General features: G+C 38.5%; 1 protein-coding gene and 1 pseudogene across 5 annotated transcripts; both read left to right on the forward strand.

Annotated features, from left to right (window-relative positions):
• The first annotated feature begins 21,159 nt into the window (after positions 1-21,159).
• LOC148999376 (protein WHAT'S THIS FACTOR 1, chloroplastic-like) lies at positions 21,160-48,992 on the forward strand. 5 transcript variants are annotated; one of them, XM_089141181.1, is made up of 4 exons: positions 21,160-21,524; positions 22,062-22,130; positions 27,050-28,433; positions 48,598-48,992. In XM_089141181.1, the coding sequence occupies exon 3, from the start codon at positions 27,087-27,089 to the stop codon at positions 28,413-28,415; it is 1,329 nt and encodes a 442-aa protein (XP_088997307.1). In that variant the 5' UTR covers positions 21,160-21,524; positions 22,062-22,130; positions 27,050-27,086; the 3' UTR covers positions 28,416-28,433; positions 48,598-48,992. The 5 variants fall into 5 exon arrangements, with proteins under 5 accessions (XP_088997307.1, XP_088997306.1, XP_088997305.1 ...); XM_089141180.1 differs by lacking the exon at positions 48,598-48,992 and adding an exon at positions 28,739-29,358; XM_089141179.1 differs by lacking the exon at positions 48,598-48,992 and having other exon boundaries at positions 27,050-29,359.
• A 7,328-nt stretch (positions 48,993-56,320) lies between these two features.
• On the forward strand, positions 56,321-57,639 carry LOC148999377 (protein WHAT'S THIS FACTOR 1, chloroplastic-like; annotated as a pseudogene).
• The last annotated feature ends 14,450 nt before the right edge of the window (positions 57,640-72,089 follow it).

Here is a 72,089-nt window from a genome sequence, read left to right on the forward strand (position 1 = left end):
AGTGGGGTCCTCATAACCTGTAGAGAAGTCTAAAGAACAAACAAAATAAAGGAATGAGTTCGTAGAACTCAGTGAGGGTAACTAACATCCATGTCATACATTCATCCTGTCACACCCCACCCGCCGATCTCAGTTACCCACCCGACAACCCGTGGGAGCGATCCGTCACAGGATTCATGGTTCTAGTCTATCAATAATAATAAATGCAAGTAAAGACAATCATGAGCAAGAATAGTTCAATACTTAAATAAAAAGGGTTACAGGAGTCCAAATACTCCAATAAAATAGTCAATGAAAGAATAATAATCAAAATATAAATGAATTCAGCGGAAGCAATCAAAAAGAGTTATATGATTTTCTTTCCAGTTTCCTTTTCTAAAGCTAAATAATGTTTTTCATGAATTTCTAGAAATGGGGTCCTCCTGTTCTTCTCCATACGGTGAGCAAACTGTCTGGCAACTTGTCTCCTCCGCCCATCAATGGGTGCTATTAGCGCATTCCATGCAATCGCAAGAGGTCCCGCATAGGATATCTTTATTTCCCATTGTCGGTGCCACATCTTCTTCATACGGGAAGTTTCCTTAATAGGAAACCAATCCATCTTCTTGCGCATTTCCTCCATTTGTACAAGCTAATAAAACATAGAAAAATAAAGGAATGAATTCTGGAGAACTCAATAAGAACAACAATGATTCCCATCCATATGTCAAACCAATCAGAAATGCATAAACGATATGTATGAATGCAAAGTATGAATACTGCTAAGATCTAACCATGCAAGTCTCTAACAGGTGACATGCTTTAAGATATACACCAGCCCTCCTCTGGGTAGGTCTAGTCACTCTGATCCAGCAAGGACTGGTTACCTCTATAGGGATCCTGGGTAAAATGGAAAGTCCACACTGGCTCTCAAACCATGGTTGGGGTTTAAGTCAACACTCTCTCACCACGACAATTGGCATGAGTACTGGCGCATGTCGGGGTTTCTAATCCAATGCAGGTCATAAAGGTAACATACTACATGAAGTCCAGATACATCCCCTATGGCACCAACCAACTCGGTTCAATATCCTTCACCACCTAGGAATGAGAACCCTCACAGACAAGCTACCGCTATTGGACTGCATTCCATAACCCTATGGTCATCCACATATTGTTGGGGTGGAATGCTCTCATGACTCCTCAAGACAGCCGGTCCGTTCCTTGGACATCCATGAGCCCAACCCTAATATATGCAACCCTACCATTTATATGACCAACAGTGGACCAACGTCACATCACTGTCATCACGGGTCATTCGGCTTCAATTCCCCTACCGAAAGGGTAGTAGCATATGGGGTACCTAGCCATGCAACTCTAGACTCTACCTAGGTATGTCATCCAATAGTTATGATAGAGCTAGAGACATCAGCGAGCATGTGTCCCATACCACAGTCCTCTGATATCCCAAGCTAAGATATCCCAATGGAATACCCCTTCCATCAGAACCACAAACCAATCAACATCAACATATCACATTCATGATCAACAAAGTATAAGTAAAGACAGTACAAATAGCAAGCATATCACAAGATCAGCATGCTAAACAAGGTTACATTAGTATATGAAATGAAAGAATAGTAATAACAAACCCTGGACTAGCATGTTTAAGTCATTTCATAAAGATAGGATTGTATGTCCTTACCTGTAATTATGCAGAATTTCCTCTAACTTGCAATCCAGAAACTATGATAAGACTTTTATTTGAAACAAAGAACACCTATATACAGGGTTACAATAAGGTATAAGTCGAATGAATCAAATCGGATCAAAACCAAAAGTCATTTGGTCACTGGAAACCAGCCGGTCGCTTGGGCCGATCGCTTAAGTTGATCGATCGTCACTAGTGACCGCACCAAAAACAGAGAGTTCAAATCCGAAACTCAAGGCTTCGATCATCCGTTTTCAATCCGAATTTTGAATGATCATAGTCTGAATCTCAAATCTAACACTCCTATAACCATAGGTGATACAAAACCTAAACAAAGACATCAAATTGGTTATCCAAAATCCTCCCTCTTTATTAGATCAGCCCTTTTCACGAAAGCAGGGTTTCGTTTTCGGATCTGATCTCACCAGGATCAACAAAAAGGTAGGCAGTGCAATAGAAGGATCAAGAACAACCAAAGAGAAACACTAATCTACCTTTATCATAGCAAGTGGTGAAGTATGAGTGAACAAGGAATCACTTACCTCAACCAGATTAACTATAAAAGATAGTAGAACCTTCTGGGACTCTAACAGCACTTCAGATCTACTTCCAGCACGTCTCCACACCTGTCTAACCTCCAAAAACGGTAATCCCGAATATAATATTCGTAAAATAGACGAGGGTTACTATTTATAGGAGTCAGGGGGCAAAATAGGGCAAAATCCCGCAATCAGGACCAGGCGGTCGCTTGGTTTAATCAACCGCCACTAGCAACCGCCCCCAAATATATTGCTATTCAAGGGTGCTTTGCTTAGGGGGTTGATGTCCAAGGACAACCTAACCCTAATGAAGACATGGGGGAGGTCTTACCTTCAATCCAGACATCTCCAGACATCACTTGCCTTCTAGAAGTCCAACTACCAAGCAAGGCAAGCTCTTCACCAAAAGAATCCAGATCCATGGGTTCAGGGTATGGATCATGGACTTCTATCCGGACACTCCAAAAATTTACCCGGCTAGACCTTCGGGTTCTCGGACCTGCAATACGGATCCCGGGTTAGAAATATGGGGGTTGTTACATCCCTCCCCCCTTAAAAGAAATTTCGTCCCTAAAATTACAACGTACCTGAAGGTCCAAAAAGATGAGGATACTTGGACCGCATCTCAACTTCTTTTTCCCAAGATGCTTCCTCAATAGAATGATTCTTCCATCTGATCTTCACCAAAGGTATAGACTGGTTTCTCAACTGCTTATCCTTCTGATCCAAAATCTCAGCCGGTTCTTCATCATACGTCAAATCCGCACTCAAACCTTCCGGTTCATGCTGGAGCAACTGCTCTGCGCTTGCTAAGCACTGCCTTAGCATTGATACATGGAAGACATCATGCACACCAGCAAGAGATGGAGGTAGAGCTAACCGATAAGCTATTGGTCCAACATTTTCAATAATGTCAAAGGGACCAATATACCTAGGGCTGAGCTTTCCTTTGATATTGAAACGCATGACTCCCTTAATCGACAAAACTTTCAAAAACGCACGCTCACCAACTTGAAACTCAAGATCTGATCTTCTTTTATTCGCATATGACTTCTGTCGAGACTGAGCAGTTTTGATCCTTTCTCTAATCATATCCACCATGATACCGGTGTTTTCAATTAGATCAGGGCCAAGAACACGCCTTTCTCCAACTTCATCCCAATACAGAGGAGTTCTACAAGTCTTTACATACAAAGCTTTAAACGGGGCCATTCCAATAGTAGACTGATAACTGTTATTGTAAGCAAACTCCACCAAGGCTAGGTGGTCATCCCAGTTACCACTCATATCTATGACACACGCTCTAAGCATATCTTCCAAAATTTGTATGGTCCTTTCTGATTGTCCATCGGTCTGAGCATGATGAGCAATACTCAAATTCAGCTGAGTACCCAGAGCTTTCTGCAGACTATTCCAGAAACGTGAAGTAAACCTCGGGTCTCTATCTGACACAATGCTAACACGAACACCATGCAGTCTCAACACATTATCAACATAAAGTCGGGCCAACTTGTCCATAGTATAGGTGATCTTCATCAGAATGAAGTGTACCGATTTGGTTAGTCGGTCCACTACCACCCACACTGAGTCATTCCCTTTGCTAGTTCGGGTAGACCTATGAAAAAATCCATAGCAATGTCCTCCCACTTCCAACTAGGTATTGGAAGAGGATGCAGAAGGCCGACGAAGGCTGCCCGGACAACTTTCACAGTTTGACAAGTTCCACACTTAGCAATGAAGTCTTCCACATCATTCTTCATGCCGACCACCAAAAATACCCTTTCAAATCATCGTACATCTTCACACTTCCGGGATGAATAGTAAAGATGGACTGATGAGCATCAGTCAAGATTTCTTTTTTGAGGTCTTCTACAGCAGGAACACAAACTCTTTCTCTAAAAACAAGAGCACATGTGGCTGGGGTATAAGTCACCACTCTCTCACATCACCATTTGGCATGAGAACTGGCACATGCCAACCACCTAGAGTCATCGTATCCTATAGTACCAACCAACTCGGACTACGTTGACCCTTAACCCTATGATCATCCATATATAATGGACATGATGCTCTCCATGTTTTCTCACGGGTTGGTTACCGGTCTTGAGCGTCCATGAGCCCTTATCTACTATATGCAACCCTACCATCTCATGATAGCAGTGGGCCTACTTGATGCTCACAAGACCCAGCCACTAACATCACTTAACCGGTTTCAATACCCCTACCGGAAGGGTAGTAGTACTCAAAGGGATTCCTAGCCCAACACTTCTAGACACCTATCAATCATGCATTTAGGTTTAATGCCACCACATAAGGTTACTAGGGTAATGGGCGAACCCACAACCCTAGTAGAAAAATACAAGGTAAAGAGAATAATATCATTCAACCTTTTTCATCTCCTACTTTATCATACCACTTTCATAACAATAATAAATGATTCAAATGTAAAGAGCAATATCAAAACAAATAGTTTCATCTTCCTTTCGCGCAAAGTCACACACAAGCACATCATGAAAATATAGAAATTACGATAGTTTATATTAACAAAAGAAATTGAAATAGCAACAATTAATTAAGTATAACATGGTTAGTTGTTCCTCACCTTTTACTTTGATCCTTTCTCCACAGTCCCAAAATTCAGTCCCACAAGTTGGTGACTAAAAGATAAATAAACCTATTCATGCAAGAGGATTAATAATCATTAATTAGAGCCAATTTGTGTTTCAAAAGATATCTCAAAATCTTCCCACGAAAACACAATTCTTACCACTAGGTTAAAACTTAAAATGGGTAGTTCTCAACCTCACCAGTGAATGGTCTCTATTTCGTCACCAATTCAAAGTCGAATAGAACCAAACTTTGGGAAAGTCTAATTGGCAGTAAAAGGATCCTACGGGTACCTTCAATTTGATCTAATTCGATCTATATTAAAAAGGCCCAAATTGGCTCTCCCAAATCGCCCGCGGACGTCTCAGAGAGTCAAAAACGAAATCTCGCAAGGATTCGCACCATTATCTCTTATACTAGAAAGGAATAATAAAAACAAGAATTGAAGAGGATTCAAGATACCTAACACTCTTCCTTTTCAAGATCTAACAATTAGAGATAAGAGAAAATCCTACAAAATTGTGTTCAAAGAGGAGGGTTTAAGAATTCTAACCTTTCTTAACGTTCTCGCAAAGATCTGAGTTGCAGAGCACCTTCAATTAGATGGGATCTACTCTTCTCCTTGGTTTCTCCTCTTCCCAAAGCCTCCGCCTCATTCTAGCATCAAAAAATGCATTTAGAGATGAGTTAAAACCTAAAATAGGGTTTAAAAACCTAAAATCCCGATTATGCTCCGAAGCTAGAAAATGGATGGGGGGTTGGGGCTATTGACTGGTCCAACTGACCAGTCCTTGGTCGGACCACATACCGAACTCCGATTTTGGTGATTTTTGGTTTGATGGAAAGGTCTTTCAACGATCTTCGTTTGAATACCTTAATCTCGTCAATCGGACTCTCCATCGCCAATCTACGGACATTCTAAAATCACCCTTTTTACACCTTCGTGATTGATCTTCTCTCTTCTCTTAAACTCTAGGAGAGTTGTCATCACAAGGTCCATCCACCAACATTGGGTCCATTCCGAACCTTCAAGCTCGACTTTGAATGGCCCATAGTTGTCGCCGACTCGAGGCCTGGGTTCGTGGTCTTGAAATCACGGGTTAAATGGGTAGAAATCTGAGGGATTTCACAGCCTAGGTTGTAGTTGTGGAATGGGAAATGCCCTTTTGGTATTTCTGTCTTGGGACATCAATGAAAGTGGTATGAAACGCTTTCCTATGTTGCCCCTTGGCACTTTTCGCAATTACTGGATTTTTTTCATACCTAGGACATTGTCTAGATGAGTTTGGCTAGGAAACCTCGTCATATCTCACCCTATCGACAAGGGTATTGAGGTCGAGTGACCCGTGGCAGCAATGGGGATTATGGGCGCTCAAGACCGGTATCTGATCCATAAGAAAGCATAATCACATTGTGGGGGTCATTCATTGGTAGGGTCACCCATAATAAACCTTGGTTCATGGGCGCTTAAGACCGCTAGACAACCTATTAGAGGACATGAGAGCTACCCGTTTATTATATGTGGATGACCAATAAGGTTAAGAGTCCATAGTCCGAGTTGATTGGTGCCATAGGATACAATGACTCTAGGGAGGGAGATACTAGAACGGACTGCCTAAGCATGGAAGGGAGGTAAAGATACCGGAACGGACTGTCTAGGGCACGGAAGAGAAGTATCCGACTTTGAGATTGATATGACTCAGTAGATGACTTACATTGGGCTAGGTATAACCCTGCCACACGCCAATACTCATACCAATGGTGGAGTGAGAGAGTGGTGACCTAAACCCCAACCATGGAGTGTCTGAGATGGATGCCCTGACCCAATTACCGTAGAGAACCCAAAACACGTGCTTAAGAGCCATGAGAGAGAGTGACTGAGACTACCCAGAGGAGTATGGAGTTCTATCTTAATGCGTGTCTGCCACTAGAGACTAGCATATATAGAGTTAGAAGCATACTTGTAGTACAGTCTCATATCATATTGCATCATGGTTGTTCTGACCTGTTTGTAGTTGTTATTTATGATTGAACTACTTGTTGAGTTCTTTTGAGCTCACCCTTCGGGGACAATGTTTGTTAGACCTTGTTGTAGGTACTGATGACTTCAAGAGCAAGGACTACGAGGCCACAGCAAGTGACCCATATTGTGTACAAGGTGCTAGCTATTACGAACATCACAATGAAGATTTCCAGTGTGCCGATTGTGTATACCAAGATTAGCCCTATTCTGGAGTTGGAGTGTCCCGTGTTAGATACGGAAGTTTTTAAGTTTAAACATACTCATTTTGATATAGAGTTGTGTTACGATTAGACTTAGATTGATTCTTAGACTTCTTTATTTCTTTATTATTATTCGGTTGTAATACATTAGATTTTTTACCTAACTTTCCACTTGAATATAGAATTATTTCTACTATACTCTATACCTTGATTTATTGATTGGCATCATTTTCCCGCACTCTGATTATTCGTTGTGATCTATCTTAAGATCCATCCTTGATTGTTTCCTTAACTATGTTTATACAATGATTACTCATTGCTCTTGATTATACTATTGTGCTATATGGGAGTATGATCGCCTTGAACTGATCTTTGGGGTTGTGGATCATACATCTGGTATTGCAGTTAAGGTACCGGCAGGGGATATGTGACATCAAATGTTTGAGATCAACTGCATCATCTTGCTATTGATCTCTATTTTGGTGTTCAATCTGCTTGTGCTATTAGCGTAGGACGAGATCAATTTTGTTCATGCTGGCATAAACCAAAGAAGGACCAAGTAGCTGTAGACTTTAATGGTGAGTGCTCATTTCTTATATCCAACTCTTTTCTTCTCCAAATTGTTGGGAACTTATTCAACAGTTGCTTTCAACCAAAAAACATTGAAGTCCTTGATACACTGAGGTAGAGAGAACTTGCATTTCCTGATTGTCAGATCCATTTGGGTCAGTTATAGACCATGGCATGCCAGCGCATTCCATAGCCAAATTTTGTGCAAACATCTTTGGGCATGCCCTGTGGGACCTTAGCCATAATGGTCACCAGACATATGGCAAGGATTGAGGAAGAACAACAGAACTCTTCTTCTCCAACTCGTGGAGGTCCATTGAAGGTGTTGCCTTGTTTCTCAAGGATGGAATTCCATAATTCTAGCCTTGGAATAATTTATGCAATATCCAGAGGGATTTCTACATTAATTTGCATGAGAAAAGACAACAATCACTTTCCTTAATAAGGGAGCAATATATTGTCAAATATCTACCTAGTTATACTACCATATATATGTCAAATTTTTAGGCATTATTAATGTCAAGGTGGACCATACTATCACCTATTGAAGGCCATTAATTATGTGTGAAGGGTTTTTTTTTTTTGGGGGGGGGGGGGGGGGGGGAGGGGAGTAATAATTAAGTGTGAAGTTGGGCAACAAGCCAGCAACACCTTCCTTCCCAAATATATTTCTTGCTATCTTCTTAGGCAGTAACATTAATTGAAGCATGATTGGAGTGAATAATTGATAAGCATGCATTTACCATTATTTATTTGATTTAATTCCCCATACTTATTTAATTAAAGAGAGCTAATTGAGTATTTTTGTGTATTTTTCAGGAATAAGGTGATTTTGGTTATTAGAGATAATATGGAGTAAAGTTGGCAAATATTTTAGATATTAGTGGATTTTAAATCATGGCATTCAATCTTGCTGCCCAAGAAATCATGAAAAGTGAGATCTTAGCCAAATTGGAAACAGGTGGAGGTTTAAGGAACAAAGTTGGTAATAAATCTGAAAATCGGATAAATAGACATACCTTCAGTATTTTGGGTATATATCTCTCGTATGATCTTGGATTGCGGTGATTCGAGATTCTATGGAACTATATTGAAAATATCTACAACTTTCTAGTTTTGAGTTTTTCCAAAATCCAAACGAATAAAGGTCAAATCTAAGGGTAAAGAGAGGACATTTATTGTGTGCGGGAGACATAAAAGAGAAGCCAACCACAGAGAAGAGGAGGAAGACGGCGAACGCGGCTCCCATCTAGCTCTCTCATTGCTGAAGAAGAAGACCACATCTCTCTCTCTCTCTCTCCCTATGTTTCATCTTTATTTTTCTTATGAACTTTGTGATAATGAGTAGCTAGTTCCTTTTCTTTGGGATGTAGATGAACCATTCTTATTTCATTAATTTGATTGTTCTATATCTTCTAGTTGATTGTGTTTGAGTTTGGCCAAAGATGTTCTATAGCTCAGCAAACTAAGCGTGCCAAGCTTCCGCGAAGGACAATAGTCTTGTGAAGATAAGGCATATCTAGGAAGACCATCCCTAATTTGCTTTGAAGTGTAGAGTTATATCAGTTAGGGAAAAGCATTGGGAATTCGAAATCCCAAAGATCTTCACATATTCATACTTAACGTTTTTGCATTAATTAGTAAATTTAGTTTAAATTTATTTTTGTTGAATTCAATCTTAGTGACTTAGCCTTTTAGTTCCCCATAGTTCGACCCCGTACTTTCTACTTGCTAGATTAGTATAGGATTTTATTTTTGATTGGCTAGCGACACAATCAATAATGGAAGAATAATGGTTACCGTTGACTTCAATAAATGTTGCACTAATTGATTGTCTTCTTCTATCACATCCCTCCAATCAGTGCCCTATCTGGAATACCCGAAGGTGTGATCCATAGCCCCAAAGATTCTATCACATCCCTCCAATCAGTGCCCTATCTGGAATACCCAAAGGTGTGATCCATAGCCCCAAAGATTAAGTTTAGGTCAATCATATCCCACATAGCACAATAATATAATCAAGAGCAATAACAAATCATTGTATTAAAGTAAATTAAGAAACAACCAAGTAAGGATCTCAAAAGGATCACAAAAGAATATTAGGGTGCGAAATAAAAGATACCATCAAAGAGATAATTGTAGAGTATAGAGGAAAATAACTCTACAAACCAACACGGAAGGTATATCAAATCTAAGATAATACAACTGAATGAACTACGGAAAGTAAGGAAACAAAGAAGTCTAAGAGTCGAATCAAGTCTTCCATCGGTTCTTCTTCTTCTTCTTCGATCTTCGTCTTCTTCACCTTGGGTTTATGCACTTGCATCTTTGGATCTTCATCTAACTCTTGATCCCAACATCAAGCAAGACGGTGTCTACTACTATTAATAGGAGCCATCAAAGTGGTCCATAGTGTGTACAAGTCGTACCACTGGTCACTAGCTTTTCCCACTGTGTCCACAACTGTATTATATAAGGAAGGGTCCTCCATACTGGTGCACGGGATCTCTTCCAAACCTGCAAGGTCAACTAAAAACATATTCCTTGAAGGGTGAGCTCAAAAGAACTTAGCAAGCAGTTCAAACACAATTAACAATTACAAACAATCACAATCTCAAGATCAAGAACAAGGCATGAATGCAAATGATATGAAACAGTATGCAAATATGCTTCTAACTCTATATATGCTAGTCTCTATTGGCAAACATGCTTAAAGATAGAACACCATACTCCTCTGGGTAGGTCTCAAATCACTCTCCCTTAACCATCTCGGTATCTTGGGTTCACTGTTGGTAATTGGGTCCTACATCCCTCTCGGACATTCCATGGTGTGGGTTTAGGTCAACACTATCGCTCACCACCATTGGTTTGAGTATTGGTGCATATCAGGGTTAATCTTAGCCCAATGCAAGTCATCTACTGAGTTATATCAACTTAGGTTCAAATACTTCCATTCTTCGCCTCTCGCGATCCTTTCCAGTATCCTTCCCCCAGAGTCATCGTATCCTATGGCTCCGACCAACTCGGACTATAGACTCTTAACCCTATTGGTCATCCACAAATAATAAACAGGAAGCTCTCATGTCCTCTCATAGGTTGATTGCCGATCTTGACCCTTATGAGCCCAAGTCTAATAAATGCGACCCTACCAATGAATGGCCCCTCAAGTGACTTGTGTCCTCTCACGGGTTGGTTACCGATCTTAGCGCCCACAAATCCCTGTTGCTGCCACGAGTCACTCAGTCTCAATTCCCCTACGATAGGGTATGATATAATAGAGTTTTCCTAGCCAAACATTGCTAGACACGCCCTAGGTATGTCAACCAGTAATCAAGGAAAGCGTCAAGGGGCACCATAGGAATGCGTCCCATACCACCTCCACTGGTATCCAATGACAGAAATGCCAAAATGGCATTCCCCATTCCCCAATCACAACCTAGGCAATCACATCATGATTCCATACATATATCAAAGCAAGATCCATTCACAATCCAATCATTCCCATTCATATAAATATGTAACTCACATCATGAATAGCATACTGTAATTACAAAATTAAAACAATATATAAAAGAATCTAAAACAGTAGCTATCATATGCAAACCAAATCAAACAACATATAGAATGCAATATGTCAATTGTGAGTGAACGTACTCGCCTTGTATTTGTCTTTGTAAACTTCGAGAAAGAGATCAATGGGCAAGTCCAAAATCATCAAAATAACCCTAAACAAACATGTATTGAACATAAGGAACAAATCCTAACGATCGGAGATGAAAATGAACCAAAATAGAGCAAATTTTTGTCACTGACTCTGTTGGTCGCTCAAGGGTTGGTCTCTCTAAGAGACCAACACGACGCTGCTGTACTGACAGAAAACACTAAATTGGTCATAACTTCTTCGTTTGAAGTCCGATTACTCCAAATTTTGAAGGGGAGTTCCACAAAAACATACTAAGACTATATATGATGATTCAAGCATCAAACATGGTCAATGGGATAGAATTTTAATCGAATCATAAAATAGGGTTTTTATCGAAATCAATCTGTTTATCTCACTGAAAGACTAGAGAGAAAGGGGTTTCACTCTAGGAAAGAAAGAGCAGTAGTTCAAAATCAAGAATTGGCATTGGGAAGGGTCTAACATGAAATAGTAATCAAGGTCTTCGAATGGATACCCATTATTGAAGGTTACCCTAGAATTTCCCCTTAAAATCAATCCATAGCAGATTCACAAAGTGATAGAGGGAAAAAGGATTCACCTTAAAATTATGGGGATAGAAAGGAAGGTCAAGGTAATGGTATGAGACCTTCCTCATAATCACAGAGGTAGATAGAAAACAATAAAAGAGTAAATCTAGAGAGAAACAGATTGATTACTAACCTTGTAGAAGAGGATTCGATGGGAGAAACTCCTATGGATGCTTGGGGATCTTCCTTGGCTTCAAAGATGAGGTTCTAAGGTTCTTTCCATATTCTCCAGAGGCTTTATAACATTGTGGGACGAATTAGAATGAAAAACACTTAAATAGGGCTTCAAAAACCTAATTTCCAAGGAATTGACCAAACTGCCCCTGTCACCTTTGGTCGGTCAGGGTTAGTTGCTTGGAGCGACCAAGCTGTAAGATCAAAAATAGGTGTTTTGATCTCTAGAAGTCACAAAATCCACTGGGTCCTTTTCCAACATAACAAAGGGTCTTACCTAGCATTGTAGGTCCTTCCAAAGGTGTCTATCTTGGTCCGCTTTTCAAGTCAAACTTCATTCTAATCACATCAACAACCAAACTTACTCGGGGTTTCCATACTAAGATCTTCATCATCAACCTCCAAGGTTTCTAGGTCAGACCTAATGGGTTCAAATTGGAGTGGCCCACAGTTGTCTTCTACCTTGACTTCGGGTCTTCGGATCTACACTATGGATTTCCAAATTAGGGTTAGGTGGGATTTCACAATAACATTTGAGGGTCCCTAACACACCAAATCCTTTCTACCTTTTATGCATAGAAGATCAATTAAATGCATTGCATGAAACACAAAATCTCTAAACAATGTCGAATAAACTGTCGGACTTGTTATTCATTAGAATGCATTGCATGAAACACAAAATCTCTAAACAATGTCGAATAATTGTTGGACTTGTTATTCATTAGATGCAATTTATCATTCTTCAACCCTTGGTCTATGATGCATTCTCCATTGTTACATGTATAAAAACATACCACCAAATTCATGAATGTTCATCAAGCATTCAGACATTAAGAACAAAATTGAAGAAAGCGAAGAATAGAGGATAGTATTGCATGAAACAGAGAAATCAATAAATTAGTTCATGTAAGGATCTAACTACACTCTAGCAATAAAATTTTAGAACGTCATGAGATAAGAAGAAGAAAAGGAAGTTAAGGGAGATATCACCCTAGAGGAAGAAAAACTCTAGCCTGGGCAACAGCTCACTTGATACTCCTCTAATGCTTCTCTGAATATCTCCAGCAGCATCTCCTACATGAAATTCATCTCCACCCACTCTAAAAAAGTCCCCTATGGCTGGAGTATGCTTCTCTTTTATAGGGTGATTTCCTAGATGCTTGGTGGTTGGTCACTTAAAGCAACCAAGCATGACAGTAAGGTCAAAAATTAGATTTTTGGTCTCCGAAAGCCACAAGTTCCACTGGATCCTTTTCCAGTTTAACAAAGGGTCTTACTGACTTTATAGGACCTTCCAAAGGTGTCATCACTATACTCTTAGTCCATCTCCCAAGTCAAACTTCATTCAAGACACCTCTTCCTCCAAACTCACTCAAGGTTTCCAGATCTACACTAAGGATATCCAGGTTAGGGTTAGGTGGGATTTCACAGGACATCATAATAGAGTGATGGTGATGGAGGCTCTGGTCATCTATAGCATCTACCTGAGACATCGCATTGACTTAGCTTACGTCATTCAGCACGTCATGATCGACCGAGTTGAGCATCCTAGGGTCAGGAACTTAGCTTTCGGCTGACTTTTGACACTCATCTTTAGGCATTTGGACGTGAACCAAGAGGATATAGAGAGGCTTACTGAGGACTTAGGAGAGGTCATCGAATCCAAGATGATTAGGATGATGCAACTTCACAATGATGAGAGATCTGAGGGTGAGGATGACGATGATGATGAGGACGTTGATGTGGATGATGATGAGGATCAAGATAGTGGTGATGATGGTGGCCATTAGAGAGGTGAGGATGATCAAGGACATGACGATATTCCTGTGGCACGATATTTTGAGGTTGGAGGTCCTTTGCATTCAACTTCTGAGGCACCAAGTGTGGCTTCTCAATTGTTAGCGATGGCTTCCACACTCAAGAGGATGGAGGCTCAACATGAGAGGATGGAGACTCACATACTTTCCATTGAGGGGAGGCTCACACGACTGGAGGAGGAGTCTCGAGCTATTAGAGATCAGCTCGGTTCACAGAGACGATCTCCTAGATAGATTTTTCTAGGATTTTCTTTTATGCTTACACTAATGTACTTATCTTGTAAAATTTCCCTAAAATTTTAATTAAATTTAGTTTGTTCACTTTCTTATTGTGTATTATGCATTTCCTTTATTGTATTAAAATGTATATATGTTTAACCATGGTTATTGTGCATTATTCAAACTTAGTATATTATGCTTCATTAATACAAGTTTCTAGTCTGAGGTTCTCTATTATTCACTTCTAAGAAGATTGAGTCACTTTTGGATCTATGACTCAAGGATGTTCTATTATTGTGTTCTATGGTTAGGATTGTACAAGAACTTTAGGCTTTGATACCACTCTGTCACATCCACCCAGCTGGTACCCTAACTGCAATACTTGAGTGTGTGTTCCACAGCCCCAGAGACTAATTCATGACAATCATCCTCCCACATTCACAATAATATAATCAAGAATAAGACTAAATCAATGTATGAATATTATTAATGAAGTAATCAAATAAAGGTTCTCAAAAGGATTTCAAATCTAGAATCAGAGTGTGGAAAATATGATACAATAGGAATAATCAAAATATAGAGTATAGTGGAAAATCACTCTATAATTACAGCGGAAAAGTATATCGAAACTCAAATGAAATTACAGCTGGATAAAAGAATACTATGAAATATTCTAAGACTAAAAAAATACGTCTCTGTGTCGAGCAAAGTATGTTGAAACTCAACAACTTTCGTAGTCAATACGAGGATAACTAACTCCACAATGGGACTAATCCTGGTACGAACAATCGCCGCATTGGTAGTCTTCACCGTGATGTTCGTAACAACCAACACCTTGAAAACCATACAAGTCATCCGTCGCGGTCTCGTAGTCCTAGTTCTCGAAGTCATCATTACTTGCAGTAAGATCTAACAAACGTTGTCCCCAAAGGGGTGAGTTCAAAAGAACTCAGCAAGTAGTTCATTCACAAATAACACTTACAAAAGATCCAGAACAGTAATTATGCAATAGGATATGAGACAGTAATGCTATATATGCTATTCTCTAGTGGCAGACATGCTTTAAAATAGAACACATACTCCTCTGGGTAGTCTAGTCACTCTTCCCTCAACCATCTCGGTATCTTGGGTTCTCCGCCGTAATTAAGGTCAAAGCCTCCCTCTTGGACATTCCATGGCTGGGATTTAGGTCAACACTATCACTCACCACCATTGGTATGAGTATTGGTGCATGTCAAGGTTGAACTTAGCCCAATGCAAGTCATCTACTAAGTCATATCAACTTAGGGTTGGATACTTCCCTTCCGTGCACTAGACAGTCCGTTCCAGTATCATAACCTCCCCTTCGTGCCTAGGCAGTCCATTCCAGTACCTTTCCCCCTAGAGTCATCGTATCCTATGGCTCCGACCAACTCGGACTATGGACTCTTAACCCTATTGGTCATCCACAAATAATAAACGGGATGCCCTCATGTCCTCTCACTAGTTGGTTACCGATCTTGAGTGCTCATGAGCCCAAGTCTATTAAGTGCGACCCTACCAATGAATGGCCCCTCACAATGTGATTTGTGTCCTCTCACGGGTTGGCTACTAGTCTTGAGCGCCCACAAACCCCCATTGCTGCCACGGGTCACTCAGTCTCAATTCCCCTATGATAGGGTCAGATATGAGAGGGTTTTCCTAGCCAAACTCTGGTAGACATACCTTAGGTATGTCAACCAGTAACCAGGGAAAGTGCCAAGGGGCACCATAGGAAAGCGTCCCATACCACCTCCATTAGTGTCCAAAGGCAGAAATGCCAAAAGGGCATTCCCCAGTCACAACTTAGGCAAATCACATCTCAGTCCAACCATTCATATTCATAGCGGATAAGCAATTTACATAAGTAATATCCAATCATTCATATTCATAATGGATAAGCAATTCATGTAAGTAATATCCAGCTATAACTATAGTAGTGTGTCAATTATAAACAAGTCCTAAAAGCAGCAGTACAATCATGCATATTAATTACAATATAAGTAAGAATGTAAAGTAGGTTATTTGCAAGCGAACGTCCGTATCTTAACTTGATTCAAAAACTCTGGAGAAAAGATCAAAGGGTAGGTCCAAAGTTATCAAAGAAACCCTAGACAAACATAAGTTAAGCATTAGGAACAAACCCCCGAGGATTGGAGATGAAAACTGACCAAAACAATGGAAGTTTGTATCACTGTCATGCTTGGTCGCTTATGGTTGGTCATTTAAAGCGACCAAGGCTCTGCTATACGGACAAAAACCCTAATTTTTGTCGAAAGCTCATCGTCCAGGATTCGAAACACTGAAATTAAAAGGGAAGATCAATAACAGTAAAATAAGACTATCTAGTATGGTCTAAGCATCTTATATGGTCAATAGAAAAGAAATTTGATCAAATCATAAAATAGGCATTTACCGAAATCAGTCTACAGATTTTATGGAGAGACTAGAGTGAAAGGAAATTTACTCTAAGAAAGAGGGAACAGTAGATCATGGTCAAAAACTATCCTAGGAATAGATCCAACATGAAGTAGAAATAAAAAATCTTTGAATGAATATACATTCGTGAAGGTTACACTAGACTTCCCTTCGAAATCTTCATGTGTAGTTCACGGAAAGAATAGAGTGAATGAGGATTCACTCTAAGACTATAGGGATTGAAGGAAAAAGGTCGTAGCAGTGGCATGAGACCTTCCTCATAATCACAAAGATGGGTAGAAACAAAGGAGAGGGTAGATTAGAGAGAGTGAGAGCGATCTCTAACCTTGAAGAAGAAGATTTGACGGAAGGAACTTTAACGAATGCTTGAGGATCTTCCTTGTCTTCGATGAGAGTGCTAAGAGGAGCTTCCCACGTTCTTTGATTGAAAGCTTTAGAACATTATAAGACGAATTAGATTGAAATTGGAATATATAGAACTTTAAAAACCTAAATTCCAAAGAGTGACCAAATTGTCCCTGGGAGGTTTGGTCGCTTGGTTGTTGGTCGCTTTATGTGATCAAGGCTAAGCGACCAAGCAAGACAGTAAGGTCAAAAATCAGATTTTTGGTCTCCAAAAGCCACAAGCTCCACTTGGTCCTTTTCCAACTTATCAAAGGGTCTTACCTTAACTTGTAGGACTTTTCTTAAGATGTCAAATGTGAGTTCAAGTCTGTCATACAAGCTCAACACCGACAAGCTGCAAACTTCTTCTCAGAGTCAGTCAAGGTTTCCAAAAGAAGAAACTCCATCATCAATCTCCCTTGTCTTTGGGTCAAACTCAATGGGTTCAACCGAGATGGCCCACAATTTTCTTCTACCTTCACTTCGGGTCTTCGGACCTCAAACTATATTTTCGGGTCAGGGTTTGAGCTGGATTTCACATAGATTTTCGGGTCAGGTTTTGTTGTACAACACTCGACTGCATTTGTTCCAAGGAAAATTGCAAACTAGATGGGAAGATCCATTTATTATTCACCGTGTTTTTAACCATGGTGCTGTAGAAATTATTGATCCTCATTCTAACCAAATTTTCAAAGTGAATGATCAATGTTTAAAGCCTTTCCTTGAAATGCCAAGTGTTGATAGTGTAGAGGTCATTGATCTCTATGAGCATTTTTACACTGATGATTGAGAAACTCTAAGGTATATGCCTTCTTTTGCCTTGACCTTGTTCTTCTTTTCATGCATGCATTGAGGACATTGCATTTCGTAAGTGGGGGGGGGGGGAGGAATAACTTCTTTGTAGATTTTAACTTTGGCTTTTTGTTAGTATACATACGCTTTCAATTGCTATGATGTCTGAAATGAGAGTGATTTTGGTACCCATCGTGAACACATAAAAATCCTATTGAGAGGAATGTAACTTGTATGTATATTGAGATGCGACTTTCCTTAGAAAAATAAAAGGCCCTTAACTTAAGGCGTTGGACCATCTATGGGTTTGTAGGTCCTTGTTCCTTTGGCTAAGAGTCGAGATCAATTTTTTGTATGGCATGACAAAAGTTCAAAAAGAAGAAGAAAAAAAAAAGTAGAAAGTAAAAGTTGAATTCCTTGGAACTAGACAAGGCACTCCACTCAGGATTTGAGGTGGTTTGATCTGAACTCTTAGGAATGAGATTATTAAAAAGAACTCTCGCCATTCTGTCTATGTGGGCATATGCAAAGCAAAGCTATAAAGTAGCTTGAGTTTCTGGTGTTTGCTCCATCATGTCATTCAAGTCAACCATAGTGGAGTAAAGTAGAGTTCACAACTCAAATGAAAAAAGAAAAATAAATGCAAGTGTCATCAATGCCTTGGTAGAAATGTTTGGTCAAAAATACTTCAAAACCTTAGTCCTTGGTCCCCTTACTCCATGAGTGGTTTTGCTTAAAGGAGAGGTGTACTTGAAAGATATAATGTGAGTCTTTGATTGAGATATATGCTTAGTCTCAATAATCAATATGGGGTAATAAATTTCAAGAGTGGGGGATCTCAAATCAATTATGAGGAAAATTGTCATAGCTATTGATCATGTATGAGTACTTTACCAATGGTTAGAGTTGGAATTTGCACTGTTTTATTTTGAACTAAATTTGAATTTTGGATGTATATTCTCTGCAAACATTCACAAGACAAAACTCATCCTCTAGGGTAACTTAGTGGTTTAAAGGCTTATTGCATATGCTAAGTGTAACCATGATTCCTATGACAGTGAGTTAGGATTTTTTTTTTTTTTTTTTTTTTTTTTTTTTTTTTGCATTAGTTTCTTACCTGCATTTGTATATGTTAGCATAGTCTGAGTGTGGGGGAATCTGATGAGCATATTTATGTGTGAAATCTTAGGACATAAAGCATACATTTTACACACTTAGAGTAGAGCTACATTGGGTTTTATGTTGTTTTTGCATATTTTAGAATTTTTCAGGATTTGAGCAAATATTTGGAGTTTTGGGTATAAAACGTGCAATTTTACATGTCAAGAGGTCCGTTTAAATCCTGAAGTGTGAAAAAGACCTGATTTGGAGCATGATGGGCTAAAGATGCAATTATGGGCCAACTCCAAAATATCTTAGAAATAAAGAAGCCAATTTTGATCTACGGCTGAGATGAGTTAAGATTTTTATTTATTTTATTTTAATTGCAAAATGTATGGGGCCCACAAGTAGTCAAAGATTAAGGTTTTCTATTTTTTATATAGATTTTCTAAAAAAATTTATTTCTTTTCCTTAATTAATTTTTTCTCTCTCCCCAGTTTCTATTTTGTTTACTTTATTATTTCCTTAATAACCTATTTTCTTTTGCTAAAAAAGTATATGTATTTAATTTTCTCTCTCATTCCCACTTTCTTTTCCACTTTATTCTACATTTTTTTTTGGTACTAGTGCTTTTTTTAATACCGGAAATGAAATGTCCTTCGCAAAGGTCAAACCACGACCTCTCCATTGAGAAGTATAGATCTTCCACTCAACCAACCCTCCATTGGCTTTATTCTCCATGTTTTCTCTACCATATTTTTTTTTCTCCACTTATTCTCTCACTCATTCTCTCTCTCTGTCTATCTCTCTATTCCTTAGAGTTTCCAACGAATAGGTTTTCTTTATTATTATTTTCTTCCCTTTTTCCTATTTTACTTATTATTACTACTAATATTATATTTCCTATTTTATTTCTTTATTTGTAAATCATTCACTATCTCCTATAAATATATCCTCCCATTTTAGACATAGTTTTGAACACTTCATTTCTTTTTAGTTTTTTTTAGCAGTCAACACTTTCTTTCTCTTTAGTTTTTTCTTAGCCATCAACACTTTCTTTCTCTTTAGTTATTTTAGGCCGTCTATACTTTCTTTCTCTTTAGCTTGTTTAAGTTATCTCTAATTTTTTGATTGCTTGGTGGAATTCTAGTTTCTAGATTGAATGTTTAGATTAAATTTTTCTATGCAATGCAAAGAATATTGAAGTTGTTTAGTTTTTTTTATGAAAGTGCATTTCCTTTATTTTGATCAATGCATATTCAATTTCAATTTCGAGTTCAAGCTTCAAATTTCAAGTGGATTCGTTTTTCTCTGGGTCTAGCAATTGCAGATATGATTGTTAGGGTTGGTTGAAATTCAAATCGATTGTTCAAGGATTATTTTGTCATTCAATATTCAAAGATACAAGAAGCCTTCGTCAGTAATTTCTCTCCCTTCTCCCTTCCCGTTTCTATTTACATTTTCATATTCTTAACTTATGATCTATTTTTCAGCATTTATTTATTGTTCTACTTTCCCTATGGTCCTTGATCAAAGATACTACAGTTGTGCCTCTTTTTGGTTAAAATTGCTCTTTTCCTGTTAATACTTTGTTATTTACTTTCTGTAATTTTTTCTCTTTAATATCTGTTTTCCCTTGATCCCGAGTTAACACCCGGATTACTTTCTTTTTATTTATTTGTTGTTCATATTTATTTATTTCTATATTTTATTTATGCACGTTTTTAATTAATTTATTAAATGATGGAATAGTTTTGTTTTAATTTTAGTTTCAATTTAGACATCAGATGTATGTATTAGACTGTTCATTTAATTTAATTAATTAGTTAAAATTTTTAAATCATTGCATAGTTACTTACGCGATACTGTGCCACTTGAATGTATCTGTTGATGGGTTCATCATCAGATTCCTATTTGTCTTCTCTTGCTTAGCCATTCTAGGTTTTCGAAACAGATTGAACTACCTCAAAGTCGCTCAGATCACACGTACATAGCATAATTCACATGCACACGGCGGAGTTCACCTTTATTTTTGGGGTGAAGGACGGAGTTCACACACTATTTCACATCCATGGAAAAAAAAATTGGCGATATATCCCTGACACGAGTCGATGTATCGCCCTGTCGGAAGGATCTGACACGACATAGAACATTGATAAGATATTTAAAAAAATCGACGATTTATATCGCGATATATTTCAAAAAAATCGATATATCGCGATACATTTCCAAAAAACTGAGATATATCGCAATAAATTCCGAAAATATAGAAAGTTTAAAATTTTAAATTTTGAAAATTTGAAAATGTCCAAAATATCGGAGAGAGAGAGGGGAAAAAAAAAAGGAGTCGGTTATGCGGCTTATGCTCTCTCTCTCCACATTTGAAACACCGCAGGTCGAAGAGAAACTCTGAGAGAGGGGAAGAAACTATGGCGGTGACGGAAAACGACGGTGGTGACTGGTGACTAAAACCATGGTAGTGACGGTGACGGAGTCAGAGATTTGAAGATTTTGTGCTCTCTCATCTCTGCAATCTCTCTTCTTATCTCTCTCATCTCCACGATCTCTTTGCTGCCGCTCTTTGTCACTGCTCTCATATCTCCGATCTCATCTTTGCGACCTCTTTGCTGTTCTCTCTCTCTCAAACTCACATCTGCAAGCGATAACATACATAAGCTAGGGTTTCCCGTGGAATAACAGGTAAGAATCGATGGAAATAGCAATGACCTAGGTTTTATTTCAGTCGATATTTTATCCTAATTCGGTTGACATATCGCAATGTATCGCCGTGTCGGTTGCGGTTGTTTCGCCAGCCTCCGACACGGCGACATGGAACGATCATTCGGACCGTGGTCACATCTAGTTTGAATTGATATGAAACTTAACCCTAGACTTATTTTAAAGAAAAATAAGCATTTCCTGTTATTGGATCTGCATCAACATCTGTCTCTTGTTTTTGTCCCTGGTTTGATCTTCTTCGACGGAAGAACCACCTGTTTACTGTTGACTTTGGTGGCATTCTTCATCCAGGATTATTGGCTCCAAGTCGATAGATCTTTGCCCTGTTTTCTGTTGGTTTAGCTTGCATTAATGGCTTCAACGACTGTACAATTTGATTACTGTGCCAATTCAGTAGTCCGCCCTCTTTCGTCTCCCCTTAGTAACACTAGAAAAACTTGAGAGAACTTTTTCCTTGAAAAAAATTTCTAATTTCATATCTTCTTTGTATGGTGACAGCCTGATCTTGTTCACAGAAAGGAACTTGCGACTGATTTGGACTCCATTCATGACTGCAACTACCGTTGGGTAAGCAATCTCTTTTGCGTATACTGATTTTTCCTTTCGTTCTTCTCGCATCAGTCGCTAATAAATTTAAGGAAAATTTTCCCCTCTATCTCCTTAAATTCACTGGTTTCATCATGTATTATTTTCTGTTTTTGTTGACTTAAATCAACTATACTGAAGCACTGCTTCGGCCTAAATACATTGTGTTCAGTACCCAAGACACCGAAATGGTACATGTACTGTTCCAACAATTAGTCTTTTACTTTGCTTGCCTGTCCTATTTCATTGTTTAGCTTCCAAGTAAAGATGTGCATTGCCATTTGCAGTCTTAGACATCAAAGCAATTCACCCGAAAAAATGCACTGTTATTAGTCTTGGACATCCAAGCATGCCCAAGACAACTCCATTGCTATGTTTTTTCTTAGAGAATGTAGATTCTTTGTTGCCAATAAAATGCTATAAAGCTGTCTGATACTAGTATTCTTGTCAAAGTTCAGTTGCTCAATATGGATTGAATACTTTGTTTTATATCTGTGTATGAGTATGTGGCAGCCTTATGGCATTTTATTTTATCTGGCTTAAAAAAAAATTCTGTTAAGGTGCATCCCCCCTCTTTTTTCTTTTCCCGGGGGGGGGGGGGGGATGGTACTTTTTTTCTTTCCTTTTTCTTTTGTCTTCTTGTTTCACAATATTGCCATTTGTTGGCTCGGAAGTATTCCACATCAATTACACATCGAAAAATACTTCAGCCTTAGAAATACTAATTTGAAAACAGAAACACTGGCATGTAGATCTGTAGTCTTTTGGACACCTATGGTAAATCTTTTTGCTGAGTAACCAAACAACAATGGAGAAAACCGCTAGATAGTGTCAAGGAGCAAAGAATTCCCCATTGCTACTATAATAGAATATAGTAGCAAGTGTTATTCTAAGGTCAGGTCTACTAAGGGTTATTCTGAACAAATAGTTCAAAATTGGAAACACACAAACTCATGTAACTGTGAATGATTTTAAGTTACTAATTTATCTCCTTAGTTATAATTCTCTGATTTGTGGGTTTAAATGGGGCTAAGCCATCATTGATCTTAGCTTTACATTATTTGGTATCATTGATCTAACCTGTCAAGAAGTGCTCATCCAAAGCCTGTTTGGACATGTGCATCAATGAAATCTTTGAGAAAACACTATATATCTGGTTGGGGGTTCAATTCTCCAGTTATGGTTGTTGTTGATGTGGCAAACTCATCAACATGGATGCAGGTTTGACAAGGCTTGGAAAGCTTCAGTGAAAATCTATCTGGTACTGGTTCCTTCGCTGCATGGGTCTCGACTGAATTCTTAAGGGATTTTTCTTATTAAAAAGGCACTCTGGTCAATCTCTGGTTCCATCTTAAATTCTATACAAATTTAAACTATTAAGTATTAAGCAGAAAAGTAGAAGTTTCCGTTAGATCCCTTTTGGAATTCATAACTTATGCATTACCGGGAATGGACACTCCCAGATCCAATTATGCAAGTTAAATAATTTCTAGGATCTAAGCTTGTTGCTTTGTGAGAATAACTTATACTTCTACTGCCTTATTATTCACTGGATTCTGGACCATTCACTTGATTACAGTTTTCAAAGCCTTGCCTATCCTCATTTGGGGGAACTGTAGGACATTTCAATTGATGGGCTGTTGCCTTCTTGGCTCTATGGATTAGTTTTTGTCTATAAATATACTTTTGTAATGAATCGGATGTTTCTATATTGTTGATGTGGATTGGTTGACTATATATGATGACATTTTGTGAGACCTATCAAATCTTTGTCTTACAACAACATCAACAACAAGCCTTATCCCACTAAATGGGGTTAGCTACATGCATCCTTGCCTTCCAATCTGCTCTAGTTGAAGCCATACTGGATACGAGGCTCAAGCCATGCATATCCTTTCTCACCACTTCTCCGGAGGTTGTTTTATGTCTGCCTCCCACTCTTCTAGTTCCTTCGATTTGGATTAAAATCATTTCTCCATGTAGGGGCATTTAAAGGCCTCCATTGAATGTGGTTGTGGCACCTCAATCGACTTTCTTGTATCCTATCATTTATCAGAGCTACTCTTGGACCAGCCTTAATATGATAGTTCATTACCTTTTCCTTCCTAGTTTTGCCACTCATCTATTTTAGCATCCTCATTGTATTACACGAGTTTATTTTTTTATGCTTTATAGCAGCTGAAGACTTTGCAGCATACATCATGGCTGGTTGTACAATGGTCTTATAGAATTTTCTTTTGAGCTTTTAAAGAATACATCAATCACCACAACACCCTGGATGCACGTCTCCACTTCATCCACCCTATTCTTATTCTTTGGGTGGGAAATTTGTCTTAAATAATAAGAAAGGATTTTGGAATAGAACCTATGCCTAATCATGTTTCAATCTCAGAAATCATAAGGAACAAAACTGAAGAAGAAGAAGACCTATGCAGTGGGCCACCTCTTCATAGCCTCAAGCAAAATGCTCTAGTAAAGTGAAATGATTTCTTCTTGTTGACTTACTTCAGTATGTGCTTTTGTCTTTTCCAAAATTACAGCTGTTCATCTTCTTGTTACTTCTTCCATCCTATATTATGGTGATTTTCTTTTGCTTCTTGATTTTTCTCTAAAGGAAACCTAATGGCTACTTGCTCTTTAGAGTTTTTTATTTTTGGATGGCACTCTTGTTATTTTTTTTTTTGAATAAAGGATCAGACTTTCATTAAAGTAAAATTTAAGATCGAAATACACACACACTTAAAGGAACCATAACACTCATCCCTACAACAACGGTTGCCCCACATACACCCAAACTCACATGTTCTAAATGAATTAACAAAGCAAGCAAAACATAAAGAACCCAAGCCATGTACCTAAAACCTGAATCTTTGAAGCTCAGGAGCATCCCATCACAGCTCCTTCTTGACATGTTCAGGCCGTTTACCTATAGGGGAAGAAGTCTAATCCTTTGCCCTTGATTTCTTAAGAAAGTCAGCAATTGGATTGGCCTTCCCAATAACAATGGGTAATCCTCCAATCAATGCACTCTATATAAGCTCTCAACCTGTACCATAGCTGCATTGCACACCAAGGAATTCAAAACTCTTTCATTGCCGACACCACTGAAGAAGAATCAGTTTCTATCCATAGCTTCTCAATACCAAGGGACTATGAGCAACAGCCAACCCTTTCATCGAGCCCATAAATTCAGCCTCTAAGTTTGTTTTGACACTTGAATACCAATGGAAAGAGGACATCACCATGGCACTAGAGTCTTGAATCACCCCCCAACACCTACATGCCTAGGATTTCTTAAGGCTGAACCATCTATGTTAGGCTAAAACCAGGCGACTTGAGCAACAGCCAACCCTTTCATTGAGCCCATAAATTCAGCCTCTAAGTTTGTTTTGACACTTGAATACCAACGGAAAGAGGACATCACCATGGCACTAGAGTCTTGAATCACCCCCCCTACACCTACATGCCTAGGATTTCTTAAGGCTGAACCATCTATGTTAGGCTAAAACCAGCCCACTTTGGGTCGTTTCCAAACCACTTGTTTTGGCATTGCATTTGGCTTCAACTTCACACGAAATGCTGCCCTTAACATCACCAATAGGTCATAGCTTCCTAACCCCCCCCCCCCACACTATAGGTCATCCAACTGAATCTCCCACAGAATCAATCTGAACACCCAGTCCTCCCCCGCGACCATTTCCATCATGCTTCCTTTTGTTTCTCTCCATCCAAGTGAAGTATGGAAGCCAAAGACCAGAACCCTTCAACCACACAATCACTAAAGAGGTGGATGGGGGCCTTCATACAGCCACCAAGCCCACACCTCTTTAGAGATGTCGTGGCTCCCATCTAAAAGTAATTTTTTGCAAAAGCACCCCAATAAAAGCACACTGCACAAGTAGATGGTCTATGCTCTCTGCCTTTGAACCACATAATATACACTTTGATTCCAGCTTCCAGTGTTCACTTCACTAGCATCACCCAATTCAATCTTTGAGGCTGACTGAAGAACATGTCAAAGAGGGTTCGACCAAACTAGGGAAAATCCTACTCCCCCTCATGGATATGATGTGCCACCATTTGAGGAAACTCTTTGACAGCAGCCCCATCTTATTGAAAACTTTTGGCAACACCATTACTGTAATTATTTTTTGTCGTTTTTCAGCCTCTTCTCCTTTGGTGGTGGTTCTTTGTTGTATCCCTCCCCCTTTTCTTCTCCTTCAGGTTCTCTTTTTTTATTTTTTTATTTTTTATTTTTTTTCAACTTCTTTCTTTTTATTTTCTATAAGTAAGTCAGTATGTGTGTTATAGCATACAATGTCAACAATGCCAGTGTTCTGATCTGAATGGGTTGCAAACTAGTACTTCACTGTCTATTGCACTATTAATGTGTATCCATGTTTAATTTGAATGGAAATGTATTTTTATGTTTGTTACCGCTTTTCATTTAATATTGCAATATGCTCCAAGTCTCTAACTGTTACATTGAAAAGTTTTAACACTGGAGTGCTTAGGTCACCTACATACTGACTAAGAAGATAGGATCGTAAATGCCTTGGATTGTCTAGCACTTGACAATTATGGCCTTGATATATCACTTCTTATTGTATTTTTGTTCAGAGCTCTCTTATCTTAAGTTTCTCCTATTTAAACTTTATAGCTAATCCTGCAGATATCCTTTCCCTTCTTCTTTCATAGTTTCTGGAATTTTTCTTCCGCCATCTTTTCAACTTCTTTGTGAAGAAGATTACTTTTGTTTATATGCATTGTTAACACATCTCTGTCTAAAGCTATGGATAATTAGGCTCTTCTAATTGCGGTTCAATCATAATATTACTTATTATTCCATAAATTGTCATTGTATTTTGTACTTTTTCTGAATGCATTTCTCTTTGGTGTAGATTTTAATAAGGACTCCTCAAGTTATTAGAATTTGCAATGGCAAGGCTACTGGGCAGAAAAAGCATTTTCATCTTCAACAAAATGGCTTCTTCTTTTATGACGAGTGGATACAGCATCTCTCCTTCATTGTTGCGATTTATGACTATAAGTAGGAGGGTGCAGGACAGAAGCAAGAAAAAAAGGGTGCATGATCTAGAAATAGCAACAGAGAAGTGGAAGATAGCATCAAAGATTTTGTTTCTTATGGAGGTTTTGAAGAAAGAACCTGAGCAAATCATTCCTTTAAGATCTTTGGAACAATATAGAAAGAATATTAGCTTGCCAAAGCCCAACAAGATCTCAGAGTTCTTACGGAAATCACCAAAGCTGTTTGAATTGTACAAAGACCACAAGGGAGTTTTATGGTGTGGTATGACAAAGGAAGCTGACAACTTGGTGGAAGAGGAAGCAAGGATCCTGGAGGAGCATGCAGAGAGAGCTGCTGAGTATGTTACGAGGCTCTTGATGATGACAATGGACAAGCGGCTTTCCATGGACAAGATTGCCCACTTTCGGAGAGACTTTGGCTTACCTTATGATTTCCGAACCAGGTGGGTCTACAAATACCCCCAATACTTCAAGGTGGTTAAATCTGAGGATGATGTTGAGTTTTTGGAACTTGTCTCTTGGAATCCAGCTTGGGCTGTAACAGAACTAGAGAAGAAAGTGGTTGGGTTGAATGAAACCAACCCTCCCACTCCAGGAATTCTCACACTTCCATTCCCCATGAAATTCCCTCAGAACTGCAAGAAAATTTTCCGCTTTGGTGGGAAAATTGAACACTTCCAGAAACGTTCTTATCTATCTCCATATGCTGATGCTCGAGGGCTTAAGGCTGGATCACAGGAATTCGATAAGAGAGCAGTAGCTGTGATGCATGAAATACTAAGCTTTACCATTGAGAAAAAGGTGGTTACTGACCACCTCACCCACTTTCGTCAAGAGATGGTGATGCCCCAGAAGCTCATGAGACTTCTTCTAAAGCATTTCGGGATTTTCTATGTCTCTGAGAGGGGTAAAAGATTTAATGTGTTCTTGACAGAAGCTTATGAGGGTTCTGAGTTGATTCAAAAGTGCCCCTTGGTTCTTTGGAAAGAAAAGGTCCAGGCCTTGATTGGTTACAGAGGAAGACCTCGTAAAATTGAATCATTTAGTGACTTCCCAGATATGGAGGGTTATGATAATCTGTTTAACGGTGACATTAAAAGTGAAGATGCCATTACAGAGCTTGAGAGTGAGGATGAAATTGCTGGGATAGAGGACCTATCTGCTCCCGATCATGAGATGGAAGTGGAAGATATATGCGGTGCTTACACAAGTAGCTGACCAGTTGATTACCATGAGGTTAGTCCTCTCTTTCTTGATATGTTGAGATTGTGTAATGAAGAAGAATCTCACTATGCTCCACAGGGCCCCAGTGAAGCAAAACCAAATGCATCGTTTCTGATCTTAATATAAAATATTTTCAGCCTCTATCAATTTCTATGGTAGAAATATAGAAGCCCGAGAATACCATAAGCTTCGAGAACACCTTAAAAGAAGCTCGGCTTTATTTTCATTTTCAGTCATAGGTTCCCCAATGTGGTGGCACAAACAACATAGGAATCCTTTGAGATTTGAAAGCCCTGGTCTCCCCATTCTTAATGCAGTTCATCGGTGGAAGAGATGACCAAACCTTGCCAGTATCTTTCAAAAGGGTATCACCATGCAGAAGTATATGGAAACTGCAAAGACAAGGACGGCTAATGTCTTCAGCTTTGAGACATAAGGACGGCTAATGTCTTCAGCTTTGAGACATAAGGGACACGGAGAAGGAAAAAGAAAAGAAAAACCTTGAATTGTCTGGAGATCATTAAGATTCAGCTTCAAGAGCAGGAAAACAAATAGGAAACAATCTGGCTTCTTGGGGATATTCACCATAGTGTGCATGTCACTAGCCAGATGACAAGATCATGGAAAAGGCATCTTCTTGGCAATTAACATTCCAAATGAGGTCTTGTGTGTGATCTTCTTTCTTGATATTAATATGTTGCTTGAAGGTTGGTTGTTTTAGAAGCCATAACATTAAACCTTTGTAAGCTACTATTGATAACTTTTCTAAACCTCTTCCAATGCCCATTTAGCTTTAATCATCAAGCATTCATTCCTAGAGCAACAACCTTTCTTCATTATATACCCCCACTCACTACCAAAAAAAAAAAAAGTTTTTGGTGACGGTTTGAAACCGTCGCCAAAAGTAATTCACTACGATTTACGACGGTCGCCGCAGCCGTCGCAGTTTTTCTCTTGACGGTTTTTGTTAAAGTGTCGCTAAATATCACCACTATTGGGCGACGGTTTCTCACAACCCGTCATCGAAAACTTCATTTTTGGCGACGGTTTTTCCATATATCATCGCAGAAAACCACACTATTGGGAGACGATTTTTCGAAAAACCGTCGCCAATAGTACCTTTTTATTATATGTTGAACGCTTTAGCAACGGTTCAAAAAGTAACCGTTGCCAAAAATAGGATTTTTTTTAATTGATAAGAATCATCATCCTAATCCTTTTTTTTTTTTTTGGTCAATCATCCTAATCCTTTAATAACATGCACCTAGTGACAAATAACATTTAGAATTATCAAAATCCTAATATGTATGCACTATTTTTCATATACCAAAATAAAAATAAAGAAAAATATTGTATAACAATCAATCATTATATAGTACAATGAAAAGTTGTTAAAGTTGACCTATGAAGTACATGAACCACTAGAAATTCCAAATAAACGAAGATATATAACATGTTACTACAACAAAGGGAGAAAGTAAAAATATTAGTATTTTTACAAAACTTGCTTTGAAAATGATCGACGTTTCTTGTTATATCAATGTATTCCTGTAGAGGCTAATGCTAGTGCTAAGTGCCTCTACGAACTTGGATATCAATTGCATCAAGTTCATATCCTCTGGCTTGAGAAATCAGCTTTCTCATCCACTTCTGCATCAATTCAAGTTTCTAGCTAGAGAAGCAAATTGGATTTCATTTTCCATACCTGAAACACATAAGGAAAAATCAGATGATTTCATATAGAATCATAACCACTACATGTGTTATTAGTGTTAATATGCATCAAGACAAATCCATATATTAAAAGGTTAAAAATCCCTATAGGATGAGAAGGAAATAGTTGAAGGGTTGGTTCATATTTTAGGAAAGAATTGGGAACTTCTCCAAAACCATTCTTTTCTTTCTTTTTCTTTGATTCTTTTTACCACTCTATATTCTTGTCATTCTTTCTTTTCTGTTTTTTCTTCTTTTTATTTTTTCCTGCTCTTTGTTGTTTTTGTTTTTCTGCCAGAAACAGAGTACAGAGAGAGAGAGAGCAGGGAGTTTAGGGGGCATCGGGGGGCTGGGGAGTTGGCACCTTCAGATTTCAAGTTCCAGTTTAATGCCATCACATTTTAATAAAACTTTACAGGAATCATGAGGACAACACCCAAGATTAACATGCTGTCACTGAACTATATTTGAATATGAAATCAAATGAATCCCTCAATCCCAAGATACCATGTTTAGCTATAAGGGAAAAAAAATGTGGAGTTATACACTAAGTAACAAACAACCAAGAGGAAATCAAATACAGAAGGCTCCAGCTGTGTAATTGGTTTCTGCTCATGACCCATAAAAAGGTGTAGCCAAAGAGCCAAAACAAACTTATAAGAATTCAGGAATAGAATATCAATAGCAATGAATCATGATATCCACATTACAATGAATCAAATAAACACTGACTACATCCATTAATGTGGTTCAGTAGATTCACTCCTCAAAGCCAAAACAAACTTAAAAGAATTCAGGAATAGAATATCAATAGTAATGAATCATGATATCCACATTACAACGAATCAAATAAACACCGATTACATCCATCAATGTTGTTCAGTAGATTTTCACTGCTCAAAATCCCCCAAAGGATGAGACTGAACTTTGAACTTCTCAGCCCGAAACCAGAAACTATGTTACAAAATGATGATACAACATATAACATAAAAAGGAAAGCATATCTGGAGTGAGTTTTAAATCTTTTATAAGGTAGCATTCAATCATGTCGAACACTGGCATTGCAAAAACCTAGAAAAACAAATTCCATATTTAGATGCTGATCGAAACCTGTTCTTAATAGAGTTTGGATCCTCTACTTAAATGGATAAGAAAATTTTCAACTAAGTAGTGTTAAGTTCTATACCTGATAGCTTCCGACGACATGGATGAATACCATAAGATTAGCAATTGCAATAAGCCATTTAGGGGTGTTCAGTGTCACAAGAATATCATCATCTACGTGAATGCCAAAAGCCCAGTAGCCAAAGATAGCAACAGAGAAGTAGCAAAATGCTACAACAAAATATGCTCCAAGTGATCCTTTCCACATAGGTTTACTTGATGGCACCTCAGGTGTGGAAGGGATGGTGGCCTGAATCTCAAGAATAATACTATGGGCTGCAAAGGCAAAAGCCATAGTTCCCATGCCATTGAAGATGTCGAACACAGTTCCTGCTGTTGTGGTTGCTCGACTCCCATATTGTACATGGTGGTTCCGGTGCTGTGTGCCTTTTATCGCAGATGCAATAAAAGATATGGTAGAGTAACTGCAGACATTGTTCATAGAATCAAAATTTAGATCTGTACATGTTAGCTGGAACAACGATATTAAAATCTCACAATGAAAGACTAAAAGCCGAAGCAAAATTGTATTTGTTAAACAGACATGCAAGCTGCAAGTAATGACACACTCTTGAGTGAGTTAAAATTGAGAATTTGAGAAAACAGCAATTGCACAGCGGCATAGAATGTTATGAAATAGGTTTTTCTAATGGAACCCAAGCTTGGAAAAAGCAGCTCACAGAACTTCTTTATGGAGTTTCCACCAGTGACCATATACACAATGTCTGAAGCTACTTGAACCACTAATTGTTGAGGCATTACAGTCCAATAACCTCTTTTTGGGCCGAAAGCATGACTCCCTAGTTCTGTGTAACGATCAAAACGCACTCCAGGTACAAATTCATGCAATTCAATCATCAGCCAAAGGGAGTATAAGGTGACAACCCATGAAAGAAGCAAGACAGCAAGACCAGGAAACTGCATGGACCATGAGATAAAAACCTAAAATTGTTAAAGGAGACCCATTTGTAAACTATTTCATGGGTTTTTTAGGTGAGAATAATACCATCCAAGCTGGGACATTGCAAAAGGTAACCCAAGAACACCTGCACCCACCATAGCTGTTACACTGTGGACTGTAGAGTACCACCATTTTGCATTCCTAGATGCTGTCACTGGTAGCCAATTCTCCAACTTCTTCTCATCCTCAGTTTTTGAATCATTCTGCAAAACCGGTTGGATCCAAGATGAGAAGCATTTTGTCTTCAAAAAATAATGGAAACCTGGGAAACCAAAAGGAGAGAATACTAACAGTAGCTTGATTCTCCGTGGAGCTGCACATTTTTGCTGTGTTTCTAGTCCTCCAACCTGTGTGAAGTGTGAAGCTTGAAGCGAGACTGGATAAAACTCGATCATCATCTCAGCGGAGTAAATAAAGTAAAATATAAAGAAGGAACCATGTGATCCTATGAAGTCGGGTTGAAGTTTGAATTTGTCTTGTGAGTCTATTATTTAGTAAACACTGAAAGTTAGACTGAATCCCTCAGAAAATAAAGGAAAGAGGGAAGAGATCCTGAATTAAAGATTACAAAATACCTCAATGAAGGAAAGATCAGCTGATTGAGTCTAGAGCTGGCATCAAGAGTGATCTTTGTAGTTTGTATTAGAGAAGGGATTTCTGACCATCCTCACAAGCCAACCTCCTGATGCAAAACTTTTTCAAGTACTAGTGACACCTGAAACCCAGGGAACAATCACTGGTGCGGTTGGGTGGGAATCTCTGTATGATTTAGAGTACTTGTTTTTGAAGTTCTTTCTAGGTTTTCCTGCCTGTATTTGAGAACAAGAAAAGGACAACCGGTTATGGTAAATCTAAAAAGAAATTCAAAGATGATGGGAATCCAGATCAAAACTGCTAATTAATGATGCTCATGGAGATCAAACAGGAATTAAAATACGAAATCCAGATTATGTATAACTACCACTCTCTCTGGTCCATTACCCAGCAATCAAAACATAAAAGGGGAAAAAAGTGCAATAACAAAGTCAATGCCTTACAAATTTCGGCCAGCATTCTTGATGTTTGTGTTCATAAATATCTGGCGAATAGCACCCTGTCTCAGAAGGGCAATAAACCAATATATTGCATTTCATTTCACCCGGCTTTGCATCTTTAGCCTGATCCAAGCAGGCCTGACAACAGTCAGCAGCACTTCATGTAATCTAATGATTCTAATCTTATGCCCAAAAAATCTTCTAGGAAACATCTCCAGATATGTAAATATTAGCTGTGATACTATTCAGGTGAATGGTGATGTGAACAGTGTTTTGGCCATTTTTCCTTCTTCATTCATGCTAAATTGGACCAACAAATAGTCGCAACATCAGACCAGGCTGAAGCATCCAGCAACCTTGCTAGGCTGATTTTGGGGCACTTTCCCATGGGTACATATTGGCTTTTGATCAACATCAAGTGCTCTCCTAAGAAGGAACATTATGCTACCGACTAGACCAGTTATACAACCAAGTAGCTACTTACTTGGCATGAATAAATCCAGAATGAGTGATGAGAAAATAAAAAATATAAACTTAAAAACAGCATTGATTCAACAGATCAGGATGGTGTTGGACACATTTAGCCAACCCCATTTACTTGGCATGGTTCAATAACTCAGTATCAACCAGAAAGAAACTGAGAATGATTGACACCAAGGGTAGTTAAATACATTAAACTAAAAAGCTAAAAAGTTTTATAGTCATTCTAACAATTTTTGGTAAGCTGTAAGGAAATCAGACTAAGGTGAAAACAGGGGAGAAGCCAAAACAGAGAATGGAAAAGTATATTTAACTTCATGTTGAGTAAGTGTTAAAGGTAACCTCCATTGTAATAGAGGCCAAACTAACTAGGATCCACGATGAACAGCAGGTCTGGCTGGGGTTTTAGACCCTACAGCTAGGTTACACAAGGGTATTAGGCCTGTGGCTAGGGTTTCTAGGGTTCATTTTAATGCAATTTAATTGGTCTATAAAGAAGCTCAGAATTTGTTAAGGTTGTCCAGTGATCAAGCTGTGATTTTGTGACCCAGTGTGTTATGTTCCACAGATTCCCAGTTTTGAATATGAAAAGCATCACCTGATTGCTACTACTGCAAAGAGTTTTTGGTATTTTCATGTAAATTTTGTTCATATTGGCTGGCCCTGTGTAGTGCTTTCAGCAATTATTATTTACTCAAGGTTGCTGCTGCTGTGAAATTATTTATTGATGGTGATTGGTAACTCTCCTTGATATCCGGCTAGGGCACTTCATTCAAATTCAAAATCTGGAGGAGGTAGGCATGTGAATGGATCCCAATAAATTCAAACTCAAGGTAGGCATGTGAATGAACAGCTACAGTAGTGTTATGATGATGTTCCATCACATTACTGCATTAACAGCTACAGTAGTCTTAAGAGTTTTTGGTCCAGCAAGGGTTGGAATTAATTAATTTGGTATTTTATTTTCAGTCTATTAGTTTTAGTTTTCCTACATAGGAGTAAGTTAGAGTTAAGATTTTGAGGAGCACTTTGTTTTAAGTTTCATACTTCAACTAGGATATGTATTTATCCCCCTCTCTTTAAATACATGCTTGTATGTATCCCACCTATTATTAGGGTGAATTTTAATGGAAGCTGAGCCTTCCCAAAAAGGGAAGAAAGAAGCGAGGGATAAAGACAGCCTCCCAAATCACATCAATAGACCAAGATTTGGAAGTACGTCTCCTAAGGTTCTGCTCAACCAGGCATGAGACAGCACACTAGCTTGTCAATAGTGTCACAGGTCAAGGAACCTGAGAAGAAAGAAGCCAGCCAATGCCATTCATGGTTAAAGGGGAGAGGCACCTACAACAAGATCAAATAGAGGATACAGCTTTCTTTCAGACAAAATAGTTATAGGAGTAGGAGAAAAAAGGTGGTTGGCACCCTCGACACTATTCCAACAAAGGCACAAGATGAAGAGAGCTGAATAGGCTGATGAAGAAGAAAGAATTGGGTATGGAGACAAAGGTTCATGGTTTTCCAGGCGGTGAAGGAATTGCAAGAGATATAGCCACCTGATAAGTTTGGACCATGGGTCAAGGGGTGGAGGTTGGTCTAAGTTTTTAAACCTTAATCCTCAAATCCTTTAAATCCTAGTGCTAGAGAAGATGTTGATACTGCTGTCTAAGTGCGGCTCCAATTCAAATACTATATTTCTGCCCATTAACACATTACCAATTGTAAAGTTCTTTGAGGTAAACCACGGAAAACAAATGCTGCTATATTCAACTTGATAGGATGCTACGAGAATGCAAATGAACACAAGAAATAAGAAGCAGAAAAATAATAGAGGAAAATGATTGAAGACGTGACATCTGATTATGTACCAGAAACCAAATTTAGACAACAACGTCACCACCTATCACTCACCAGAAATTCAATTGACAAGCATACAGCATAGCATAGTGGTTGATGAGTGGACCAACAAATACCTGTGATAGCAGAAGAATGAGCAGAAATTTGTATCACATTCTTTTTCAGCCCTGTAACTTCATCTGGCTCCTGCAAAATCCTAGGAAGGATTAGTAAAAGAGTCAATACGAACTACAAAGAATTGTTAATACAATTCGGCACAACTTATTCTTTTTGATTCCAATGTCAATTGCCAGAGTTGAGTAATTTTGATGAAAATCTATACCTGAATAGATGAATTAGAAAGCTATATCACTTTCACTACCAGTCTTAAGATTTTCTTCTTTTTGTTTCCCTGACAGTTTGCATCCTAAGAATTTTCCCATGTGGCTCTCTAAACCAAATTGGGATTCCAAACAGACAAATACCTTATTTAGTCACACATTGTACAAATACACAAACAGCACAGCACGTCTCAATGAATTTTCATGTAGTTTTGCAGCAAACCAAACCAAAAAAATTAAAAATAAATAAAATAAAAAATTTGGAGGAAACTGATCTCTGGTTTGACCAAATACAACTTGGATTTCGTCCGTTGAACGAGAAATGTGAAAACAATACAAAGGAAACACGATTCTCCAAAACTCTCTCTTTTCTTTCTTTTTCTTTGATTCTTTTTACCACTCTATATTCCTCTCATTCTTTCTTTTCTGCTTTTTCTCTTTTTTCTTCTTTTTATTTTTTCCTTTTTATTTTTTCCTGCCTTTTGCTGCTTCTGTTTTTCTGCCAGAAACAGAGTACAGAGATCTCTGTTTAGGGGGGCATCGGGGGGCTGAGGAGTTGGCACCTTCAGATTTCAAGTTCCAGTTTAATGCCATCACATTTTAATTAAACTTTACAGGAATCATGAGGACAAAACCCAAGATTAACGGGCTGTCACTAAACTGTATTTGAATATGAAATCGAATGAATCCCAGTATACCATGTTTAGCTACATGGGAAAGAAAAATGTGGAGTTATACACTAAGTAACAAACAACCTAGAGGAAATCAAATACAGGAGGCTCCAGCTGTGTAGTTGGTTTCTGCTCATGAACCCATAAAAAGGTGTAGCCAAAGAGCCAAAAGAAACTTATAAGAATTCAGGAATAGAATATCAATAGCAATGAATCATGATATCCACATTACAATGAATCAAATAAACATTGATTACATCCATCAATGTGCTTCAGTAGATTTTCACCGCTCAAAATTCCCCAATGGATGAGACTGAACTTTGAACGTCTCAGCCTGAAACCAGAAACTATGTTACAAAATGATGATACAACATATAACATAAAAAGGGAAGCATGAATTAAAGATTACAAAATACCTCAATGAAGGAAGATCAACTGATTGAGTCTGGAGCTAGCATCAAGAGTGATGTTTGTAGTTTGTATTAGGGAAGGGATTTCTGACCATCCTCACAAGCCAACCTCTTGATGCAAAACTTTTTCAAGTACTAGTGACACCTGAAACCCAGGGAACAATCACTGGTGCGGTTGGGTGGGAATCTCTGTATGATTTAGAGTACTTGTTTTTGAAGTTCTTTCTAGGTTTTCCTGCCTGTATTTGAGAACGAGAAAAGGACAACCAGTTATGGTAAATCTAAAGAAAAATTCAAATATGATGGGTGTTATTCCCAGATTGACACTGAGAGGGGGGGGGGTGAATCAGTGTCTTCAAAAATTCACTTCAATGTGAAGCTTCTTTAATCTCGAAACAAGATTAATTAGAACATTCTCGTAGCTATCAACTGCACAAGGACACGTCCACCACACACCCCAATGTGGCTGGGTCTACCAGACAGTGTACCACCACTCTGCAATCAAGGCACTCCAATATGTGCAACAAAGAAAAATAAACCAAAGACACAATGCACCAGAGTTTACGTGGTTCGGCCAAATTGCCTACGTCCACGGAGTAATACCCTACCTAGGGTTTCGTATATTACTCAATACACTCCTAGATATTTTGACTGCTACAACAGTCCAGGAACACCAATCCCTGCTTTAGTCTAAAATGCAATTCAGACAAGGGCACCAACCCCAACCCCCTAGACAAGCTCCAACTTGCTAGGTTACAATGTAAAATAATAATTCAAGTTCCCCCAATTACATTCATGATCTAGGTCTTTCATCAATTAACATAGCCTAAAAAATAATAGACAAGAACTTGTGAATATGGGTTACCTCACTTGTGTAAGATGCATGGTAACAATACTTGTTTTTTTTTTTCTTTTTCTCCAATTCTTCTTTCTCTTTAAAAAAAAACTTGCTGCACCTCTGTTCTTTGTTTCATGCACACCCTTGCTGCTGCTTCTTCTTCCTTCTCTTTTCACTTTCTTTCTTATTCAGCAAAACAAAAGACTTTCCTTCAACAACTGCTTCTTCTTGTTCAAAAACGCAGCAGCATCTCTTTGTTTAAAAATACAGATCTTCAAGCTGTAGCAACAACATCTTCCAGCAGCAGCAGAGCACCTTCTTGTTCAAAAACACAGATCTTAAATCAGCCGCAGCAGCAGAGCATCTTCTTGTTTAAAAAACACAGATCTTCAATCAGCCGCAGCAACTTCTTCTCCTCTCTTTTTACAATTTCAGAATAATAGAAGATGTGGAGAAAGAACGATTCAAAAAATTTCTGCAATATCTTCTCTTCATTCTCTCAAATTTACTTTCCAAAAACATTTGCAGCAATCTTCTCTTCTTTCTCTCAAATCTATTTTCCAAAAACGTTTGCAGCAATCGTCTCTTCTTTCTCTCAAATTTACTTTCCCAAGATGTTGCAGCAATCTTCTCTTCTTTCTCTCAAATCTACTTTCCAAAAACATTGTTGCAATCTTTTCTTCTTTCTCTCAAATCTAATTTCCAAAAAAGTTGCAGCAATCTTCTCTTCCTTTTTTTCATATAAAAACGATTGCAAAAGGAACCTTTTTGTGTGTTGATGTACCATATCAAAGCCCACTTAAGTTGCCAACAATGACAATACCTTCATTTTAAGCCAATGGAACAACAAATCCAGAATAAAGAAGAAATGACCTGCCAAGGAATGTCCAGAGGAACAAAATTTATAATAGATAAGTATGAAAAAATGATTAAGAGAATAAAGAGAAAATGTTAAACATAATGCTAAAAGCCTAAAAAGGCAGCTTGACTTGTATGCAATTCATGCATGCCGTGTTGTTCGATAAGATTTTTAATTAAAATGATAAGTTCATTAATCTAGCTTGGGTTGGTTGGATATCAAGGAAGGAAATATTATTTATACTTGGATTTGTCATATATTTATAATTAATGAATAAGGTGACTGCTTTTCTGGGGTCTTTCTCTAGCAGCTCTTTGTATCAAGAATATTGACTTTGAAGACCTAATAATAAGAACTAGACAGTTTTAAGAATGAAAAGAAGAATATAATTTAAGCCTACAAAAATAGAGACTTCAGAGGAGCAGAGGCATAAGATCTCCCTGGACATGTCATTTCTCACCTATTTTAGGTACAACCAGGCAAAGAAGGCTTCCTATACAATACGATGCCAAATTATTAAGAACCAACACATTGAGAAAAGGTGCAATCTTCAGTCATAAGCTATTTACACATCTTATTTAAAAATCAAGCAGGTGTTTGATACATGACCTTCATCAGATCAATATTGAAGGATTGATCTATCTTATAAGTCTTATTTCAAAATTACAAGTAGTTCAGAGGGCTTTTGTCTTATCTCCTCTCCTTGCCCAAAGTTGGCACTGGTAAACTCATTTCAAGATTCTGATCTATTCCATCAATCAGTAAAGCATTAATCAAACAAAGTAAGAGTTTGACAGAAACAAGGGAACTCCCTAGTTATCCTTTTATGGTTATAAGACTATAGGCTCCAAGATATCCTTTGACAGCTATGTAAAGTATTCTAGAACAATACTGCAAAAGTCCCCAGTCCCTAGATAAACCAGGGGGGGGGGGGAAGCACAATATTAAATCTCCAAATTAACATTTTCCTATTACTATCTACTCTGAGCTGCATTCAATTCCTCTTTTATAAATGCCTATCTCTGGATAATTGCAATCATGGAAGTACATGTATATGCGTAATCAAGCTCTTTTGATTTCCTCAATAGGGAACCACCAAATATCAGAAGCACTCTAAAGTACTTCAGCAGACATAATCCAGAAAAGCAAGAGAAAGGTGATGGTATTAGTAACATAAGAAAACTCATAGGCAGCAAAGATGGTAACTTAATGTACCAGAAAACCATAGTACAGAGGTTTGCTGTCAAAAGATTTCATGACGCTGAAAAAGGGAAAATCAATGGATCCTTTAAGCGAACATCGATCATGGATCATCATAGTCCTATGCCCTAGCATACACTCAAATTCCAAATTATGAGAATAGAGCTCAACAAAGTTGAAACAAATGAGTTAAAGAAATGGGTTGGACAGAAGTAAATCACTATGCAATAAAGAAAACAGAGCATTGGAAAAACAAAACATACACATAACAAATAGCATATGAAGAGGGGGGGGGGGGAGGGAGGTGTTGGGGGGGAGGGAGGGGAGGAAAGAAGTCTCTTTTGTCTAATACTAGAGACACTGACTGGATAGTGGATCATCTGGCCAAGCTTTTTGAATATCAAAATGATCTTTTGATGTACCCAAAGATGTAATGGGTTATCATCAAAGTTGTTCAAAGAGATGTGAGAGGTAGTCAAATGAACTTCAACCGAGTTTCTTTGCAGAGTGTAAATTGTGTTTCTATGCTCCTACTCTCCCTTCTCAGAATTCCTCTTTATTGAAAGGAATAATTGGATCACAAATGGAATAAATCCAAATTGTATATCACAGATTGGTGAAAACTAATAGGCCTTCAACCTTCCCCCCGGACCAACCTCCTCCAGATTCCTCTTTATTGCAAGTAACAATTGGTCCACATAAGTGAAAAATACTTTTTTTTTTTTTTGATGATAAAAGTGAAAGTTGGATTAAAGATTTAAGCAGAGGTTACATCTAGTGTGAGACATAGTGTCTATATAATTAGACCCTATGTGTCCAGTTGTCAGGCTGAGAAGCCAATCTCTTGTTGTGTCCTGTCTTAGATTACAAACTTCTAGTTTTGATGTGATTGGTATCATCATCGCTAGCAAAGGAAAAAGGGTAGGTGATACTTGTGATATCTCCCCGCCTTTAGTTAGGTGTTTGTTTAGAGTTTGATCACACCAAATGTACCGTAGTTGTACATTGGTTTGAATCGCTCTTTTTATTACAATCCAAATTGTTTCTAATAAAAACTTCAAAAGATGTCCTGGTTGTGCCCTGCCTTGTTGTAGATCCTTGACGATTCCATTTTCAAGTAGTCCTACGCTCCATCTGTCTCCTTGTGACTCAGAAGATATACCTGCACATAAGAGTGTTGGTAAGTTTCCAAAATTTGTTTGTGACATTAAGCAAATAAGGCAGCTGGTCGACAAATTAATATCATTATTTGTTATCTCCTCTAAGTGATTTGGATAAATTTTTTGGTCCTTAATCCATCTATTTACATCATTTAATAGTTGGATTGGGTTAATGTTTTTATTATTCATGAGTTTTGCATTCTGTTTAACCCAGATAAAGTAGCATGTTATTATGAAGATTGAAAAAAACCATTTTTTTGTATGTTATCCATGTGCCGTTCATGAAAGAATGAAAAGCAAAGATTAAGGAGAGAGTTGTTTCGGATGTGCCCTGTTCGCAACCCTAGTGGTCCTGCTGCCCATATTCTCTTTGTCCATTCACATGATATGAACAGATGCCAGTTTGATTCCTCGTATTTGTTGCATAGTATGCATGTTTGGCTTGTAAGCATCCATTTGGATAGGATCTTCTTTGTTGGTAGTCCTGCATTTAAGAGACGCCAAAATAATGTTTTAAATTTTGGATGTATAGGTAGCTTCCAAAAGAACCTCCACCATTGTGCTACATTTGGTACTGAATCATGGCTGTTTATCTTAGCAAGTGCAATTCCTGCGAGTTTTGCAGTAAATTCACCTGTTGCTGAGATAAGTGACAACCATGAGTCCATAGTAGGGGTGGGGTTTATTGCAGAAATTGACAAGGAAAGGAGTGGAGGAATTTGGCCTGTGATATTTTGCTGGTTTGCCGCCCTATTGCTTTGTTGTTCATATACCTCTCTGACAGTAGCTTGCCTTTGCCCTATTACGGTATTAAAATCACCTATCATATGGTCTGTTGTTGAGTCAACCCAAGGATCAAACCAGAAGTACGTGTTGTTCCCATCACCAATTTTCCTTTTTACCATTGTGCGGAGCAGAGGGGTAATACTGGTGATACTCTTCCAAATCCATGATCCATTTTTGTGTTGCACTTTAGGGTCGAAGAAAGATGTTTTGGGATAATATTTTGCTTTTATGATTTCTCCCCACAAGGAGTTTGGTTGGTTGAGAAGCCGCCATCCTTGTTTGAGTAACAGGGCACTATTAATCTGCTCCATCCTTTTGAACCCTAGTCCTCCTTGATTTTTGGGTTTGCAACATCGATCCCAGGAGATGAGTGTCATTTGTTTGATTTTGTTGGGCTTTCCCAGCCAAAATCTTTGACATGCTGTATCCAAAGTCCTGCATACAGTTTTTGGGAAACGAAAGCATTGCATAAGGTATATGGATTGTGATTGAAGTACCGATTTCATGAGTAATTCCCTTCCTGCAAATGAAAGATTTGATGCTTTCCATGTAGCCATCTTATTTCCAATTCTTTTGAGTAGGTTTTGAAAATTCTTTGTTTTTGCTCTAGCCTGGAACAGTGTAGTCCCTAGGTAAGTAGCATTATTTCTCATTTCCTGTATGCCTAAGATTGCCAAAACTGCTCCTTTATGCTCGTGGTCTACATTTCTGGAGAAGTATGCGCCACTCTTTTCGAAGTTGATCTGTTGTCCTGTTATGTCAGAGAATAACTCAATAGCAGCTTGTATTGTTAGTACATCTTCCTTTGTTGCTCTGCAAAAGAGGAACGTATCATCTGCAAAAAAGAGATGTGAGACTTCTGGAGCGTTCCTAGCAATTTTGATGCCTTTGAAAAGGTTTAGATTCCTGTATTCCGATAGAAGTCTAGAGAGAACTTCCATGATGATGAGAAAAAGGTACGGGCTGAGGGGGCATCCCTGCCGGAGACCACGGGATCCTTTGAACCAATGGTAGGGGCTACCATTAAGTTTTACGGAATATGAAGCAGTTGAAATTAGAGTTTTGATCATGTTGCACCAATGTGTGTCAAAACCCCACTGATGAAAGAGATGGTATATAGCATCCCATTCAACCCTGTCATAGGCCTTGGACATGTCAAGTTTAAGAGCAACAAAGCCAGTTTTAGCTCTTGTTGATTTCATATAATGGAAGATTTCACGAGCAATGATAATATTATCAGAGATTTGTCGGGATGGGACAAAAGTGAAAAATACTTAGTGAGGCACATAATGCTAAAAGCCTAAAAGGTTTTTCATGGGCACTCATTGTACGTGTGGCTTAAATGCAAAGATTAGAATCAGATGGCCAAAAAACTATATTCAACCAGTATGGTAATTACGTTAAACGTTTAGAGATCCGAGTTGGTCACAAAAACAAAGCTGCTTTGTGATCCCCTAAGATTTGTCTTGCATGAATATAAAGTATTTTGAACCGAAAAAAGGATTCAAAACTTGGAACTTGGATGGCTAGACTTAGATCAGCTGTGAGTGCATAAAAGCTGTCATTTGTCTAGAAAGCCACCATCATTCATCATGGGATGTATCTTTTTTCCTTCCTAACTCACATTTTTATGAAAATTTCCTTAATTTTGAGTATACCAAGGAAAAGTAAGAACAACTTATTATTACTGCTTTGTACTTTTAACTTTGAATGGTTCTCCTATTAACAGCTTCGTATTTGCGTATCCAAATATAGAAAGATTAGGGGTTTTTCTTCCCATCTTGATGCTGTCCATCAAGGATCAGCAGAAACACTATCTGGTAGCCCTGATGTGGCTAGAATTTTTGTTTATCGGTCAATTCTCAGCATAGTTGAGTGTGTCAAAGTGGCAGGTTAAAGACTTATCGATAAAAGGAAGTACTGAAAATAACAATACATTAAAAAAAAATAATACAGTTGAGTTTGAACTTTGAATATCGGCATATGGAAAATACAGACTCTACGATTTTGAAACTTTAACCATTCAGTATTCCAAAGTGCATTGTGCAGTCCATCAAAATCTATTCTACCAAAGAAAAAAAAAAAAAGAGACCAATTTGAAACTGAATTAAAGTAAGCATCATTGAAATAAAAGCAGTGGATGCTAACCGGTAATCTAAAGCTGGGAACCCTTTGGTGGCTGGTATTTTTTAGTTCTAAATGTTAATACTAAGCTACTTCGAGTAAACATTAAAATTTGTTACTCAATAAGAAAGCAATCTGAACAGCAAGTAATCCAACAAAAATACATACTTGAGAAATTATACTTTATGCCCAAGTTTCATGGGGGCTCAAATCTAAGTATTCTCATGATTTTGAAGTTACTGAAAAAATCCATGTATTCTCATAAACCAAGAACAAATATTGAAAAAATGAAAAAATGCAGAAATGCAGAGACACAAATGAAAGGGAAGGGAAAACTTCCTAGGATATATGATACGAACCAAAGCTCAGCTCCTTCTTGTGGAGAGCCAATTCCAGCAAAGCAGGTTTTGGTTACACCAGGACCATTTCCAGCAGAGTAGATTTTGGTTACGCCAGGACAGGGACAGGAGGCCACAACCGAAGCGCTGCGTACCAATACCAGAGCATGCCAAAAGCCAGGTAAAAAAAAATTAAGAAACCAATCTGCAGCTGATAAACAAATTTTAGAAGCATAAAAGAGATGAGAACCCAAAATTTCACGAACCCAAAGTAAAATCAAGATGTTTGAGAGACCTGCGAGCCAAGAGGGCGCACGAGTGAGAGAGACCTACGAGCGTGAGCGAGAGACAGAGAGAGCTGGCGACCAGATGTAGCGCCAGCCAGAGAGCTAGAGTGAGAGGGAGAGAGAGATCATTCGGGAAATCAAAGCGGGAGAGTGAAAAGTTTGGGCACGATATATTTGATATTTGGCAATGATTATACGCAAACCGTCGCTGAAAATTAGAACATTAGGCGACATTCTTACCAACCGTCGCTGAATGCTATATCAGACGACGATTTCATGTAAATTGTCACCAAAAATGACAATATAGACGACGCCGTTGTTAAACCGTTAGTGAAACCCTATATTTGGTGACGGTTTTATGCAAACCGTCGCAGAAAATGATTATATTAGGCGACGGTTACAAGACAAGCGTTGCCGAAAATGAATTTCGGTTGGTAATAATATATTTGGCTACATTCTCTTTAAACGTCGGTGAATGCCAATATTTCGCGACGGTTTTAATCCAACTGTCACCGAAAACGAATATATTTAGTTTGTAATATATTATATTTGGCGACGAGTGTTCTAACCGTTGGAGAATGTCTGTATTTGGTGACGGTTGTTTTTAAACCGTCGGGGAAAATGGTATATGGCAACGGTTTTCTGTTAACTGTCGTAAGAAATACCAATACGGCGACGGTTTATGATAAACCGTCGGGAAATGACTTATTGGGCTACGTTTACCATAAACCGTTGCTTAATGCATTATTTGGCAACGGTTTCAGAAAAACCGTCGGTAAAACATTATATATGGTGATGGTTAGGAAAAGTACAGTCGCCAAAAATAGGTTTTTTTGTAGCGACTTAAACATCCAACTCTGCACGTTGACAGAAAAACATCATTCATTTATTTGCCCCAAGTCATCTTTTACATGAACTTTTTGTTATGATGATCCAGCTTGTTAAGTTGGTAAATTCCATAGACTTTGTGATTGAACGTCTGGGCTGAGAAGCCTGTTTTGTACTTCATTGCCAACAGCTAACCAGCTTTTTCTTAGTGGAAAACACGATTTTTTAATTCAATAAGTTACTTACACTTTGGTATCTGTCTATGCAATCCAGATGAATGCACACCTCTGAGCTTGGTGTTTCAGTTTCTTGAATATCCATCATTTTTATGGATTCACACCCTTGTTAGGTTCCTTCCCATCAAAGAAATCCTTCAGAAGTTGTTGGACCTTGGAAATCCTGGTGCTTCCACCAACGAGAACAATCTCATCAATCTGGTTCTTTTGCAATCCTGCATTGTCCATGGCCTTCTTAGTTTCAGAAAACTTAGTCTTTGAAGTGAAGAAGAAAGAAGAGAAATCATGACACCCACCAGATGGGCTATGACATCACAATCGCTGCCAATCCTGAACTTGTGATTATGCAGCTGCTTTCTCAGCTCTTCATTCCATTCACCTGCACAAACAAAGACAATGGATTCATTACTTGAAATAGAAAAAGAAACTTATTGCTGTTCCTGTAGTCAGATCAGTACTGTTACAGCAATAGTCTTGTCTTCATTAAACAGTGGCTGATCCCGAGAAGTGGGGTCGATTATAGCCAGCCGTTGATGAGACAAAAAATTGTCTCCATATTGGTAAAGCCCACTCCAGTCGGGCCCTCTATGCTTCAATCTGCAAGATTAATAGTTTCTTAATTGGTATCTGAGTTGATGCATTTTTCAAAAACATCCTCTGCTTGCTGTTAAGCAGAAAGATTTATTAGAACATAAATGAAATACAGGAATCATAAAACCAAAAGCTAGTCACTAATTCAAGATTTAAGTATAGAAAATGCAGAAAATGATGTTAAATCTTGGGCTTCCCTCCCTCCCAAAAACAAAAAATTGCCAAACAGTTTATTTGTGATCGATTTATATACTATCAAAAAGAGTAAAGGAATCAGCTCCATCATGGGCATGATTACCAAACAGGGAACTAAAGAAGAATTCATTATCTCAAACCAGTTGGTGGAAGTGTTTAGATTGTTATCCTGAAAATACTGATGAACTAGAAATACAAATATCCACAAAAACCCACATGCAAAACAGCTCCAGAATCACCATGAAGAGGCAGAGAAACAGCACAAGGCTTTGATGCATCAGCATAATCAGCAAGGTTGATGTTAGCCTCACCAAGAAAGCTGGACCTCGAAGAACCCTAATGTCAACAAGATCCACAGCAAATACAAAATTTAGTTTTGGTTTGGAAGAATTTAAATTTCTCAGAGAGCTTTCTAAACAATGGAAGAAGCATAGGAGTAAGATAATGCTCAATTGCATGCAAACAAACTCAAAATAGCATCAAAAGTGGAAATGCAAGATGAAATTAAAAAGGATTAACACCATTGCCACAACAAGTTTATACAGCTTTTCATCATATTCTTTGGTTTTTGGATCTTGAAGAAGTCTTGTGGTCTCATAGATTGGATCTGCTCATTTGCACGTTCCATTTCTCACATTTGTTTTGGTTGTCTTTGCTGTTGCTTTTCCAGAATCAGCATGAATTAAAGATACAAATAACTTATCCCATCCAGTTTGTGGAACCTGAAACAGGAAAAACAAAATAAATAAATAATCAATCACCTCAAAGATTTAAATGCACATAAAACCTTTCCAAGGCTCAAAAATACATCCAGTTTATTTCACAATCGTCAAAATCTGGAGATCAATGAGAAGCTTACTTACCCACAAGAGCAACCATATTTGTGACTGAGAGACCTTGGTCTATAAGTGAGTTGAACCTTGTGAACCAAGCCTATCCATTACAAGTTGAGTTAATTAGGTCATTTTCAAGCCGAAGTTGACTATGATCTTTGTCCTTTTCCACTAATTTATGTTTGATGTCTTTGATCTCATTCTCCAATTTTTCAATTTTTTGCTGAGTTAATTGGAGAAGTTATGACAATCCAGTCAAATGCTTTGTATGGTAGCAAAAGAAACAATCGTGGGTTTTTTGTTCACATTTTCAGGGCAGAAAATGAACGAACAGATAATAAGTTTAACTCGTGAAGATTATTAAGGTGATCAAAAAGAAAAGAAACCAGCAGGACAGGGTAGTTTTCCCCTTGCATTGAAATCAACCACTTAAGACAGTAGAAAGTCTATCAAAATCAGGCCCTTCTGTATGCTGGACGAGAGGAAGTTCTAAGCAGCTGACACCATATTTTGCCTGTAAAATGGATAAGTATTAGTGGAGTCACTCTATCTCATAGAAGCAATCATTATGTAGTGCTATCCTTTTTTCTTTTTTGCATATGTTTGTGCATTAGTACTTTCTTTTATCTTTGGGAAGGGCAGGAACGGATCAAAACAACTTCATAGTGATGACAACAGAGATTCAAGTTCCAGCCAGTGGCTGAAATATTGTTCTTACACATGGGCCAGCCTTCTCTTTTCTTGTACTTAGTTTTGGCTTCCTTACAAGAGGGGCCTAGTTAATTTAAGAATTGAAAATATGCTAAGTTTAGGAGTTGATTTTAGTCGTGTCTGTGCTTGGGTTAATCCAATCCTAAAAATATTATGGGTTTAAGTCTGAGCAAAAGTAGGATCTAGTTCTGTGCTTTTTTTAAAGAATCAATTGTTTCAATAACAGTAGCAATAGGATATTGGTTTACAATACAAATAGCCATATGAGGATCGGATATAAGCAACTGTATGTAACAGACTTTTCTTTAAAGAAGAAGAAGAAGAAGAAGAAGAAGAAGAAGAAGAGATATTGAAAAAGATATGGTTTTAGTGTATTGGTTGAGAATGGTTCTCTTCCAAGAATGTGATGGTCAGACTTGGATACTATGTGTAAATAATCTCCTCTCTTTTTACCTTATTGTATTGCGATAATCATTGACAGTTATTTTTCTTGAAAGAAATCAACCAAATCTAATACTATTGATGTGAACCATGAAGTCAATTACTCATCATGTTAGAAAACACTGATTCTTCTTTGCAGATCTCCTTCATGCCTTCACGTTCTTGCCAAAAGATCTCAACTTCATCAGCTATTGGACTAGATAAAATTTACAGAATTTTAAAGCTCACTGACAAACACTTAGGTTACTGGTTCTTAATGTTTTAATCCTGTTGAGCAGGTTCTCCATGGTTCATCATGAGTAGAGCTTTCATGGAATACTGTATACATGGGTGGGATAACATGCCAAGGAAACTACTTATGTACTTCACCAATGTGGCCTATCCTCTTGAATCCCACTTTCACACAATTCTCTGCAATTCCGCTGAATTTCAGAACACTAGTGTAAACAATGACCTGAGGTTCATTGAATGGAACAGCAATTCAGACATGGAACCAAATTTCCTCAAATCTGTCTCATTACAGAAGAATGGTACTAAGTGGTGCTGTCTTTGCAAGACCATTTCAAGAAGGGAATCGGGTGCTTCAGAAAATTGATGAATTCATACTGAAACGCCCACAGGATATTACAAGAGTAGAAGTGAGAATAAATTAAGTTTAATATTCCAAATATGATAACTATTAAAAAAGTAAGTAGGTCAGAACATTGGAAGCAAAAAACAGTTAAACAGTTAAAATCAAAAAGTCACATTGACCTGCGGCCTAATGAGGAAAAAAAGTTAAATCATCAACCAAGACATTACTTAAATATCACATGGTAAACAACTAAATCATCCAATAAAAGTAGATTTGGATGGCTTAATTAGTAATCTCTGGCTATCAAACAGAATGAAGAAATTCAACACATAATGAACAACAGAAGAGAAAACAAACAATAACTAATGCAACGGTTTCTCTGTTGAACAACTAGCAGATGTTTATCATTAACACGAGAGATGGAGAGCAGTGAAGAACACTAAAAGAAAGAAATTATAAATGGAATTACCAGACGCACGAGGAGGGAGTCTCAGAGGCAGATTTTGGATCGAACAATCTCGGGCGTATATCTGCTGCTCAAGAGTGGAAACCACCTGGAATCAGCTTTGAGCAATTAGAGCCAGCAATCGAAGCCTTGAGCAATTAGAGCCAGTGATAAAACCCTACTAATACTTCCCAACATCAATACAAGAATGCAAGAATTTAACAAGATAACACTGGTTTTTATTTTTGTGCCAGTCACCCCCCACACCTCACGGTGTTCCCTCAGCCTACGGCTGCCCACAAGACTCTCCAAAACATTCGATCCCCTCTCCCGTCTCTTTCCCCTCTATTTATTACCTCAACTAACCCTAATTCACCCTCATTCTCTCTCTCTCTCTCTCTCTCTCTCTCTCTCTCTCTCTCTCTCTCTCTCTCTCTCTCTCTCTCTCTCTCTCTCTCTCCTCCCCATGGCCTCATCCTAGGGTCCTAACAACTACCGGCCCCCTCGAAAATCACCTTGTCCTCAAGGTGATGGGAAATTTGAGAAGTTTGGTCGTCACATGCTTGTCGCATAGCTGTATTAATTCAGCATCTTGGCGCGCTCTCCTTGGCAGCCCATAGATCCCAAATCCAATTAATTCAAAACAATCCATACAGAGAAAAAGCTTTGGCGCTTCATCGAATGGAAAGAACACACCATGAATAGCCAGAGGAGCTGGGTTCAACAGAAAACCATGAACAACAAGCTGTTGTAATGAGTTGTGCATCAATATAGGAATCAAGGGCTTTCAATGGATAGCCGCCATTTTCTCCAGATGTGCAGAGGAAGCGATCAACTGCATGCCATTCTATGCATTCCAAATAAAACATTTGTTTTTCATCGTTCGACAGATTCCTAGGTGTAGGATGTGAAGTTAACCCATGAGCAAGAGTAGGGTTGCTGATTTCACCAAGCGTCGGTTTCACAATCGTCGTTGGGGGAAGCGTGGGTAAAATAGCCTAAGATGCCGGTGTCTTCCAATCGGCCAGATTTCTTTTGTCACCATCAACGAGATCGACGCCCATCTCAACCGCGGCGTCTCTCTCTCCTCCACCTGCGCCTCCATCGTTAATAGAAGGTAAGGACTGTAAGGTTGAAGACGATGGTTTTACCCTTTGTTGGCTTGGTCGAGTCGCTGGTTTGGTGAGACTATGGGTTAGATCGGTTTTCTGTTTGGGTTTTGGTCCATCTGAAAATTTTGGGTTCAAGGTAATGCTGAGGCCTGGGTTTTGTGTAAACAAAATGGGCTAGGCCCGTGAGAGATGGTTAAAAAGGGTAAGGTCCAAATACTTAAAACCATGGGTTATGATAAATGGGCTGGGTAATGGTTTGATGGAAGGGGTTGGGTTTTGGGTCATGAAACTGTAATAGGCCCAAATTAATTCTTTTGAATGGGCTAGGTTTAAACACTTAAAATCATGGGTTAAGAAACATGGGTTGGATATTGGGTTAGTGAAATAAAATGGGCTGGGGACTAATGGTATGGGTTGGGCCCAAGGGAGTTTTTGGGAAATCTGACGGCCCAATCTTTGAAATTGGTTTTCTTTTTGCTTAAGCTTGATACTTTGCATACCTGGAGGGCCGAATTGATAAGAATTTTGGCTTTTAATATGTGAATCAAACCCATGAACCGATTTGAATTGAGTAGAACCAACCCCAAAAACCCTAAAACCCAATCGTCTTCTTCCCCATTTTCTGCAAACAAACCATGTAGCCGCCTGAAGTCTTCCACTGTGTGCTCTTGTCTTCCCTCGATTCCTCTTCTCGTCGCCAACCTTTGATCTAGTAGGAAGATTTATCGTTGTTGCTATTTTAATCCGATAGGTGTTGATACCGAAACTCTCCCTCTCTTGCTTTTCTCTTCTCCACGCTCGACGAGACTCATCGCCACCTGTTGCAACTTTCGTTGCCCCATCAATCGACTTTACTGGGTGGTTTTGCAAATCTTTCCCATCGAAAACTGACGCAGATTCAACATGGGGGATCTTTGCATTCTTCCCATCACCGAAAACAGTAACTAGCGTCATCTTGAAGTTCGCCCAGGTAAACTCCGGCCAAGATCTCTTGGACACCCAATCCAATGCGTCTCCCTCCAAGTGTTGGAGAGCTATGCCTAACTGTTGGTCATCCTCGATGCTGCGTTCCCAGCAAAACAATAGGATCTCAAGAAGCCAACTCTGCACATCTTATGTGCCTGAAAACAGCGGCAATACCATCCTTCTCTAGGATCGAACTGCTCTGATACCAATTGATAAAACCCTACTAATACTTCCCAAAATCAATACAAGAATGCAAGAATTTAACAATTAACACTGGTTTCTTTGTGCCAGCCACACCCCACACCTCATGGTGTTCACTCAGCCTACGGCTGCCCACAAGACTCTCCAAAACATTCGATCCCCTCTCCCCTCTCTTTCCCCTCTATTTATTACCTCAACTAACCCTAATTCACCCTCATTCTCTCTCTCTCCTCCCCATGCCCTCATCCTAAGGTCCTAACAACCAGCATTCTTTTCAAAGCTTCGCAAATCTCTGAGTCGTAACGACTGTCAAGTAAAGGAGCCGGCGCACACACAAAGAAAACCGATCAAATTTACTAGAGAGAGCGCGAGACAGAGGGATTGCGAGGGATTGAGAGAGAGAAAAAGTGATAGAGCCAGAGGGATTGCAAGATTGCAGATCTGAACTTTAATATGAAATTTGCAAAAACGATGTGCCAAAGAAGATGCTTGAAGAACTCCAGAAATGCCTCATTTATTTCAGTCTGCCTTGGATCTGTTCATCCGCTAGTGATTGGAGCTGATACAGGTTGGATCTGTGCGAAGAAACAGAAACTATTGAATTGAAGACAAAGTGAAATGTTGGCGTAGGCTTGGGTGGGAGGAATTTGGGAAACGGCGTTTGTAATAAACACAACAAGTGAAAGGGACATACAACGGCAAGTAGCGATAGTTACAAATAGACATACAACCCGCTAAAAAGTTTTATATCCTTAGAAACGGCGAGTCTTTGAGTTACAAATAGACATACAATTAAGAAACGCCGTTAAAAGGTTTTACAACGGCGTTTATTAGAAACGCCGCTACAAAGTTGTATATCGTTTAGCCAGGTGAGTCTTTGAGTTACAAATAGACATACATAGACATACATAGACATACAACAACATTTCTAAGAAACGCCGTTAAAGGTTTTACAACGGCTAAACACCTTGTGTTAGAGTTACAAATAGACATACAACGGCGTTTCTAAAAAGTTTTGTATTATTTTAAAAAACAGAGTCGTAGGCATAAGAGACATACTGTTATAAAGCCACATATGATGGCGTTTTTTGGGAAATGCCGTTATAAGTTAACATACAGCGGCGGTGTTTTATAAAAACGCTGTCGTATCCTTACCCAAAGTGCCGCCATAGGTCCGTTTTCTTGTAGTGGTTAAAGAGTATGTGGGGGGGGGGGAGAAGGATTTAAATTGTACATGTAATGAATCAGATGTTTCTATATTGTTGATGCCGATTGGTTGACTGTATATGATGACATTCTGTGAGACCTATGAAATCTTTGTCTTACAACAACATCAACAACAAGCCTTATCCCACTAAATGGGGTTAGCTACATGCATCCTTGCCTTCCAATCTGCTCTAGTTGAAGCCATATTGGATACAAGGCTCAAGCCATGCATATCCTTTCTCACCACTTCTCCGTAGGTTGTTTTAGGTCTGCCCCCCACTCTTCTAGTTCCTTCGATTTGGATTAAAATCATTTCTCAATGTAGGGGCTTTTAAAGGCCTCCGTTGAACGTGTTTGTCGCACCTCAATCGACTTTCTTGTATCCTATCATTTATCAAAGCTACTCTTGGACCAGCCTTAATATGATAGTTCATTACCTTTTCCTTCCTAGTTTTGCCACTCATCTATCTTAGCATCCTCATTGTATTACATTGAGTTTATTTTTTATGCTTCATAGCAGCTGAAGACTTTGTAGCATACATCATGGCTGGTTGTACAACGGTCTTCTAGAATTTTCCTTTGAGCTTTTAAGGAATATATCAATCACACAACACCCTGGATGCACGTCTCCACTTCATCCACCGTATTCTTATTCTTTGGCTGGGAAATTTGTCTTAAATAATAAGAAAGGAGTATGGAATAGAACCTATGCCTAATCATGTTTCAATCTCAGAAATCATAAGGAACAAAACTGAAGAAGAAGAAGACCTATGCAGTGGACCACCTCTTCATAGCCTCAAGAAAAATGCTCTAGTAAAGTGAAATTATTTCTTCTTGTTGACTTACTTCAGTAAATGCTTTTGTCTTTTCTTCATCTCCCCCTCCCCCTTTTCTTTTTTCTTTTCATTTCTCTCTCGCTCTCTCTCTCTCTCTCTCTTTTAACCTAATGGCTTACCTTGTGCAAAATTACAGCTGTTCATCTTCCTGTTACTTCTTCCATCCTATATTATGGTGATTTTCTTTTGCTTCTTGATTTTTCTCTAAAGGAAACCTAATGGCTACTTGCTCTTTAGAGCTCTTTATTTTCTGATGGCACATTTATTTTATTTTTTTTTGAATAAAGGATCAAACTTCCATTAAAAAAGTTAAGATCAAAATACACACACACACACACACTTAGAGGAACCATAACACTCATCCCTGCAACAACGGTTGCCCCACATACACCCAAACTCACATGTTCCAAATGAATTAACAAAGCAAGCAAAACATAAAGAATCCAAGCCATGTACCTAAAACCTGAATCTTGGAAGCTCTGGAGCATCCCATCACAGCTCCTTGACATGTTCAGGCCGTTTACCTATAGGGGAAGAAGTCTAATCCTTTGCCCCTGATTTCTTAAGAAAGTCAGCAATTGGATTGGCCTTTCCAATAACAATGGGTAATCCTCCAATCAATGCACTCTATATAAGCTCTCGGCATGTACCATAGCTGCATTGCACACCAAGGAATTCGAAACTCTTTCATTGCCGACACCACTGAAAAAGAATCAGTTTCTATCCATTGCTTCTCAATACCAAGGGACTGAGCAATAGCCAACCCTTTCATCGAGCCCATAAATTCAACCTCTAAGTTTGTTTTGACACTTGAATACCAACGGAAAGAGGACATCACCATGGCACTAGAGTCTTGAATCACCCCCCCCCACACCTACATGCCTAGGATATCTTAAGGCTGAACCATCTATGTTAGGCTAAAACCAGCCCACTTTGGGTCATTTCCAAACCACTTGTTTTGGTATTGCATTTGGCTTCAACTTCACACGAAATGCTGCCCTTAACATCACCAATAGGTCATAGCTTCCTAACCCCCCCCCCCCACACTATAGGTCTCCAACTGAATCTCCCACATAATCAATCTGAACACCCAATCCTCCCCGCGACCATTTCCATCATGCTTCCTTTTGTTTCTCTCCATCCAAGTGAAGTATGGAAGCAAAACAGAACCCTTCAACCACACAATCACTAAAGAGGTGACTGTGGCCTTCATACGCCACCAAGCCCACACCTCTTTAGAGTTTGTCGTGGCTCCCATCTAAAAGTAATTTTTTGCAAAAGCACCCAAATAAAAGCACACTGCACAAGTAGATGGTCTATGCTCTCTTGCCTTTGAACCAAATAATATACACTTTGATGCCAAGGTAGTACCACATCCTTTCACCACCAAATCTATTGGGAGTCGTCCCATCAACATTCTCCACCCAAACACACTCTCACGAGGCTGCAAGTTCACACCCCAAATAGCCCTATGCCACTCCACCTTAGTGTATTGCCTTCTAATGCAATTCCAAGATGATTCGAGAGAAAAAATACCATTAGATTCCAGCTTCCAGTGTTCACTTCACTAGCATCACCCAATTCAATCTCTGAGGCTGACTGAAGAACATGTCAAAGAGGGTTCGACCAAACTAGGGAAAATCCTACTCCCCCTCATGGATATGATGTGCCACCATTTAAGGAAACTCTTTGACAGCAGCCCCATCTTATTGAAAACTTCTAGCAACACCATTACTGTAATTATTTTTTGTTGTTTTTCAGCCTCTTCTCCTTTTGGTGGTGGTTCTTTGTTGTATCCCTCCCCCTTTTCTTCTCCTTCCGGTTCTTTTTTTTTTTTTTTTTCAACTTCTTTCTTTTTATTTTCTATAAGTAAGTCAGTATGTGTGTTACATCATACAATGTCAACAATGCCAGTGTTCTGATCTGAATGGGTTGCAAACTAGTACTTCACTGTCTGTTGCACTATTAATGTGTATCCATGTTTAATTTGAATGGAAATATATTTTTATGTTTGTTACCGCTTTTCATTTAATATTGCAATATGCTCCAAGTCTCTAACTATTACATTGAAAAGTTTTAACACTGGAGTGCTTAGGTCACCTACATACTGACTAAGAAGATAGGATCGTAAATGCCTTGGATTGTCTAGCACCTTGACAATTATGGCCTTAATATATCACTTCTTATTGTATTTTTGTTTAGAGCACTCTTATCTTAAGTTTCTCCTATTTAAACTTTATAGCTAATCATGCAGAAATCCTTTCCCTTCGTCCCTCCTAGTTTCTAGAAATTTTCTTCTGCCATCTTTTCAACTTCTTTGTGAAGAAGATTACTTTTGTTTATATGCATTGTTAACATATCTCTGTCTGAAGCTATGGATAATTAGGTTCTTCTGATTGCGGTTTAGTCATTATAATACTTATTTATTCCATAAATTGTCATTGTATTTTGTACTTTTTTTGAATGCATTTCTCTTTGGTGTAGATTTTAATAAGGACTCCTCAAAGTTATTAGATTTTGCAATGGCAAGGCTACTGAGCAGAAAAAGTATTTTCATCTTCAACAATATGGCTTCTTCTTTTATGACGAGTGGATACAGCATCTCTCCTTCATTTTTGCGATTTATGACTATATGTAGGAGAGTGCAGGACAGAAGCAAGAAAAAGAGGGTGTGTGATCTAGAAATAGCAACAGAGAAGTGGAAGATAGCATCAAAGATTTTGTTTCTTATGGAGGTTTTGAAGAAAGAACCTAAGCAAATCATTCCTTTAAGATCATTGGAACAGTATAGGAAGAATATTAGCCTGCCAAAGCCCCCCACAAGATCTCAGAGTTCTTACGAAAATCACCAAAGCTGTTTGAATTGTACAAAGACCACAAGGGAGTTTTATGGTGTGGTATGACAAAGGAAGATGACGACTTGGTGGAAGAGGAAGCAAGGATCCTGGAGGAGAACACAGAGAGAGCTACTGAGTATGTTACGAGGCTCTTGATGATGAAAATGGACAAGATTGCCCACTTCCGGAGAGACTTTGGCTTACCTTATGATTTCCGAACCAGGTGGGTCTACAAATACCCGCAATACTTTAGGGTGGTTAAATATGAGGATGATGTTGAGTTTTTGGAACTTGTCTCCTGGAATCCAGCTTGGGCTGTAACAGAACTAGAGAAGAAAGTAGTTGGGTTGAATGAAGCCAACCCTCCCACTCCAAGAATTCTCACACTTCCCTTCCCCATGAAATTCCCTCAGAACTACAAGAAAATTTTCCGTTTTGGTGGGAAAATTGAACACTTCCAGAAACGTTCTTATCTATCTCCATATGCTGATGCTCGAGAGCTTACAGCTGGATCATAGGAATTCGATAAGAGAGTAGTAGCTGTGATGCATGAAATACTAAGCTTTACCATTGAGAAAAAGGTGGTTACTGACCACCTCACCCACTTTCGTCAAGAGATGGTGATGCCCCAAAAGCTCATAAGACTTCTTCTAAAGCATTTTGGGATTTTCTATGTCTCTAAGAGAGGTAAGAGATTTAATGTGTTCTTGACAGAAGCTTATGAGGGTTCTGAGTTGATTCAAAAGTGCCCCTTGGTTCTTTGAAAAGAAAAGGTCCAGGCCTTGATTGGTTACAGAGGAAGACCCCTTAGAATTGAATCATTTAGTAACTTCCCAGATATGGAGGGTTATGATAATCTATTTAATAGTTACATTAAAAGTGAAGATGCCATTACAGAGCTTGAGAGTGAGGATGAAATTGCTAGGATAGAGGACCTATCTGCTCCCGATCATGAGATGGAAGTGGAAGATATCTGTGGTGCTTACACAAACAGTTGACCAGTTGATTATCATGAGGTTAGTCCTCTCTTTCTTGATATGTTGAGATTGTGTAATAAAGAAGAATCTCACTATGTTCCACAGGAACCAGTGAAGCAAAACCAAATGCATCGTTTTTGAACTCAATGAAAAATATCTCCAGCCTCTATCAATTTCTATGGAGGAAATAGAAAAGCCCGAGAATACCATAAGCTTCTAGGACACCTTAAAAGAAGCTCAACTTCATTTTCATTTTCAGTCATAGGTTCCCCAATGTGGTGGCACAAACAAGATAAGAACCCTTTGAGATTTGAAAGCCCTGGTCTCCTCATTCTTAATGCAGTTCATCGGTGGAAGAGATGACCAAACCTTGCTAGTATCCTTCAAAAGGGTATCACCATGCAGAAGTATATGGACACTGCACGGAAAGGACGGCTAACATCTTCAGCTTTGAGACATAAGGGACACGGGGAAGGAAAAAGAAAGGAAAAACCTTGAAATGTCTAGAGATCATTAAGATTCAGCTTCAAAAGCAGGAAAACAAAAAGGAAACAGTCCAACTTCTTGGGGATATTCACCAAAGTGTGCATGTCACTAGCCAGATGACAAGATCATGGAAAAGCCATCTTCTTGGCAATTAACATTCCAAATGAGGTCTTGTGTGTGATCTTCTTTCTTGATATTAATATGTTGCTTGAAGGTTGGTTGCATTAGAAGCCATGACATTACACCATTGTAAGATGCTATTGGTAACCATTTTGAACCTTTCCATTCCCCATTTACCTTTTTATCATCAAGCATTCAAGCAACAACCTTTCTTCACTCTATATCCCCTACTTAAGCATCCAACTTTGCACGTTGACAGCAAAACATCATTCATTTCTTTGCCCCCAGTCATCTTTTACATGAACTTCTGTGATGATGATCCAGTTTGTTAAGTTGGTAAATTCCATAGACTTTGTGATTGAACATCTGGGCTGAGAAACCTGTTTTGTATTTTATTGCCAACTACTTGTAAGGGTATAAGGGTCTTTTCATCTCTTGTATAGGATTAACATAAATAGTCTCATCTCTTGTAAACTGATTACATTACAGAGAATACATATTTTCCAGATATGTTTATCTCACATGGTATCAGATCCTTTTCTAAGGTCGATCTCTTTTGCGATCTCTATTTTTTCTTGTTTCCTTTCTAAATTCTTCCAATTTCTTGCTTCTTTGTAACTGTTTTCATGGTGATTCTTGCTTCGCTTACTGCAATTTCTCCACCGATTGTGTCTTCCTCATCTGTTGGTTCTGCATCTTCATCGTTGTTTCCGTTTTCGTCGAACCTCAGTGTTAACAACTTTGTCACTCTTTGTCTAACACTTAAGAATTTCCTACTCTGGGAAACTCAGATTCTCTCACTGATCGAAAGTTAGGAACTAGTTGGCTTTGTGAATGGCGATTATGTCACTCCTACTCCGATGATTACGAATGATGCTGGTATGGATATTCCTAATCCGATCTATCAGTCTTGGCTTCGTACAGACAGGTTAGTTAAGGCTTGGATCACCGAAACCTCTCTTGATGGTGTTCTTGGTCTTGCCTTTGGTGTAAAATCTTCTGTTGCTCTTTGGAAGGCGCTTACAGATTGATTTTCCCAGACCTCTGAGGCGCGAGAGTTTGAACTTCTTTCAAGATTGCATTTCTTGAAGAAGACTGCGGTTCTTCTCTTAGTTATTTTTTGATCAATTTTAAAACTCTCTGTGATCAACTTGCTCCTATAGGCAAACCAGTGCCCGATGAGCATAAAGTTTTTTTGTTGCTAACCAATCTTGGACCTGCGTATGAGGCATTTGTGACCACGATGTTGAAGCCTCCTATTCCAACATATTCAGATCTCATTCCGCTATTTCACAGTCATGAGTTGCATAGCAAAGCTACTATTTCTGAGATTTCAGATCCTCATTTTGCTTTCTATACGACTTCTCGTGGTGGATCTCGGTTTCCTCGCAGTGGTCAGACTGGTTCTTTTCGTGGCGGTAGAGGCTTTTCATCTCAACATCGAGGTTTTGGTCCATCAAAGTCCTCTATTTCTAATAAGGAAAATCACCACTCTTCTATTATTCCTGGAGGTTCTACGGGAGTGTCTTCGTCATCTGTCTCTAAATCTTTGATTCAGTGTCCGATTTGTAAAAAGAATGGTCATGATGCATTGAAATGTTGGGGAAGGTTTGATCACAACTATCGGTATGATATTCTCAAGCTCGCTACCTGAGGATTCTCCGGTTCTTCCATGCGCGGTTCTAGTGGATTTAAACATGGTTTCACACAGGGTCAGATCTATAACAAGAATGGTCATGATGCTCTTCACTGTTGGGGAAGGTTTAACCGTACGTGATGTTCCTAGGTGACATGAATCAATCTTTTGGTTCTACTCAATGGTTTGAACAGAGCACAAAGAGAACGGTAATCTACTACTTTGTTCGTTAGGGTGTGTCTTTTGATGGTTGGAAATGGTAGTTACCATACTCACGGTTCTACTTTGTTACAAGCTAGTGATTCTGTTTTTTCCTTTGAAATATGTTTTGGTCGTTCCTGCTATCAAGAAGGATTTAATTTTTGTGTCAAAATTAACTTCAAATCTTGGTTGTACTGGTGAATTTACTGATTCCAGGTTTTCTATTAAGGATCCTCAAAGTCATAAGATTTTGGCATCGGGGAGTAAATGTGGAGGTTTGTGTGTTTTGGATGTTGTTCGTCAGCCTTCTTGTACTGGTGAGGTGTATTTTTCTTCTCGTCACTGTGCTGTTCCAGAGGTTGTTTGGCATCAATGATTAGGTCATCCATTTTCTAGAATTACCAAATTTTTATAGCATAAGGGTTTGATAACTGGAACTGGCAAATCTAGTCATGTTTGTCATAGTTGTCAATATATTAAGAGCTCTCAATTGCCTTTTAATAGCTCTTTTACTCAATCTGTTGCTCCATTGGATAGGATCCATTGTGATTTGTGGGGCAAGGCTCCTGTTGCTAGTGTTCAACAATACAAATATTATGTTTTGTTCATTGATGATTACTCTTGATATTCTTGGTTATATCAGGGAAACGATTTCTACATGTTTTGTTCGTTTTAAAGATTTGGTTGAATGACAATTTGGCACTTGTATTAAAGTTTTTAAATCCGATGGAGGTGGGGAATTTGTTGTTGATGTTTTTCGTGATTTGCTTGTTGATAGTGGTATTGTTCATCACTTGTCTGCCCTGAGCAAAATGGTCTTGTGGAGCGAAACAAGACATGTTGTGGAGGTTGCTATGATGTTTCAAGAGCCCTCTTAAATTGGTAGAAACTTTTCTCGTGTCTTTTTAATTAAAGATGCTCTTCTATCTTGATATGGATTCTCGAAAAGTACTTTTGGCAAACCCCAAATATGTACTTAGGGTGTTTGGTAGTGCTTGTTTTCCGGAGCTAGCTCTCATAAAGCATCAAGGCACGGGTGTTTCATGGGTTATAGTGATCGGCACAAAGGTTACAAATGTTATCACAGACGGTAGCGTTTATATTTCTAGGAGTGTCATTTTTTATGAGTTCTGCATGAGCCTTCAAAGTAGCTTTGATTTTGATGTTTGCACTTTGAAGGTGGTGTCTTATAAATATCCTATTTAGTATCACTTTGCTCCTATGTTTCACCGTCAGGGTAGGGATCCGAAGAAAGTGTAGTGCAAAGTGCGATACCAGTCATGGCTCAGAAACAATCCGGGTGCGAATGTTGGCCCAAGGGGTAAGACGGATTTTGGTTCAGCCACGAGGTGGGGATTGTGATGTTTCTACTGTTGGGCCTGCTGATTTTGATAGTAGTATTATCGAAAATTTGGGCTCTCATTCAATAGGTCATTTGGACACTTGTAATAATTGGCCGTATTTAAATTTTTTCTCCACTTCCTGTGGTAATTCAGTTTGACCAAGCCCCATGATGATGTTGGGCCACAGCCTTCTCTTGGTTTAGGCCATGTAGGCATCTAATCCCCCAATGATTGATGGTGGATCCACTACTATTTCTTTAAAAAATGGATAACAAGGACCATAATCCACACAGATCGATGAGAACCAGTAGTGTTCATCCTATGTTTACTCATGCTCAGCTTGGTATCCATAAACCTAACCACGTATCCTTAAGTGTGACAATATCCGAGCCACGCCACAAGGGATGGCCCATTTTGGTTGGTATGTTGCTATGCAAGAAGAGATTGAGCTTGCAAAACAAACCTGGTGTGAAATCAGCCAAAACCAAATAGAACCCATTGTTTTGGATGAAGAACTGTTTGATGTTTAACCTGAAGTTGGACCTGAGTATGGTGTTGATATGTTTAGAAGGTCCTAGGAAGTCAAGTGGGACTTCTCCCTAGTGTAGATCTAAAGGTCCGAGAGAAGTGAAAGTCAACTATGGGCCATAGAGAGAAGACATGGTGTTTGACTCGAACCCATGGAGTTAGACAATGATGCCATACGAAGACCTTGGTTGATTTAAAAAAGAGACTAGCTGATGAAGAAAAGATTGGTTGATGACCAGAGCTTGGTTATATATGATTGAAGCCATTTTTCCATGCTAGGTAAGTTGTAGTTTATGTGTTTAAAATTTGTTGATTCGAGTAGTGAAAGGCCTCAAATCCCTATTAGGCTATGCACGGGACAGGGGGAGCCAATCAACCAACCCAACGACCAAGAAAAACAAGAGAACTCGCTTAGGTCATTATTGTATATATACCTCATAACTCGTGTTTTTAGTATCCCAGCCTCCAAAACACTAGAGAATGAAAGGAACTCATCTCAAGCCTCCATTGGTGTGGAAGAAGATCTACATTCAACTCTCAAGTTTCTCTCTCTTGTTCTTCAATCAAAGGTTAGTATTCAATCTATTATGCTATTGATTCATCTTACTATGATCATTCTCTCTCGATTTGAGATTATGAGGAATATATTGCATCTCAAGAATCATATCTTCTACAATCTCTTCTCATTCTATATGCTATGATTTCATATTCATTCTCAACATGATTTTCATAATTTCTTCTTAAACTATGATCATGTTCTTATTTTGATTTCTTCTAGCATATTAGATGCATCTCTATGATCATTCTTACTCTTGATTTACTATATTCATATACTAGAATGAGATATCATCATCTCTAGTTCATCTCTTTCATTCATAGCATGTTTTCAATGAAAACCATGTTGTTTTTCCAAATTAGAAAGTCTTCTTTTCCAAATTAGAAAGTATGATTCTAAATTAGAAAGTCATGAATTTTGATCATGGATGGTGTCTAATCCATGCTAGATAGTCTTAGTATGTTTGTGTGAGCCCTTGAATTTTGGATCAACGGACTTCAAACGAAGAAGTTATGATTGATTTGGTGTTGTTGTCGAACACTATTCGGGCAGAGCCGGGTCGACTGAAGTCAACTAGCCAATCAACCCAAGGAAAGAATCGTTTTGATCCGTTTCGACTCCAATCTTTTGGAATCATTTCTTATGATCTATACATGTTTTGTCAAGCTTGTTTAGGTGATTTTGGATCTGTTCTCTAATCTCTTATTTGAAGACTATAAGTTCGGATTATGAGGTGAGTATTCCAACTCACAATATGCCTATTTACATGTCTTTATGTATTATGACATGAATGCATGATTTAACTACTGTTGTTTGGTTTTCTTTACATCATGATACTTCTGCAACTATAGTAGGTTGTCCACATTGTTAATTTAATATTAGAATTGATTATTGATTATGAGTATGTGTTATGGACTATAATGTGGATATGGATGTGAATATGACTTGTATGGAATCATGATGTGATGTGGATGCTTAGGTCGTAGTTGTGGAATGGGGAATGCCTTATTGGCGTTTCTGGCTTTAGACATCAGTGGAAGTGGTATGGGATGCTTTCCTATGGTGCCCTTGACTCTTTCCCTAATACGGTTGACATACCTAGGATTGGTCTAGCAAGTGTTTGGCTAGGAATACCCCGTATATCGCACTGATTTGGAAGGGTATTGAGACCGAACGACCCGTGGTAGCAATGGGGATTCATGGACGCTCAAGACCGGTAACCAACCCGTGAGGGGACATGAATCACATTGTGGGGGCCATTTATTGGTAGGGTTGCATATGGATAGACTTGGGCTCACGGGCACTCAAGACCGGTAACCAACCCGTGAGAGGACGTGAGAGCTTCCCGTTTACTATATGTGGATGACCAATAGGGTTGATGAGTCCGTAGTCTGGGACTATGCTGACTCTAGTGTGAAGGATACCGGAAAGGATCGCTAGGGGCGAGGAATGGACGTATCTGGATCTGAGTTGATATGACTAAGTAGAAGACTTGCATTGGGCTAGGCTTTACCCTAACATGTGCCAATACTTAGACCAAACGGTTATGTGAGAGAGCGGTGACTTAAACCCCAGCCAAGGTTGTCCATAAGGTGTACCGACCCATTGCCAACCGAGGATGAGTGACTTGAGACCTACCCAAAGAAGTATGGTGCTATGACTTAAAGCATGTCTGCCAATAAAGACCAATATACATACATAGAGTTAGAAGCATATTGCATTTATTGTTTCATATCATTGCATATATGTTTGTTTGTGAATGCATGTGAAGATGCTTATTGTGTTTAGATTACTTGTTAAGTTCTTTTGAGCTTACCCTTCGGGGGACTTGTTTTTAGATGACATTGCAGGTACGAAAGAGAACCCGTGCCCCAGTACGAAGGACCTTTCCGTATATGGTACAACTCCGAATATCCTTGGACAAGGTAATGAACAGTGAGGCAGCCAACACTTGGATTTGGGCTGCACTGATGGCTCCTATTGATGGCAGCCGGCATCGTCTTATTCGTCGATGGGATCATGCGCTAGATGCTGATTTGAAGCTTCAAGAGCATGACCCTAAAGCGAAGAAGATGAAGACTGAAAAAGAAGAAGAGCCGACTGAAGATGTGGATTAGATTCTCTTGTTTCTTCTAGACTTTTATTTTACTTGTATTAGCTTAGAGCTTGCTTTAGATTTCGATCTACCTTCCGCATATGTTGTGGGGTATATTTCCGCTATACTCTACAGTTGTCTTTTGATTTGGTATCTTGTTATTCCGCACTCTGATGTTCTTTAGTGATCCTTTTGAGATCCGTTCTTGACTTTTATTAGTAAAATACTTAAATACAATGATTTGTTCTTGCTTTTGATTATGTTATTGTGCTAAATGGATATGATCGTTCCTAAACTTTATCTTTGGGCTATGGATCACTCCCCCGGGTAACCCAGATAGGGTATAGGCTGGGTGTATTTGGGCGGGATGTGACACCTGGACTCTTGTTCCACGTACTTCAGAGATGAATGTTGTTAGTTGTAAATGGATCTTTAAGGCTAAACTTCAGGCTAATGGATCTCTTGAACGCCTTAAAGCTAGGTTGGTTGCTCGTGGCTTTACTCATCATGAGGGCTTAGATTTCTTTGAAACGTTTAGTCCTGTAATTAAGCTGGGGACTATTCGTCTTGTTCTTAGTATTGCCACTATGCTCGGTTGGTCTATTCGCCAACTCGATGTCAAAAATGCTTTTTTGCATGGCTATCTTGATATCCCGGTGTTTATGACACAACCTCTAGGGTCTGTTGATATCTCACGTCCTGATGATGTTTGTCATCATCGTTCATTATATGGCTTGAAGCAAGCACCACGTGCATGGTTTGATCGTTTCGGTGGATTTTTGTTGGATTATGGTTTTGTCTCTACTCCCTCGGATAGCTCCCTTTTCATTTATCGAGCTCATGGGAAGATCCTTTTGTTACTTTTATATGTTGATGGCATCGTCTTAACTGGGAATGATTCAGCATTTGTGAGGCAGTTTATTGATACTCTTCGGACTCCATTTGCTATGAAGGATTTGGGTCCTCTACATTTTTTCTTGGGCATTGAGGTTACTTCTATGTCTTTTGGTCTATTTTTGTCTCAGAAGAAGTATGCTTCTGGTTTGCTCCGTTGTGCTCATTTAGAGGATGTTAAACCCATGATTACTCCTATGGTTGCTTGGTATGTTCCTCTCTCCTCTACTCCATTTGCTGATGTCACTCTCTATTGCAGTTTGGTTGGTGGCCTGCAATACTTGATCATGAGTCGTCTTGATTTAACCTTGGGCAATTGGATTCGCGTTAAACATATTTTACGTTATGTGAAAGGTACCTTGGATCATGGCCTAAGTATTCGTCATGAGAGTTCTTTTCAGCTATATGGCTTTTCTGACGCTGACTAGGCGGGTTGTTCTTTAACACGGCGCTCTACTATTGGCAATTGCACATTTCTTGGCACCAATTGCATCTCTTGGTGTGCTAAGAAGCAACCCATTGTTTCAATAAGTTACTTACACTTTGGTATCTATCTATGCAATCCTATCTATTTTATTGAGTTGCACATACATCCAAATGAATGCCCACCTCTTAGCTTGGTATTTCAGTTTCCTGAATATCCATCATTCCCATGTAAATGGCAAAATAGTATCAAGTAAAGTGTGTTTGGAATTCTTTATCAGCTTACATCTCTGCATTACATATTTAGGAGTAGAGTCTATCTTGCCTACCTTGTAAATGCTCAAATGCGGGTTTTCTTTCTAAATGTGTGGTGAAAAAGTTTGAAGGATCCTTATGATATCTTTGAACCCAAACCTTACTGAAATTCAAGAAAACCTAGATGAATTTGGACTTAGCTTCATGGCAAACTTACATTCCTAATCCCAATCAATGGGTAAGAAAAAAGGGCCATGGGTCATCCTTGGTTTCATTATTTTTCTTGAAGATTTCCATCTTTTTAATGTATACGAGGCAAGAATTTATGTGGTCCTATAAAGTGAAGGAGCTTAACCATCCACTTTCCTTTTATGTGGTTTCTATTGCCTTATTTCCCTTTCAATAAAGTGACTTCAAAGTCCTATGATGGCTTTCACTCTCCTCCCTTGTGAATTTCTGGAGTCCCCAGAAAGTGATCTTTCCCATTTTAGAGGTTCACTGGTCTATGTTAACCTTTGATTTCGTTAAAATGTTTCTAAAATATCTTTAGAGAAAGAGTACTTTTTTAAAAGTAATGATTTAGTGCTTTTGAGCAAAATAAAAGTGCCTCTTTTTCATATCATTTGTTACGAGTTATGTTAACAAGTGATTTGGGTATTAAACAATTGTAAGCCAAAAAGTTGTATTAAAAAAATATTTATATGGTTGTAATTGTAAGCAAGATTTAAAGGGTCTGTTTGGTTACATGAATCTAGAAATTTCAAATCTTTGGATTCATGAATGTGAGATTTATACCCGTTTGGTTGTGAAAATCTCTAGATTCAAGAAATCTAAAGATTCATCTTTTCACACTAAAAACGTGAATATATAGATTTATGGGTATGAGGTGAAATTCAGAGATTTCATCCCTAGTATAAAAACGCTAAACATTTGTGCATTCACAAAAATCACTGATGAATCCACAGATTTCATTCCACGTATTTAGTTTACCAAACAGTTAATTTTATAAATTATGATTCCATAGATTTGAAATCTATAAATTTGAAATCTCTAAATATTTGAAATCTCCAGACTCATGTAACCAAACAGGCCCTAAAGTATTATAGGATACAATAAATTAATCAATATTTCTCTCTCAAGAAAGATTCTTATGGTCTTACCAAAATCATATCATTGATACATCCCTAACAAAATGATTTGAGAGCCCATTTTGACTTCACTTGGTGAGAAGGGATGTTAATACCTATACTTGTAAACCAACCACTTCTTTGAATTCTTATTAGATCATATGGAATCATGACACCCATTGGATCATAGGCCTTAACCCAAGATAGCGATTCCATTTAAGAAAATAATAGCGACATAATCCCAATTCCAATTCTCATATGATAATCAATAAAGACCGACATAATATAGAAAAATAGGATGTTTAAATGATTTATGTGTCACAACACATAACTAAAATATGCAACAGTTGCTTAGGTTAGTATCCCTAGAGGGTCATACTTTTAAACATGTACAAATTTGTATTTTAAATATATTATGTATTTTGGGGGTAGTTTTCTTTTTCTTTTTCTTTCAATTATTTCTTTGTTTGTTATAATCTAATGAGAACCAAGTACACCCATCTCCCACCCACCAAAAGAGAATTTTTTTTTTGACAAATGTGTTCCACAACAAAAAGGAAAAAGAAATGTAGGGTTAATAGTGGACAAGATACATAACTAGAGGTGGGGAATCTCTCAATTATGATGATCAGCACAAAATATGGTTGTGATTGACACTTTTGTAGCTGGTTTATCACCACCTGTTGCTAGTTTTGGAGTGAATTATGGACTTTTAAGCATCTCTTGGCATGGCTGGTGTTTTCTTCATCTTCTCATTTTAATGTATTGATTCTAGATCAGCTTTCACACAGGAATAGGCGAGGATAGATTTTTACTTTTTTTTTTGGTTGCCAACTCTAGTTTCCAAGGCTTTGCCCTGACTAATCTGATGTTCGATCCGGAGTCGCACACCTGGCTGTGGGGTGAGTCTTCCAGCAAAGATTTTTTGCATCCACAAGGTTTCGATATGAAACCTTGCTTAAGAGGACCAAGCTGCTTACCACTTGGACCAATCCCCGTTGGTGATTTTTACTTTTAACTGTTAGATTATCTAGAACCAAGTAGATTGTATCTAATTTACAAAGTCAAAAAAAAGGGTTAAAGAGTATGTAGGGGCGGGATAAGGATTTAAATTGTACATGAAAAGTGGGTAAAGAGATCTCTCTAGGAAGATTTCAAAAAATCAAAAGAGAGGGGACCTAATCTTGAGGTTCTCTGCCATTAAAAACATGTCCAATTTAAGGAAAATCTCCAGTCAAACAAATACCTTAATCCATTTGGAGTAGAAAAGGTGCAGCTGGTGGTTTTATGACAATTTGATCCATTTTAGGATCACTCCTTTATGCCTCAAATCTTAAAGAGATTTGATTTTATCAATTAATTTTCATAGCTTAATGTGGTGAACTAAGATTGAATCTTTATTAAGATGATCTCATGGACCACAAATCTAAACATTTTAAGAACCTACAAACTTGTTCCAGTTGTATAAAGTGAGAAGTTACTAGAACAACTCTTCATATGGAAATTGGGATTTTCTCCCTATTGAGCATCATAAATAAATATAAGAAAAAGACATAATAGAAGTAAATGTCTAACCAATGGTGTAGTCTGGTTGGTAGAGGATCTGATCCTTTTTCTAGTGCTTTTTTTAATTTTTAGTAAAAGTTGAATGGTTCTCATTCAATACTTACATCTTTAGGGAGAGATAGTTTTATAGTTATATAAATATAAGACAAGGCTTCTCTTGACTACAAGAAGATTCGAGCCCTTAACTTCATACTATGAGACATTAGTCTTCATCAACTAAACCAATCCCTTCAGGCTCCGGTACAGACATTTTTCTTTTAAATGAAGTATGTTCAGGCCAACGGCTTTCACATACCTCAACTATATCCTCAAAAAGGGTAACTTTATATAATTTTTTAACATGTAATAAGGCTTTGCCCCTAACACCAAGAAGATTTTAATTCTTAATGTTTTATGAAACATTGATGTTCCTTAGTTGACCCAATCCCTTGAGAATCCTTGAGGTTTAGAGGGTTTTTTTTTTTTTAGGGGGTGGGGGTTGTCCGGTTTGGGGCAAAAGAGGTTAAGATGTCACAAAATTTTTTTTTGTCTAAGGTTTATCGGGGCCAGCTTGCGCACACTTCGATTACATTCTCAGAGAGAGCTTTATGGTAAAAAAAGTCGAACTAATGTCCTCTTTACTGAGAAATATGGATCTTAACACTCTACCAACCTTGTATTGACAGATTTCAATTAATTGGCTCAAACATGTGAGATCAGATTAGTTTGTAATTAGACACTCTTTATTCCAATCCAACGTTCAGATACATCTTACCTAGATAAAGCATTCCTATAACACACATACACCATATCGTGGTGAGTCTTCCTCCAAGTCTTCGCCGAAGAAGGTCGACGCGGAGGGAGAAAGCAGCAAGAGTGCAAGACTACCACTTGAAGGAATGTGGGTCCCACAGGCTCAATCATTGCGAACTAAAAACCACGAAACTGTCAGTCATGTCATCCTTTTGTTTTGACGCGACGGCCTCAATGATTTTTCTTTTCCAGTCCCCGTGGGTCCCACTACTACTGCTACCCCCATTGAAAAAACCGCCACGTGGACGAACAGCAAACTAATAGCGTAAACGTTGGTGTGTTTTACTTTTACGTCACACGCTAATCTCCACAATTTTTTATTTATTTATTTCTTTCTTTTGACGGATTTTCTGACAGAAACGCAACTTTTGAATGAGACTCCAACGGCTATAACGCGGTTAGCTTACGTGGAAATTCTTTTTTTTTTTTTTTCAACGTAGAGATATTTTTCAACAAAATGGTGCCTTATGTATAAAATAAAATATCAAAATAAAACAATAATACAATTAGATAATTTGATGTTGTATACTTGTATTATCTGCATTAATTAATATCCGTATCTTATCGTGTAATAATTTGATGGTCTGGTTGTACAGTTGTACTGCTGGCCTAGCTACGGGCGAGTGTATGGTAAATTGCTGAGGCATCATTTTCAGGTGGATCCCTCATGTATTCATTGCAGTAGTGAAGAGGTACTAAGCTTAACCAAAAAAGAAGAGGTACTAAGCTTTGGGCATAATATTCTGGGTGTACTATGCTTTCAAGTTTAGGCGTTGTTTGGCAACGCTCTTTTGGAGCTATTTTTTGTGCTCATGAGTCTTTTTTTTGGCACATAATCAATGAAATCTTGTTTGGTAAAGTATACTGGAAAATATGTGATGGTTCATCAAAATAGGCAAAACCAGGCATGAATAATCGAGTGTTTTGGCGCACTTTAGATTATGTTCAATAAACTCCAAATTAAAGCTTCTTGGGCATCGACACAATTTTGGTGAGAAATGCGGACACGAATGGGCAAAAATGCTGGCCAAGACAGTACTTGAGGGTATTGAAGTAAATTCACTTCATAAACACAAGTGAGCTCTCTCTAAAACTTCTCTAACGGCTCTGTCACAAAGATTATGGTTGACGACATAGCTGACGAGAAGAGATAAAGCTATTTAATCTTTTGTAGATTTGATGTCAACAATGACGGAGGTCTCAGCCGGAAAGAGATGGGTGCTCTTGTCACCGCTGTTAACCCAAATGTCAAGTCCAGCTCCGAACAAATCACTGCTATTCTTCATGAAGTTTTCAGAACTTGTTCCGGTTTCATTGAAAATCCATTACCGAGTCTCTCATTCAACGGCCTTCTTCGCACTTACAATGATGGCGCAGGCGATGTTGATAGGGATTATTCAGCCCTCTTTTCATCCTCTGATCAGGTTAGTCTTATATCCCAATTGGAAATCCCTATTTGTTCCTTAAATCACAAGTTTTGATGCATCCATCCATCAAGTGAAAGAAACTTGAAGAAGCATAATTCCTAGAATGGCAAATTCTCTTCTTCAATTACCTTCATGAGTCCAATTGCAATCGACAATGGACTCTGGAATTCCAGCCAGTGGCCCCATAGGTGATGGACTTTCTTCTTTGGGTTTTGGCTTCTTTTTAGTTGGTTTTATTTAAAAAAAATTGAGAAATGAGAAATGGGCATAGAAATGCATACCAAACGAGATTATGTGCGCATTCTGGTTTTACCAAACAAGATTTCAATTGGGTGAAATGAGAAAATGGGCCCAAAATCATAGAAACTGATTCTTGCCCATTTGGGCAACAAACACCAAGAATCATTGCCAAACAACACTTTAATGTCCTATGTTCCCTATTTAGTTGAACCTCATATGCACAAGTGGATTAAAGAACTAAGATCCATCCCGATTGAAAGTAAGAGAGACAGAGCTTTTGGTGACTCATTGCTTGTTTATTTGTTGGTTGCTTTGGATTGCTAAAAACGATACCCTCTTCAAGCAAAGATTTTGGACCCCTAGACAGGTTGCAGACGAGGAGGCTCGTTGTGCTTCAAAACTCTTGCTTAGTACCACAGTTCCACAAAAGAGTGACAAGCAAAGTTTAAAAGGAGATACTAAATAGTGGGAGGCACCACAGTTTGGGTGGATGAAGATAAATTCATATGCTTGTATGCTGATGATGAAGCCCTTTGCAATCTAGGGTTGGTAGCCTGAAATCACCCTGGTGAGATTTTGTTGGCTGTGTCGGATCCAGTTTGCTTTGGATCGGTATTGGTGGGCGAAGCTTTGGGGCTACAAACGGGTTATGTTTAATGTAATTCAGGAATATTGGTGTCCAGTGGTCTTTGAATCAAATAATTTGGAGTTAGCTCATTGCTACCTTCGAAAAACTAGCTCTTCGCCAATGTGCATTGTTGCTATTGTTCATGACATTTGTCAGTTTG

This window comes from Hakea prostrata, unplaced genomic scaffold (genome assembly GCF_041222555.1).
Source record: "Hakea prostrata isolate BN-2017 unplaced genomic scaffold, UWA_Hpros_2 contig_12, whole genome shotgun sequence".
In the NCBI taxonomy this organism is placed as follows: Eukaryota; Viridiplantae; Streptophyta; class Magnoliopsida; order Proteales; family Proteaceae; genus Hakea; species Hakea prostrata.

Coding starts and splice junctions, on each gene's coding strand:
- LOC148999376 (XM_089141181.1), top strand. CDS start 27,087: ATGGCAAGGCTACTGGGCAGAAAAAGCATTTTCATCTTCAACAAAATG.